This window comes from Panthera uncia (genome assembly GCF_023721935.1).
Source record: "Panthera uncia isolate 11264 chromosome A3 unlocalized genomic scaffold, Puncia_PCG_1.0 HiC_scaffold_12, whole genome shotgun sequence".
NCBI classification, from domain to species: Eukaryota; Metazoa; Chordata; class Mammalia; order Carnivora; family Felidae; genus Panthera; species Panthera uncia.
This window is the reverse complement of record NW_026057579.1, coordinates 8,412,135-8,484,223: the sequence shown is the minus strand read 5'-3', so window position 1 is coordinate 8,484,223 and position 72,089 is coordinate 8,412,135. Positions and strand designations below refer to the sequence as shown.

Below are 72,089 nucleotides of genomic sequence, written 5' to 3'. Positions count from 1 at the left end.
AATCCTGTCTCATCACACGGGTTGAAACTGTTGAGCCTAAGAGGACAAAAGGAACCCAGAAAGCTGCAGAGATTGTTGAGGCTTTCTCATTTCTCTTGAAGCCCTGGGCTTCCTTTCATTACTTCTGGATTCTACTGGGTGCTCAAAAAAACCCCACCTCTCTCGCTTTGAAGTCCCCGATTCTAAACGGATGGCGCTGGAGTTCCATTCCCGCCAATCCGGATGTCTCCTACGTTCATGTAAATGTTGGACGTAAACGAGAAGTGGAAAAGAAAGCTCTGATTTTCAAAATCCTCTCCAGACCCGTCTTTTGGCATTGAGGAGATGCTACATGTAGGACTGATTCAGCATTTCCTCAGTGCCAAACTCTATCTTGTTATTATCGCCTCTACATTATGGATGGCACAACCAAGGCTTCATAGAGGTTAAAGAACCTTCCCTAAGATCCTAAGTGGCAGAGCCAAGGTTTGGTGGTGAATTTTTCTGCTTTCCCACATAGCATCCTACCTGAGACCCAGCACAAGCAGCAACAGTGCATCTTTAACCATATCTGAGCTTATTTCCCCCGATTATACACATCTAGATAGATTCACATTCCCCCATGGTTTTCGTGGTTCCCCTTGGAAGTTACCGTTCTGCAGTTTTTTAAGTTTATTCATTTGTGTTTTAGTAATCTCTACACCCAACATGGGGCTTGGACCCTGACCCTGAGATCAAGAGTCGCATGCTTTGCTGACTGAGCCAGCCAGGCACCCCTGCTCTACAGTTTTTAATCAGGCAGCTGCATTTCTAAACCAGAGCACACACTACCCTTTGTAATCCTGTAAAGAATGCCAGACCTATTTTTATAAGCACAGAACCTCTCCTTACTGATTGACCTTCAGGAGCCCCTGTCCTCTGCAGTAGCCTAAAGGTATGACAGCAATTTTAATTACCTTCTTGGCACTGTTCCCACAGAACATTTTGAGAAATTCCCATGTCACCAGGACTGCTCAAAGATTAATATTTAAATGGGTAGATCCTCCTTACTTTGTCCTGTGAAAGCATCCCTGGTGGCTTTTTAAAAATTATTCAATGAAAGCAATTACTCAAAAAAGGAGGCTATATAGTCTTGTGGTTAGAGATAGGATAGGAACTCAGAGACACATGACTTTTAGTCTTTGTTTTGTGACCATGTTCCACAAAGTCAATCATCTCTCATGCACCTCTGGAGACATTCAGGAGCTCATGGGCTTTCCAGGGACTCTGGCAATACCACCCGTTTAAGAAGCCCATGAAATACTTTGAACACCTCTATAAACTTTTATATTCTTTTCCAAGTTGAATGTGAACTAATCTTTTGTAATGTGAACGAATTTTAAAAATACAGCATGTAGGGGCACCTGGGTGGCTCAGTTGGTTAAGCATCCAACTTTGGCTCAGGTCATGATCTCACAGTGTGTGAGTTTGACTCCCTCGTCAGGCTCTGCCCTGGCATTGTGGAGTCTGCTTGGGATTCTCTCTCTTCCTCTTTCTGTCTCTGCTCCTCCCCCACTCATGCTCTCTCTCTTAAAAATAAATAAACACTGGATTGTGATCAAGATGGCGGAGCAGCATGGAGACCCTCCGCTTTTCTCATCCCTGAAACGCACCTAGATAAGCTCCAAAACATTTCGCATACCCAGGAAATTGATCTGACTATTAACACAACAATCTGTATAACTTGAGACAGAGAACTTGGCAGGTACACGGTGCAGGTGTACTGGGGGAGAGGTGAACTGGGGGAGAGAAAAGCCATGGAGGGTAGGGAGCTGTTTTTGCAGAGGAAGGACAGAGAAAGGGGGAGAGTGCAGCACTTCGGGAGAGTGCAGGAAAAACACTCCCCTGAAAGTAGCTGGAGAGACAGAGTGAAAACACTCGCAGGCAACTGAACAAGAAATCTGTGCCCCAAAACCACTGATGGGAAGAAAGGAGAGGGTTTCAATACCACGAGGATTCTATAAACAGTGGAGTGAGAGTCTGAAGTTCCAGAGCTCAATGCCTGGTGGTGCTCTGGTGAGGAAGCAGAACGAATCCCCAGGAGCAGACAGCCGGGTCTGAGGGGTCTGTGTGCACACAAGGAGAAGCAGTTCTCCTGCTTGGAGAGCAATTGGTAGAGGCCATACAGCCTCCCCACAGGCAGAGGTGACCACTAAACCAGCCCCGCAAGAAATTTTAAGGGGAACTCTTTAAGTGGAGAAAAGAAAAAACAAAACAAAAAAGACCAAAAGCAACAAAGATGAGAAAGGACCAGAGAACGTCACCAGAAACACCAACTCTACAGGCAACACGATGACACTCAATTCATATCTTCCAGTACTCACTCTAAATGTCAATGGACTAAATGCTCCAATCAAAAGACATAGGGTATCAGAAATAGATAAGAAAACAAGACCCATCTATATGCTGCTTACACGAGTCTCATTTTAGACTTAAAGACACCTGTAGATTGAAAGTAAGGGGATGGAGAATGATCTATCATGCTAGTGGTCATCAAAAGTAAGCCAGAGTAGCCATACTTATGTCAGACAAACTAGATTTTAAAATAAAGACTGTAATAAGAGATGAAGAAGGGCATTACATCATAATTAAGGGGTCTATCCACCAAGAAGATCTAACCATTGTAAATATTTATGCTCCAAATGTGAAAATACCCAAATATATAAACCAATTAACCACAAACATAAAGAAACTCATTGATAATAACACCATAATAGCAAGGGACTTCAACGCCCTATTTATAGCAATGGACAGATCGCGTAAGCAGAAAATCAACAAGGAAACAGTGGCTTTGAATGACCCACTGGACTGGTTGGACTTAACAGAGATATTCAGAACATTTCATCCAAAAGCAGCAGAATACACATGGAGTGCACGTGGAACATTCTCCAGAATAGATCACATACTGGGTCACAAATCAGCCCTCAACAAGTACAAAAAGATCGAGATCATACCTTGCGTATTTTCAGACCACAAAACTACGAAACTTGAAATCAACTACAAGAAAAAATTTGGAAAGACCATGAATACTTGGGGATTAAAGAACATCCTACTACAGAATGAATGGCTTAACCAAGAAATTAAAGAGGAAATCAAAAAGCACATGGAAGCCAATGAAAATGAAAACATGACAGCCCCAAACCTCTGGGTGGTCATAAGAAGGAAGTATATAGCAATCCAGGCCTTCCTAAAGAAGGAGGAAAGGTCTCAAATACACAGCCTAACCTTACACCCAAAATAACTGGAAAAAGAACAGCAAATAAAGCCCAAAACCAGCATAAGAAGGGAAAAAATAAGGTTAGAGCAGAAATCAATTATACCAAAAAACAAAACAAAACAAAAAAACAGTAGAACAGATCAATGAAACCAGAAGCTGGTTCTTTGAAAGAATTAGCAAAATTGATAAACCCCTAGCCAATCTGATTAAAAAGAAAAAGGAAAGGACCCAAATAAGTAAAATCAAGAATGAAAGAGGAGAGATCACAGCCAACACAGCAGAGATACAAACAATAATAAGAGAATATTATGAGCGATTATACGTCAATAAAATGGGCAATCTGGAAGAAATGGACAAATTCCTAGAAACATACAAACTACCAAAACTGAAACAAGAAGAAACAGAAGATTTGAACCGACCCATAACTAGTAAAGAAATTGAACTAGTAATCAAAGTCTCCCAAGAAAACAAGAGTCCAGGGCCAGATGGCTTTCCAGGGGAATTCTACCAAACATTTCAAGAAGAGTTAACACCTATTCTTTTGAAGCTGTTCCAAAAAATAGAAATGGAAGGAAAATTTCCAAACTCACTCTATGTATCCAGCAGTACCTTGATTCCAAAACCAGACAAAGACTTCACTAAAAAGGAGAACTACAGACCAATTTCCCTGATGAGCATGGATGCAAAAATCTTCAACATGATGCTAGCCAACTGGATCCAACAATACGTTAAAAGAATTATTCACCATGACCACGTGGGATTTATATCCAGGATGCAGGCTGGTTCAATATCTGCAAAACAATCAATGTGATACATCACATCAATAAAAGAAAGGACAAGAACAACATGATCCTCTCAATAGATGCAGAGAAAAGCATTTGACAAAATACAACATCCTTTCTTGATAAAAACTCTCAAGAATGTATGGATAGAAGGATGGTACCTCAAGATCATAAAAGCCATATATGAAAGACCCACCGCTAATATCATCCTCAATGGGGAAAACCTGAGTTTCCCCCTAAGGTCAGGAACACAGCAAGGATGTCTACTCTCACAACTGTTATCCAACATAGTGTTGGAAGTCCTAGCCTCAGCCATCAGACAGCACAAAGAAGTAAAAGGCATCCAGATCAGCAAGAAGGAAGTCAACCTTTCATTCTTTGCAGATGACATAAAACTTAAGTGGAAAACCCAAAGACTCCACCAAAAAACTGCTAGGACTGATCCATGAATTCAGCAAGGTCGCAGGATATAAAATCAATATACAGAAAGCGGTTGCATTTCTATACATTAATAATGAAGCGGCAGAAATAGAAATCAAGGAATTGATCCCATTTACAGTTGCTCTGAAAACCATAAAATACCTAGGAATAAACGTAACCAAAGAGGTGAAAAATCTATACACTGAATACTATAGAAAGCTTATGAAGGAAATTGAAAAAAGACAAACCCACACACACAAATGGAAAAACATTCCACGCTCATGGATTGAAAGAACAAATATTGTTAAAATGTCAATACTACCCAAAACAATCTACATATTCAATATAATCCCTATCAGATTAACAACAGCATTCTTCACAGAGCTAGAACAAAAAAATCCTAAAATTTGTATGGAACCAGAAAAGACCCCGAATAGCCAAAGAAATCCTGAAAAAGAAAACCAAAGCTGGAGACATCACAATGCCGGACTTTAAGCTGTATTACAAAGCTGTAATCATCAAGTCAGTATGGTACTGGCACAAGAACAGACACACAGATCAACGGAACAGAATAGAGAACCCAGAAATGGACCCACAAACGTATGGCCACCTAATCTTTGACAAAGCAGGAAAGAATATCCAATGGAATAAAGATACTCTCTTCAGCAAATGATGTTGGGAAAACTGGACACAAAATGCAGAAGAATGAACCTGGATCATTTTCTTACACTATACACAAAAATAAACTCAAAATGGATGAAAGACTTAAACGTAAGACAGGAAGCCATCAAAATCCTCATGGAGAAAACAGGCAACGACCTCTTTGAACTGGCAGGCAGCAACTTCTCAATTGACACGTCCTGGAGGTAAGGGAAACAAAAACAAAAATGAACACTTGGGACCTCATCAAGATAAAAAGCTTCTGCACAGTGAAGGTAACAATCAGCAAAACTAAAAGGCAACCAATGGGATGGGAGAAGATATTTGCAAATGACATATCAGATAAAGGGTTAGTATCTAAAATCTATAAAGAACTTATTAAACTCAACGCCCAAAAACAAATAATCCCGTGAAGAAATGGGTAAAAGACATGAATACTTTTCCAAAATTAAAAAAAAAATTAAATAATTAAAAAAATAAAGTGAATGTTTTCACTGTGAAAAATTAAAAAAATTTAAATCGTAAAAAATAAATAAATAGGAGTGCCTGGGTGCTCAGTAAGTTAAGTGTCTGACTTCGGCTCAGATCATGATCTCATGGTTCATGAATTCGAGCCCTGCATTGGACTCTGTGCTGACGGAGGCTGGAGCCTCCTTCGAATTCTGTGCGTCCCTCTCTCTCTGCCCCTCCCCTGCTCGCACTCTGTCTTCCTCTCTCTCTCAGAAATAAATAAAACATAAATAAATAAATAAATAAATAAACAAACATTAAAAAATAAATGAAAACCTACAGTGTAAATTACAGAAACAATGGCATGAAGCTATCCGATGTAGAGTCAATACAAGGATATCTTCCACCTTTCTTATTACACATCAAGAAAGGTACTTCATTTTCTGTTTCTCTTTGAGAGGTTCGTCCCTGTGCATTGACTTCAAAACCAAACCTTAGGACAGCCTTGGGAGTATATGGAGGCTCTGACTGCCATTCCTGTCAAAAATAGAGGAAACTGAGACACTGAACAGTAACCTAAAGTCTTTTGGCCAGTCTCTGGCAAGGTGTCGAACTCCCTAGCAAGTGAGCTAAGTAGGTTTTGAAGTTCACATAGCTAAGTATCTGTATTCCTGCAAACACGTAGATAAACCACTAGCCTCTGCTTGAAATGCCTCTGCGGTGACTACAGTAAATCGCTCTCATGCCAACACGTTTCCCAAATAAAATGGACGTGGGAATTGAAACTAAACCAACTGTGAAAGGTAATCTGGGGGAGATACCATGAGTGATTAACGCAGTATTGATTCAAAGGATGAGCCAGTTCTTAAACAAAGAGTTTTCCAAATAAAGTAACAGTTTAAAGAGTGTTCACGGGAATGGGGAATGGTTTTCAAGAGAATTGGAGCAAAGTGAGGGAGGAAGGTCGGAGGCAGAGTGAGGAGAGGTGGGTTGAGGGACAGAGCCTCGAAAGCCACAGGCAGCCATGCCACGCAGGACATGTGGATGCACCCCTCTCTCCACCTTGTGAAAAATACCAGTTCCGGCAGGGAGCCAGAGGAGTGAAGAATGCAACGGGTTAAGATGGAATTTGGTGCAATTTCATTATTTTTAAAGCAATCAGCCTGTGGGTCTGTGATACGCCTACATAATCAAGAAGGGTGTCACAGAAAATGTCAAGCTTTTACCTAGGAATGATTGGTTCTGTGTTGCATGATTCCATACATCCCAATGTCACAAAGGGAAAAAAGGAAAAAAAAATCTTCCCTCAGGGAATAACAGTTGAAAAACGTTTTCCTTTTCCCTTTGTGACATTGGAATGTGAGGATTTGGTTCGGGCAAGGGGGGACTTGGTCTATCATCCTGGAACTTTCTGGTTTGTTCGCTTGGTTGGGCAGATGACCTTGAAAAGTAACCTGTGTGTGGTCATTTATTTATCGGATCTATACTGAGTGACTAGTATATGCCAGTGACTGACTTCAGTGTGGGGAATCATCAGTGAGCCTATCAACAAAGCCACTCCCCTCAGGAGCTGTCGCAGTAATAGCCAGAGAGACAGACAACAAACAAACATGTCCCTTGTGCTGGGGCTAGGGGCTAGGAAAAGAAATAGAGATGGTGAGGAGAATAGTGTGAAGGGTGAGGTGGTGGTTTGTTTAGATAGGGAGATCAGGGATGGCCTCGCTGATAAGGGGACATTTGAGCAGAGAGCCTGAGCAAGGCAGGTGTGGGAGGAAATGTCCCCGGAGAGGGATCAGGAAGGACAAAGGCCTGAAATGGGACGAAGCTTTGCATATTCCATGGCCAGCAAGAGGACAGAACGAACGAGTGTTAGAGATGAAATTAGAGGCCACATCAGGACGCCAAGTTTTATTCTGAGTAAAATGAAATGTCATTGGAGGGTTTTGAGCAGGAGAGTGATATGTCTGACTCACACAAAAATAAAAACAAAAAACTTCTGGCTCAGTGAATTAATTTTCCTTGGTTTCCATGTTAATATCCAGAGGCCAGTACTGGGTATTTGGAGCACACAGGCAGAACACATGGTTAATGTATACGCTCTTCCAAGATGAACTCAATCTCAAATAGTGTGGAGGTATCACGGGCAGAGTACAAAATGGCAGCTGGAAGAATGACCACGAAGTGGTAGAAATAATTAGTAAGACAGAGGAGGGTGGGCAGGGAGGGGACCTGGAGTAATTACTTTCCTTTGTTACACCCTCGAGAAGGCAGTTACTCGTTGAAGGAACTTGATGAAAACTGACAATATTAAATGATTGTCGCATTCAGATGGCAAAATTATACTTCAAATCTCTGGATTCTTTTGAACATAATAGATTCATGGAAATTAACTGAAAGACAAAGAAAGCTAAGCTCTTCTTATATCTAGGCATGTTTTCAGTTGTTTCTTTAAACTCCCAACAAATCCATTGCTTGTCATTCAAACATTTCCTGGACTTTGTTCCTCTTTCTTGGTCAAGCTTTTTCTGAGTGGTTTCATCCCTCCATTTCCAGAAGTTGGGGATAATCTTTTCTCTTATATACTCAGACTTCCAGCTGGCACCCCACCTCCCTCCCCACCTGCCTTTCTTTCTACAGAGCTGTCATGGCAGCATTTCAGGCAAGGCCAGTTTACCAAGGAGCATCCCTGGAGCTTGACACAAGTACTCAGTAAATGCTTGATAGCTCAGTGAAAAAAGGAGTAAATAAGTGAGAAAAGAATAGGAGAATAGAAGAAGCTACATACACTGTAGGAAATAGTGTTGGTATAACATGTATAAAAATACTCACTTGAGATTTCTTTCTTTTTAAAAAAAAATGTATTTATTTTGAGAGAGAGAAAAGGAGAGAGAGAGAGAGAGAGAGGGAACTGGGGAGGGGCAGAAAGAAGGAGAGGATCCCAAGCAGGCTCCACACCAGAAGCACAGAACCCAACTTGGGGTTCAAGCCCATGAACCGTGAGATCAGACCTGAGCCGAAATCAAGAGTCAGATGCTTAACTGACTGAGCCACCCAGGTGCCCCACACTTGAGATTTCATAATGACCAGGATTTCTCTGTGAAGAGTTTACATCTCACCTAATTTTAGTCCAAAGGCTTTCTTGCACAGTGGTTTGAACAATCATATTTACCTTATATCTAAGTGAGTGGTTCCTCTTGAAAATCAATATATCTTGAATCCCTGATGAGACTTAGCTTCCTAGATTCTATAGGAAGTAGGTATCCCCCTGACAGCTGTCTATCTCTTGCATGGCTTTCTGAATGTCCCTTCACTGTCCTCAGATCCACGAGTATTTATCTGTTCTCCTCTAACAGGAGCCAGTGCAATGTAGTTCAAGAAATATTAAGTGTTCTTATGTGCTATGCCCTGTGCCAAAGGGGAAAAAATACTACAGAATATTCCCAACTAGAAGATAATTTTCAAATTTTGGAAAATCCTCAAAAGGCTTTATTACCTTATGCATTTGATATTAAAGATGCTTTAGCAGAACCTGAAACCATGATTTAATTCTGTGAAATACACTAAGGTCATTAGAACCACTGCCTCCAATGATCTCCGCTGCTGTCATTCAAGTCAATGAAGAAACACATTTTTCTCTCTGTCATTTGCTGCCTCTTGGTTACACACACAAAGATGTCCACCCCCACATGTATTTTTTTTTTTCTCCTCAAGATGAAAATAAGGCTTAGACACAGAATAAAAAAGACCGTATTTTTCAAAATCTTTAGGAGGCCAAAACATTATGAAAGTAATTTGGGGAGGGGCCGCAAAACAGAAAATCGAGACCTGGAAAATATGGCCACAGGGCAAACGCAAACGATAAGGAAGCACTCCAGTGAGACTGGGACAGGCCGCGCCCGCACGACAGGAATGTGCTTAGTGACCGAGGTGTGTGGGACAGAGTTCCCCGCTGCCATCAACAGAGTCTACGTTAGGTGACTTGGAAGAAAAGGAGTTTATTTTAAAATATATTAAGGTGTTTAAGAGGGCCAGAAAACCTGTCCGGCTGGCTCTACAACTGGGAACACCATCCAAACTGTATGATGGGATTGTTATCGCTGACACCTCCGCTGAGCACCCACACCACGGCTTGCACCATCGATGTTGGGCCCTGAATGCTGCCCTCTGTCCCTGCTGACCCTTGGGACCAGATGCTTATTCTACCACCCTTCCAGAAAGTGGGCTCCATTTTGGTGCTTGCTTAGTAAGAGGTGATATGGTAACAGACACCCCTCCCACTTTCACCCATTGGTCTCTGTCTTCTGATTTTGGGGGAAAGAGCACCATCTATTGGTCACTGGATCAGAGCACACACAGCATCCTGCAGGGAGGCATTGCCCCCTCTCAAGGAATAATCTCTGCCAGTACAGTAATGGAACGTTTGGTAGGCTGTACCACCATGCATGAGACCTTCTGTTTTAGGTGGTGGGGGACACGGTGAGAAATCCTCTGAGCATAGGCTTATCGTCTCCCTCCCATCGCTGTAACTGAACTCTGGTGAGAAGCATTGCTGCCCGGAAATAAACGATGCTGAAGAAGATAGTTTGGCTAAGTCCCTGCGACGTGCTGCCGGCCTGGAGAATCCAAACCCCGAATGCATCGTTATTCCAGTGAGGACAAGTTATTGCCCTCTCCACAATGGAAGGGGTCTCCACTGTAATCTTCCTGCTGAGTGTGGTATTACAGCAAATCTCAGGGCTGGTCACTGCTCCTGAAAGTGAATCAGCAGTGGGCAGCAGACGCTTGGTGAGGAGAAGTCCTTGGTGGGCCACTGAACTCTCTCTATGCCTGAAACCACAGCTACTTTGTCCATGAAGCCGCTGAGCAAGGGTGGGTGGCCAGGGAAAAAGGGAAGGCACAGGACAGGCGATCTCCCACCTGCGTACTCAGAACCTCCTCCACGGTGGTAGCTTTTGTGGCCATTCCAGTGTGACACAAATATTCTCCCATAGACCGGGCCCAGCTCGGAGACGTCCATCCCGTTCTTTTTTCCCAGACCTTCTTTCGTGACGCTGACCGTCCTTTCAACCTGGGAGTCACTACCACGACATGGTTAGCATCTGCCTCTCAGGCTCTCTCTCCTTTTCAGGAAAAGTGTACCAGGTGGACTGCTCCAAGTTTGGCTCCCTGAGAACATTTCCTTTCCCCATTGTCTCTCAGCCCCAGTGGGGCTGGAGAGCCCCTGCAGTTAAATTCCAGTAGTTTCCAGCAAAATTTGCAGGACTGTCCGCAAACCAGATGTGACTTTTTTCCTCTTTGGCGAACGGCTCGGTGTGGATTCCCCCACGGGAACACGGCGGTGAGGGAGGGGAGCGGCGCAGAAGTCAGGAGGCACATGGCAGGATAAGGCGCCGACTGTTCCTGTGGCTCATAAGGCCCATCAGCCATGGTGCTCGTATACACCCCTTCCATCTGATGCAAACGTGCTGGTGGGCTGGGCTCACCGAACTCTGGTGTGGCGGGTCAAATCACTCCCAGTTAGAGGCGCCTGGGTGGCTCCGTCAGGTAAGCGTCCGACTTTGGCTCGGGTCATGACCTCACGGTTCGTGAGTTCGAGGCCCCACGTTGGGCTCTCTGCTGTTGGCCCAGAGCCCGCTTCGGGTCCTCTGTCTCCTCTCTCTCTGCCCCTCCCCCACCCGTGCTCTCTCACTCTCTCTCCCCCAAATCAAAATGCACATTAAAAAAAAAATTACTCTGAGTTCAACATGGGCAGTTTAGGTCCCAGGGTCACCTAGTGCCCCGTGGTCAAGCCCTCAGGGGCCAGCCAAGAGTTCTTTCTGAAAGGAGAATAATTACTTGCACGGGAGAGCTTGGCTTTGCTCCAAAAGCTAAGAGGCGACAGCTATGCTTCCCCTATTAGGACTTGCTGCAGGCTCTGCACAGCGGCCAGGTGGGTCACAGGCTTTCTGAGCACGGGGTCATAAGGACAAGTATGCAGAGCTGCTCGCAGGGGGCCTGAGCCAGCTGGAGAGCTCCCTCCCTTGCACGAGGCTCCATTAAAAGTAAATGAGTCAGAGCAGCAAACCCAAGGGTGACATCGATTGCCTTCTGTTGCCAAGGAATTCCGCGAGGCCTCCGTGCTTCTTTGTCCTTAATGGCACGAATCGTTGCAGTTCCTACAAAGGAAGAACTATTGCTTTTGTTTGGCCATTTTGGCAGGAAGGAGGAGCCCCGGGAGGATGGCATCTTGGCCCTCCATTAACAGACGCCATGCTTACCCCCATGCTGTGGAAGCCATTGTGGGGTTTCTGCATTTGCTGAGGGCACCGTTCCAGGTACAGAGGCAGGATCTGAGGAAATTACCACATAATTTCTCACTGGGAAAACTGAAGCAGGCAGAAGAGAACTTCCACAGCCCTACCACCGCCACATCCGCCCCCTTCCCAGCATCTGCTCCCACTTACAGTCTGTTCTACAATGCGTGCTTCTGTAATAGGCATTAAATATTATTGCTAGGTGGGGGATGATGTCACTATAATGGGGAAATTGGGTCGGTTCCTAAGTGATGTTTCCCCCATTAATATTTTGTGCCATCAGATAAGAGCAGCTGAATGTGGAGACACCAGTGGAATGAGCTGAATGAGCAAACTGCCGAAGAAATCAGGTACTTTACGTGAGCCCTTTTCACTGCATCTTCTTATTGGGGCCGTTGGGCTACAGGTTCCGTCTTGGAAGTGCTTACTGTGTACATATCTGCTTCTACCCTTCCTTCTGCCAAATTCTATCAAGCTGCCTTTGCCTTCTTCTTGGAAAGGCGAAATCCTTTATTTACTGATGTACAGTTGACGCTTGAACAACAGGGGTTCGAACAGCAGGGGTCCACTTTTACGCGACAGCAAAAGCCACAAGGCATTTATTTACAACTGCCCACCTTGGTCTCCTTGGGAGCAAATCAAAGGCGAAGGGTACAGAGGTCATGGCTGCTGCCCTCTGAGTATTTGGTGAGGCCATCAAGGCCATCGGCAGACCCCAGGGGCCCAGGACCAGGCAAGGCTGCCGTCCCCCGTGTGCTGACAGGGTGGCTGGGCAAAGGGCCCCGGCTGGTGGGCAGGAGGCTGGGCTGAAGCAGAAGACCATTTCCGGAAGGCGGGGAGAATGCTGCAGGAGCTTAGCCTGGGAAGTCTCGCCTTGGTCCTCCTGGCTCCTGGCTCCAGGACTGGGGCCTCTGCTGGGCCAGGTGCAGACCCCTCCCTGCGGGACGGTCACAGGGTGGAGGACACCTGCAGGGAGACGGGGCAGCTGTACCGTACTTGGCCAATGTCGCTACCCACAGGTCTGCCCTCTGGCTGCTGCTGCTGAGCCAAGGCCACCAGGCTTCGACCCTCTGCTGCCACTGCACTTGACCTGCTCACCCAACCAGCCTATACTTTTGTTTTCAATAAACACACCTACAGTGCTGCAAATGCGTTTTCTCTTATGACTTTCTGAATAACGTTTCTTCTCTCTAGCTTACATTCATATACGAATCCAGTGTATAATGCACACAAAAAAAATATATGGTAATCAGTTATTTATGTTTTCGGTAAGGCTTCAGTTCAACAGTAGACTATTAGTAGTTAAGTTGTGGAGGACTTGGAAGAAATTATATGTGGATTTTTGACTGGGTGTGGGTCAGGGCCCCCTAACCCCTGTGTTGTTCAAGGGTCAACTTTATTAGGAATGTAACATGTTCTTTTAAACTATGTTAATTGGTGTTTTTGTTGGTATGCAATTTCCAAAGTTGGACAGGTTTGAAATGGTCTGCCCCATATTTCTTCCGTGAATTCTGTTATTTTTAGTGCATGAATTTGAGAATAAGAAATTTTCAGGAGCACATTTATCACGTTATTGCAGAAATGCCTGTGTGCCGCCTTCCCACTCGTAACCATGGAGAAATTATTCATGCTCTTATCGAACGCTAATTCCCCCATGTGTGGCATGTATTCCAACCCCCTTTTCAAGGACACTGCTCCAGCATTTATCCTTTTCCTACCTCATGAATTTTTTGCCTTTCTCGGAGCAGTTTCTTCAATATGAAAAACATGTTGCTGCTTCTCCCATCTTAAAAAAAAAAAAAAAAAAAAGTCTTGATTCCACATCCCTAACCCACCTACTAACTCCATTCTTCGCTCCCTTTTCAGCAAACTAGTTGCAAGAGTTGTTTGTACTCATTACCTTCAGCTCTTCCCCTATTTTCTCTTAATTCCAACCCAGGGTGACTTTGCTCCTTCCACACTCCACCAAAACTCCCATTGCTAAATCCAAGGGTCGATTTCCAGTATCTTATCTAGCAGTACTTAATAGGTCACTTCCTCCTCCAGACCCTTTGCTCATTTGCCTTCCAGGCAACCACTCCTTTTCCTCCTGCCTCACTGGTTATTCCTTGTCAGTCTCCCTTGCAGACCCCTTCCCTTCTCCTGACCTCTTAGCGTTGGAGGAACCCCTGTTCTTCCTTCTCCTCCATTTAGTCCTTCAGCGATCCCATCCAGTTTCATGGCACCAATATGCTGAAAATCCCCAAATTTATATCTCCAGGGCAGAACTTTAAGAACTTTGGACTCTTGTATTCAATTGCCTACTCAACACCCCCACTAGGATATTTAATGCGCATCTCAAAAGTCAGCAAGTCTAAAAATGAGCTTCTGCCTTCTCACACCCAACCTGCCCCCTCTGCAGCCTTTCCCCATCAGTTGATGGAAACTGCACTGTTCAGGTTGCTTGGCCAAATATCTTAGAGCCACTCCTGTCTCCTCTCCACCTATCACACCACACATCAAACACATCCGCAGATCCTGCTGGTTTAAGAACCAAAATATATTCAGTATCTAGCTGCCTCTTACTGCGTCTACTGCCACTGCCCTGGGGCAAGTGACCATTTTCTCTTGTCTGGATTATTGCAAAAAACTCCCAATGGGTCTACTTTCACCTTTGCCTGTCCACAATACAGTTGTCACAGTGATTCTGTAAAATGTAGGTTAGATTTCTACTTGTTCAAACCCCTCCAATAGTTTTAAGTCAAAGCCAGTCCTCCTAGAAGCCTTTAAGACCCCCTTTGGTCTAACCAGCCACCACCACCTGCCACTCACGTTATCTCCAACCTCTCCTTCTCCCCCTCATTCACTCTGCTCGGGCTAAATTTCCTCTCTGCCGCTCCTCAAATACATCAGGCAGGCTCTTGTTTTACGGCCTTTGCAACTGGCTGTTCCATGTGCCTGGTACACTCTTCCATGTCCTTCAAGTATTTGCTCAACTCCCATATTCTCAACGAGGCTTGATCTATTTAAAAATGGAAGGCACTTCTATCCCCATCCTCCTGTGTTTCCCAAACCTTTGCTCTACTTTCATTCCCCCAAACCCACACATATCACCTTCTAAGCCATCAAATAAATTATTCATTATGTCTACTGTTTCTTACCTGTCTCCCCTACTAGACTGTTGTCCTCTGAGGGCAAGTATCTCTGGTTCACAGATGTGAACAATGCCTTGGCAGATAATAGCTGTGCAATAAATATTTGTTGTAGGAGTATGTGATAGGCTAGGTCCTGCTGGGGTTACTGTGAATTGCTTTCAGATCAGTAAGGTAGTAACTAAGTAAATTTCACTTATCACAGGTGCTCCACTAGCCCCAGACTGATTGGTGGGCCTAGCTTGATACTGGGCCAAGGTTACATGCCACACCCTAGCTGGAAAAGAGGTTTTCTGCTTCTGCTTTGGAGAGGTGGGATTCACAAGGTGAGAAATTGCCTAAACATGGAAAGGTTGTTCACACAGTACTAAAGCAGCCAAGAACCCAAGTCACTACTTTATTGAAAAAAAAAAAAAAAAAAAATGAAAACCATATTTGCATCAACTTTCTATTAAGAAGATTTTCTTCTCAAGTTGTAAACACAAGGAATGCATTTCATTTAAATAAGAGAGAGGTGACATTTAAAAACATTTATTAATGTTTTTAGAAAAAGAGCAAACTTTATTTTCTATCATGTTGGAGGATACTGGCTGGATTCTTATTGCTATTATTCCCATTAATGTTTTACATTATAAAATGGGACATAAAAAAGGGACATATGGGACATATAAAAGGTATTGCAAATAAAAATTATTTTCATTCCAATGGAGAAGAAAATTACCGGCTTAAAAATCAAGTTTAATATCAAAAGAAGTAACACATCGAAGTTTCCACATTTAAAAAACTTTGATAGTTGGGGGCGCCTGAGCGGCTCACTCAGTTAGGCATCCGACTTCAGCTCAGGTCATGATCTCACGGTTGGTGAGTGCCCCGCATCGGGCTCCATGCTGTCAGCTCAGAGCCTGGAGCCTGCTTTGGATTCTGTGTCTCCCTCGCTCTCTGTCTCTCAAAAATAAATAGAAATGTTAAAAAAATTTTTTTTTTTTAAAACTCTGATAGTTAAAATATCATCAACCTTGTGATGAGTGCAATATACTTTATGTGAACCTCTGAAAATTTGTGTTCCAAGTTGCAGCTCCTTCTCAGAAACTGCAGGCGGGGCACAACTCCTCACATTCCAACAGAATTCAAAGTTTGAGAGTTCTTTAGTAGGAATATTCATTCACTGGTCTTTGGCAACTTTCAGCTCTTTCCAGGATGAAGCTGGAACTCGTCCAGCAGCCATGCCTCCTGACCCCAGGGGAGTCTGCTTCCCTGGAACTCTGTGGCCCCATCAAGATCCTATGACAACTACCTTCGCAGCTGTACGGCTGGCTGACACGGCGAGGACTCGAACCGGCTTGCAGGCTTGCAGTAGCGAGGCTGCTAGAGTCCCAAAGAGTGCAACTTCCTATATTTGCATATGAATGCATCTGTTCTCCCAAGGCTAACTTTGTGGCATTCCACTGGCACTAAAGAGCCAAAGGGTGGTGTTTTGTCTAAGCACTCCTGGCTACTGGCTTCCAATGAAGATGACACTGTCTCTGATGTGCCAGTTTTTCCTCCAGGCTTCAAGCACTTTTTGATTGAAGGTTCACCTGTGTGGCTGTCCTTGGAATTCAAAGGGATGCTGCTCTGTTCGCCATCTTTAAGGCGCCTGTGGTGCTCTTCGCTAAGCAACAATACAATGGCTCCGCCAACGTGAAGCACCCTGTGACAAAAAAAAATGGTAATTGGTATGAGTACTTCTTTCTTTTTAGACAACAAACAATCCCACTTTATTTAAAATATTTGGGGTTTTTAATTTGAAATTTAATTTTATCTATTTAAACACAAGGATTTTGATAATTAGGTAGTATCTTCCATAATGCATATTCATTATAGTAATTATGGAATCATGAGCACAAATCTGCTTTAATTATCTATTTTTACTCTACTTAAAAGGCAAGCCTCAAAGTAATTCATAGTCACATTCTAATAAGTGATTGTACAAAGGAAAAGGCGGATGAAAGAATCCTATAGAATCAGCATACACTAGGCTGATGGCAGAAGAAAAGCACCAGAAAGAGTGAGGACGTGGACAAAGGAATGACAACGGGGAAGCTCAGAAAGGGAAAAGGGGAGGCCTCGGAATGTCAGCCTGTTGAGGAGAATTGCTCAATCACTTGACCAAATTCTGCAGAGCACTTCTGTGTGGAAACAGTGATGCCCAACCACAGTCCTCGGAGTTGCTAAAGAGATTACTGAAAGCGGGAGAGAGGCGAGTGGAGAGTTACAGAGGCTGGCGATGCCACCCTCCAGGCAAGTACGAGGTCCCCTGGGAACACATGAGCTGGGTCCCAAACGTGCACCATGAGTTAAGGACAAGCGGGACCAAGTCAGGCCAAGTGACAGAGAGGGGCTGGAGCGAGGCAGGGAGCTGGAGGCAGAAAAGCAGCAGAAAGGAAGAAGTGAGGAGGAGGAGGCACTGAAAGAAATTCAGCGTGAGGGTGAATCAGAGGGGTGGGAGGAGGAGGGAGGAAAAGAGGGCTGTCTGGAATATGCTGAGGGACCTCAGGGACAGGCCAACATGAGCTCCAATCCACAGTTGGATATACAGCCTGGAGGCGATGAGACCAGGGCTCCAGGTAGAGATTTCGGAGCTGTCAATAGCACACGGTAGATATAGCTGTGATGGTGAATGACATCACCTGGGGAGGCAGGTTAGCGTGAGAAGAGAAAAAGGGCCCAGGAACAGAGGTTTCACAGTTAAGGAAGGAGAGAGGAGGGACGGGCCATGGAACAAAATCCCGGGAGAAAGTCTGGACAACAGTGATGGCATGGAAGCGAAAGGTGCACACTTTCAGGGCGGGAATGGTCTCCACAGTGTCTAATGCTACAGGACGAACAGGTGACTAGGATTACAAGAGGTCCTCAGTGAACCTGGGGACAGCAATCCTAGTTGAGGACACGAGAAAATGCTGGTCTGCCAGAATCGAAGGGGGACTGGAAGGTGAGGAAGCAGAGATGTCAAGTGTAGACTCTTCTTTCAGTAAGTTTGGTTGTATAGGTACGGAGACAAGGTGACAGCTAGAGGGTCAAGAGTTAAAGGGAATCTCCCCCACACCCAACAAAGATATCAGGAGCTTAAGTAGCTTTCCCTCATCTAAAAAATCAGTGAATCAAGACAAGTTTGTCTCCGAACTCCACTATATCAGGCTCCACTGCCTATATAAAACCTCCAACTATAAAAAGTGAAAAATCAAACCATAAAGGCTGTGGGCAGGTGTCAAGGAAGCGCGGTCATAGGAGTTCCTTATGTTCAAATACATACACTTTTCAACTGATCCTACTGAGGCATTGAAATTATGGGGGGAATCTTGAATATCTTCTGGGAAGTTTCAGGTTAAATATAAGTCACTGCTCACACATATTAGTATTTCACTATGAGTTGGCTTAATAGTGTGGCTGGTGAATTACCTACTGGGCACAAAGGCTGCGGGTATTAACACAGGCTGCAGGACAGAATCACCTTGGGAGTTGTTAAGAAATACACCCATGTTCTACTCTAGACCCATTAAACTGGAGGGGTGGAGAATGAGCATCACTGTTTTTCAAAAGCCCCTGAAATGATTTTAATATGAAGTCAGGGTTGCAAAATCTTCTTGAGGGGAAGGTGTTATCAGGCAGAAGGGAGTGCAGGCCTGAATTATAGGTGGTGCCCAGAAAGAGATCTCAGGTTAGGTAACTGTGTGACAGGGGAAGTTGCTTAGAAATAAGATAATCCAAAAAAAGTGTGGAGCATCCAGTTCACAAGATGGAGGTGAGACGGTTCTTAGTTGGACTTAGACTTCATGTCAAGTCTTCATATAAAGTTAAGTCTTTAATTTTCCCTACAGAATGTCAGCCTTGACACTGAATTTTCTCCATCCAAAACCCATGGCTCATTTTTTCTATCGGTGACATTATTTATATACAGGTTCTTGACCATTTACGTTGTCTTGCTCTATCAAATGTCCAACTGAGACAATTTAATGAATTGACTTCTTGGTCATATCTATTTATTCCTCCATGTGTTCTAGGTTCTCTCCTTTACCAGCTTAAATGATCAGAAAAATATATATTCAGGCTTCACTGTTTGAACTTCTCAAAGAAATACTTTCCTTGAATTATATTCCCTGAGGCCAACCTTAGACACCCTGACATGAATGACGACACCTCTAAATTTTCATTTTACAATCAGCAGTGTTGTAGCCTCTCTAGGATACTGAATGCTCCTTATGTGAATTTTGTTGTGGGGCTTAGTAGCTGTGATCTTGAGAAAGTTCATCTTTCCGGGTCCCAGTTTCTCATCTGTAAAATGTGGCCGATTAACACATTAGGAGGCAGGGTTTTGGTGAGGTTTATAATATGTAAATTACCTACCTCAGTGATTAAAATATAGGTCACTAATCCAGATACTCAAATTTTAGCCAATAATGAAAACTCAGTACCTTTCTTGGAAAAAAAACGTAATATAGTGTAAGATGATACGGAATAACTATTTCAATGATAACCCTCTGATTTGAAACCTTAGAAAATTTAAGTATAAAAACTCTGGGAAGTTACTAAAATGCAATCAAATCTTAGCTGAAGAACTAGGATATACTTCAGTTAAATGACCAATAACTCAAAAATCATGAAAATAAACTCAAAACTTACCTCTCCATTTCTTGTAGAATGCTTTTGATGTCTTCCCCTAACTTAAACTTTTTCCCAAATGGAATGTCAGAAATAATAATATCGACACTCTCTGAAGGCAATGGCAAGTCTGAAACACAAAAACCAGAGAAACCCGTTACATTAAGTTCAAATATTTACAACCTAACTATGAGAAAACTGAAGTATGGAGAATTATTTTTGCATATTAAGTACAATTTAGGGTTGCTAACATTGTCTCCAAGAAATTATAAGTTCCTGAAAGGCTTTTCAACTAAAAAATAAATGATAAAGTTATTAGATTCTGTTCTTTGAAAATTGGTTTTTCTGTTATGATAAAATATGACATAAGTTAAGCAAAATCTTAAATTAATCAGAAAATTGAATTCTCTAAACATATTACATGAATACAAAGTTGCCAGACCCAAGAAGAAACACATTAAATTGTCTAGAAAAAACTTTTACAAATTATATGCTCTTTCATTTCCTTCTTCATACTTACATATAAAATTTTGCATGTGTATATCTATGTGTTTTTAAAAGGGAGATGATCTTAGCTTTCACTGAAATTTTAAAGGAGACCCAAAGGTTAAGAACACTGACATAAATCCTAAGGCTAGAGAAAAGGCTAAAAAACGAATCAACAAAATGAACATCATTACTAAACAAAATTAAATGTAGTATTTGATTACTGAATCTGAATTTTTTTCTCATCTTTACATTTCTCAGAAATTAGCTTCCCAGAAGGTCATACACATAATCTTAACTTCCACACTTTCTGAGTGTACTTTTCACTTTCTACTTATTTTACTTCCCACCCATCATGTAAATTAGTTGTATATTCATAAGGTAGATGTCCCAATTTTCGTTTTTTGAATAGCATTTAACTCTGTAAGAACAGAATACAATTTAAATAACCTCTGCTCTTCTAAATACCACATACATTTTTGTTGGCTGGAAATTTGAAAACAAAACAAAAAATCCCATTATCGGGGAAAGTCTAAGGAACACTTGAAGATCTTTCCTAGTTCTAACCCTTACTTGAGATTAGTAGAAAAAAATAATAGGTTGTCAGAAAAAAAGGCTCAGGATAATATTCTTTTAAAGCTAGACATGAATTCTTTTTTTTTTCCAGGTCATATTTTAGCTTCATGCACTTAGTTTTAGGATGTTGCTACAGGACACGTACATTTAAATACCGTTTCTATACTTTATGCAGGGCTACTCAAGGTAAATGTACAGTGAAGGCAATCATGGCTATCAGATGTTTTATACCGGAGAAACCATGCAGTAGTTGACTCTAGAGTTTGAGTCCACATCTTTCTTTTGCATTCATACACACACACACACACACACACACACACACACAAGCTGCCCAGTTTGGTCAGGTTTGGTAACATTTTTTTTTTCTTGTCAGTCTCTATTTTTATTTGCAACTTTCCTACTCTGTATTATATAATTTGCTAAACTGCTTTAAATAATTTTAGAAGTTGAAGGAATAAACTTAAATGGAATAATTTTTTTTTCAAAAAGTTCTAGAACTAAGCGATGCTATCTTACAACAGAGCATAAAACAAGTTTTTGCTGATGTGTCTGAGAGCGCAGGCAGGCCCTGCTGTTAGACGGCTTGCATCTGGCTCTGCCACTAACCAGCAGTGGGACTTCGGGAAATGACTGCTTTAGTTTCCTCGTCTATAAAGTGAGGTAAGGGTACCTATCTCAGGGTCCTAACAAGTGAGGTCACTTATGGAAAGCACTCAGGACAGTGCCTGGCACCCAGTGAGCACTCGATGACTGTGGTGATTATGTACAATGTCCTCTCTGGGTGTACAGGCAGATGACGGCCAGGTGGAGACCGGCGGGCCAGAATCCTTCAAAGCAGCTCTGCAGAATCCTTCTCACGGCTCCTCAAATGCCCAGCAGGGCCACCGCTTCCAGGTGGGCCTCTTTCCTGCTCTTCCTCCAGCAGCACTTCTCAAGGCTGCAGCCATCCCTCCTGTGCAGCATCCCCAGGAGACACCGGCAGCATCAGAATCTCCTGGGAACCATAAGTGCAAAGTCTCGCTCCCTTCATCCCAAACCTACTATGTAGTGCGTATCAGAACTGACCGGAGGGTTGGTAGAACACAGACCGTTGGCCCTACCTCCTGAGTTTCTGATGAGGAAACTCCTGAAATCATGAACACCTGATCCATAATTTTCAACACATTAAATCTTTTCAATTATTAAATGCCTTGAACGGCCTGTGAACAAAGAGTTTGCTTGTAGCTAAGGAGATAAGATTCTGAAATAGAAACATAGCTCAAAACAAATATATAAAACTCATCCCTTTTGTACGACTCTGCAGGATGACTCAAGAACATGAAAAAAATGTAAAATACTGGTGTATCTTGAACAAAAGAACTGCTCTATTTCTCCCTCTTGCCAGAAGAAAAATGGGTAAGAACTGCTTAAAACTCAGAATTATGGCTCTAATATATTTTCTTCCAATAGGTTTTAAGAGCCTTCAGGATATCTTTTTGTGCATTCATTTATTTTAAAGTTTATTTATTTATTTGTTTTGAGAAAGACAAAGACAGTGTGAATGGGAGAGGGGCTAAAAGAGAGGGAGAGAGAGAATCCCAAGCAGGCTATACACAGCCAGTGCAAAGCCTTATGTGGAGCCCGACATGAGGCCTGAACTCATGAGACCATGAGATTGTGACCTGAGCCGAAACCAAGAGCTGGATGCTTAACCGACTGAGCCACCCAGGTGCCCCTATTTATTTATTTTTAAATGTTTATTTTGAGAGACAGCAAACGTGCACAGAGAAGGGGCAGAGAGAGAGGCAGGGAGACAGAGGATCTGAAGCAGGCTCTGCGCTGACAGCAGAGAGCCCGATCCGAGCCAAAGTCGGATGCTTAACCAACTGAGCCACCCAGGTACCCCTATGGAAGCATCTTTTCGAAGCATCTGATAACCCTGAAACAAAACTGGCAACGTTTAACTGTCTGCAAAGGTCTTCTACAATGGAACCAACAAATTAATAGCTATAGCTTCATTTTGTTTATGTACATAAGAAAACTTGGTATTGAAGATGAGCAAAATTAATTTAGAATAGTCATTTGATCTAAATGAAAAGTCATGCTTTACAGAGTGATAGTTAAATGCGTTTTCTTTAGCTGCATTTGATAAATGGCTGTCTTTGGGCTCTGTCCCCTTAAAATACCTGCAGTGTTTTGAAATAAATGCTACACACTTCTATACACAGATCTATTTCATTTGGTCAGTGATACCACCATGGCCCTCCCAGTGGATGATAAATGTCAACAAACATTTTACTTAAGATATGTGTTCATCAGCTTTCTTACAAAATGGCAACTCTGTATTCACTTTTTCATTAGATGTATGCTTTTAAGAACTTATTAATGCTGAAAAAGTTTGTTTCAGGATACAAGTGTTGCCAAACAATAAGAAAGGATACCATACAATAAACTGTAAGGCCACTGTACCAAAGAAAACACTCAATATGGTAGGCTTCTTATCCCCTATTTCCACATACTTTACATACACCTAACCCATCACTTCCCACATTTCCTTCTGATTTCCCAAACACGGAGCCTGGCAGCCTCATGAATCTTGCAAAATTCGGCACAGGTCACAAGACATGTGGATGGAACACCAGGGCCCAGGCCAGCAAGGGCAGGATAGGAATTAGAGAAAAACACACTGATACGAAAGAAAATGCAGCCACTACATTACGGGCAGCTTGTGGGTGTACTGAAAAAGCACGCCTTATTCCTACAAGGGTGGAAATGAATAACACCTAAGAACAAAGCACAGTTGTTGGCAATAAGCTTGTTATAAATTCTCACTGAAGTAATGTGTGACAGGCTATAGAATGTCTAATTGAAAGGAGTGAAAACATTCCTTTTCTCACCTGTCAACAATTTTGTCATTTTAATTAATTTATATATGTGTTTCTTTTGCTCAAATTTGTATATATTACAGCTCTCCATCTTATCCTAGGAATGTATATGTATCTGTAGATTAACAGAAAACAAAGCCTAGCCAATGACTAATTAGTTCCTAAGATAGCCTGTAACATAATACTCATTTGGTTCCAAATTTTCTTAAGTAAAACTTAGGAATAAACACATGCAATTCCTGCATATTAAAGGATCATCTCTTTTTATACTAGTAGAAAGTTGTAAGGTGAAAGTTACTAAAAAGGTAGAAAAGATACAGTCATTAAAGCTCACAAAGAGAACAAAGATAGTGATTCTGCAGAAACAAATCACAACGGGAATATTACTAACTTCCCAGACATCTCCATGTTTACAGAGGTCCTTAATCATGCTGCGTGTTAGGCAATGTGCTCTGTGTGCTTATGTGATAAATCCTCAGCACAGGCTCTATGAAGCAGGGATTACCTTCAGACTCTAGATGATAAAATACAGAGGTCCAGGATATTGCTGAAGGCCACAGAGTAAAGAAACGATGGTGGAGCCAGGATTTATACTTGGTCTGTTTGATTCTGAAGTCTTTACATGCTCTTACTTACTATAGTAAAAAGATGTGAAATCCTCACACCTGTGAACGTCGAGCAATTCATGGGTCTCCCCACTCTAAGTTGTGTTTATGATTAAAGCTTTGAAACGTAAAACCAAATTAGCGAAGAAAAATAAACACTTGGATCCAGCTACAATTCCACCTCTCAAGCAGAGAGATGTGTCATGAAGGGCGAATTATTAGTTCATATCGGCCCCTTTGCACACAAGATACATATGGTTCCCTCTAGACTGAAATTTAACATTAAAAGGTTAGGATGATGAAACAATTTAAAATAGATGGTTTATTCTTTCCTCCAGAGTGTTACCCTGAAAACAATTAATTTGCAAAAGAAAAATCTACAAATGACGTAATGTGAAAAATGTTTTATCTCACTAGGAATTAAGGAAAAGTAAGTCTGAAAAATGTATCAAATTTGCAGTTTAAAAAAACTGCAATAAAATGATAATATCTCGTCTTGACAATGGTTTAGGGAAACGTGCACTTACAGCAGCAGCTGGCGTGGAGAAACCACGCCCAACTTCTATTCCCAAGTGCTTTCCCTTCTCTATTTATCCTCATTCCCGAGGTGATCTCCTGGATTTAAACGTTATCTATGCTGCTGATGCCTCACCTCTCCCCTAAACTCCAGATCTGGGGGTGGGGCTACTAACCTGACATCTTTTCCACTAGGTGCCTACTGATCACGTGGAATTTAACAGGTTCCAAAACTCCAACTGGTTCCCCAGCAGTTTGCCCCAACTCCGAGGGTGGCCACCCCACCCTCCAGCTGCTTAGGTCGTCACTCTTGTTCTTTCACATGCCACATTCAATCCAACAACACATCCTGCTCACTCCACCTTCAAATATTATGTACCTGACCTCTTCTCAACACCCCCACGAATAGCACTTTGGGCCAAACCACCATCATTTCTTACCAGATTATCACACTAGCCTGTACTTAGTTTCTTTGTTTCCTGTTTCCATCCTGTACTTAGTTTCTTTGTTTCCCGTTTTCCATCCTCCCTGCTGTAGTCTATTCTTGACATGGCAGTTAGACTGATCCTTCCAAAAACTACAATTTATTTGACTCCTTGGTGCCATAGAGAACGTTGTTTTTAACACTTTTATTATTATTATTTTTAAGACAACTGTGCCTTTTGCTTGTTTTTAAAGTGAAATCTTGTGGGAAAAGCCCCCCCCACATGAAAACAGATAAAAATGGAGTTGTGGCGGAGGTCAGACGGACAGCTCAGTACTTCCTTCCCAACGCGCCCGAGGCTCAGGAGATAGTAAAGGCTTTGAAAAACCACTGTGCTGCAACAGCTGATGAAGCCAGTCCAGTCCTCTTGCAAGTACCCCCCTCCCCCAAATAGCTTTCTGAAAGAAATTAGAGTTCATGAAAGCTGATTTCGGCCTCATCACCCCTTAGTTTCCTCTGGAAACCTGCGTCTTATCCCATTAAAAACCTCGACAGAAAGGTTGAAAAAACAGTCGTTGGCAGCAAACGACTCTGAGATCTCAATCAACAATATACCATCTTGTTGAGATGAGCATTGGGTGTTGTATGTAAGCAATGAATCACCGGAATCCACCCCCAAAACCAAGAGCACACTGTACACATTGTATGTCAGCCAATTTGACAATAAATTATATTTTAAAAAATTAAAAAAATAAAAATAAAAAAAACCCCAAACCCCAATACACCTTCTCCTCTGGGGCTGCTTTACTATGTTTTTACCCATAGTTACCCTAATATCTTCTTCTTGATACTCTATTATTCCTCCACTACATTAAAAAATTTCTTTAAAAAATTTTTTTTAATGTTTATTTATTTCTGAGACAGAGAGAGACAGAGCATGAGTGGGGGAGGGGCAGAGAGAGAGGGAGACACAGAATCAGAAGCAGGCTCCAGGCTCTGAGCCGTTAGCACAGAGCCTGACGTGCAGCTTGAACTCACAGAACACAAGATCGTGACCTGAGCCGAAGTCGGACGCTCAAGCGACTGAGCCACCCAGGCACCCCCACATTAAAAAATTTCTAAACAATTATTTTGTTCCTCCAGATTATAGGTTTAACACTGGGACCATCTACTAAGAGAATGCCATTTTCTTAGTTGGGAATTAAATGTGCTCGTTTCTAAGGGAGAAAGATGTACTAGGGGAAGGGGAGAAAATAAGGAATGTAAGGCTTGTCTAAAATGGTCTAAACACCATTTTAGATGGATGGGTCTTAGGGAAATATTATTTTGATTGGACTTAGTAGAGTTGATTCCTAGTCTGTTTGTCACTGCTGATTCCCCAACAGGTTTCTCTCTACCTCACAGGGTGACCAACTATCCTGGTTTGCCCCAGACTTGCCTAGTTTTAGCCCTGGAAGTATTGGTTTAGCAGACAGGGATGGCTGGTTACCTCATTCCTATATACCACAGGACTACTGTCCAATGTGAGGCAAGAGAAAGATAAGATAATTCAGAACATTTCAGTTTATCTGAAAGAAATCCAAAGAAGGTGATGACGATGATGATGATTCTGTCCTCTTTATTTTATCCCTATATTAAGTGGTCTGTGGTTATGATATGAGAACAGTTTACATACAACAAACACATCTTAAAAAGACACTTGTGGGCCACCTGGTTAAGTGTCCAACTCTGGCTCAGGTCATGATCTTGTGGTTTGTGGTTTGGATCCCTGCATTGGGCTCTGTGCTGATGGCTCAGAGCCTGGAGCCTGCTTTGGATTCTGTGTCTCCCTCTCTCTCTGCCCTTCCTCTGATCACACTCTGTCTCTCTTTCTCTCAAAATCAACTAAACATTAAAAAAAAAAAGGGCCTTTCACTTAAATGCTTAGGGATACTATATAAATGTTGATACTAATAACCTTTTGAAAAATAAGTTATAATTATAGTATTGGAAATCAACCAAGTATTAGCCCCAAAGAATTCAACATATGGGAACATTTACATATGGAAAGTGAATTTTGTTTAATATTATGATTCTAAGTATATTTACATATGTTCATTTTCCCAAATGTTTGCATTTTTTATATCTTACCTATAACAGAAACTTGAAGTAACTCAATTTTATTCTTAAGGCCTGCAGCTTTCAGATTGTCATATGCACCTAGTAACTGTGAGTCACTGACATCAGCACCCACATAATATACATCCTATGAGGAAAGAAATTCATATTTTAAGTATAAATAAGACTATCAGACATTTTACATAGTTAAGAAAACCTACTTGCTTTTTCTCAAATAAATGAAAATGAATTTAATAGATTTCTTAATTCAGGTTAAAACAAATTTGTAGTATTTCTTTAAAATGATATTCAATAGTAAAAAATTAGAAGTTTTTGTTAATTTTTAGAAACTATTAGTATATTTTCCAGTAACAAATGCCTAAAGAATTTGGGGATTATCATAATCTGTCATGACTAGTTATTGAAATTGCTCACATTTTCCTAAATTCCCTAAAATACAATTTCCTAAATAGTTGTTTAAGAAATGAAACAGTGATTTAATTAACCCTTCATAATCCATTTTGACAATAGTACATAGCAACTCATGTAGTCAAAACTAATACTCCTGAATAGACAATCTACTTCTAAATAACTGGTCAGTGAAAATACATATAATGATTAAAGTAAACATACTGCTTGATTTACCAAACGTGAGTACTTACGGGCCATTCTTTAGCAGCTTCCAAAAGTATTGTTCCGAGTCCACACATTGGATCTAAAACAAATGCACCAGCCTGCAGACAGAAACACTGATTTGTTATTATTCAGTCTATCATAATGTATATTATAAAAGAAACCTAAAACTTGAGGAATCAACATTTCAAGAGCAGAGATTCCTTTTTACACTTTATTAGGAATTTCAGGTGGTCAAAGCCACAAGATAGGTGTATGCTCCACATGTATGAAGATTAGGAAGGTCACTGGTGTGGCCAAAGCACAGTGAGTGAGATGGAAAATGTGGTGTTCACATTAGAGATAGGCTATTCCGTCAAGATGCACTGGGTTATGGGGCGCCCGGGTGGCTCAGTCGTTTAAGCGTTCCGACTTCAGCTCAGATCATGATCTTGCGGTCTGTAGGTTTCAGCCCTGTGTCAGGCTCTGTGCAGAAGGCTCAGAGACTGGAGCCTGATTCGGATTCTGTGTCTCTCTCTCTCTCTGCCCCTGCCCCACTCACATTCTGTCTCTCTCTCTCAAAAATAAATAAATAAATATATATATAAAAAAAAAGATGGACTGGGTTATGCTGCATGTAGTAACAATCCCCAAATCTCAGAGGTTGAAAACAACACATAGCTAATGCTACATCTCCACAGAAGGACATCTGGGGCTTCTGGAAGCCAAACTCATGAAGTGGTCACCATCCAGAGCACTGCCATCAGAGGGGAAAAAGAAGCATGACAAATCGTGTACTTTCCTAAAGGTGCCATCTAGAAATGAGACACATTACTTCCACCAACATTTAACTGGCTAAAGCATGTCAGTCACATGACACACGCAGTTTGAAGGGGCGAAGAAAGTGTAATCCTACTTGTGCCTGGGAAAACAGGAAATTTGGAGAAAAAACTAATTTTTCCCGTTCTGGGGGAGGGATGTCTCATTACATCACATCTTGTAGGTACCGTAAGGATTCTGGTTGCCTTCTGAAGAATGGGAAACGACTGGAAGGATCTGAGCAGAGGAGTAACAGGACATTACACTTCAAAGGGCTCACTCTGGCTGCTCTGCTGAGAATGGACCAGAGAAGGGTAAGAGTGTTAAAAGGGAGGCTAGTTAGGGGACACCGGCAAGAGATGATGGTGACTTGAATTAAGATTGGTATTGGTACAAGTGATGAGAAGTGGTTACATTCTAGATATATTTTAAAGGTGGAGCCAATGGGATGGACTGGATGTGGAATGTTAAAGAATGACAATAGTTGGAAATGACTAAAGGTTTTGACCTGAGCAACGGGAAGAATGGACTTCCCTGTTACTGAGATGGGAAGAGATGGGGAGGAGAAGCTTTGAAGGAGACGGGAGTACGGTTCTGGACAGGTTAAATTTTGAGACGCCTCTTAGAGCAAGTATGGATGTCAAGTGATTTGTTGAACATATGGGTCTGGAGTTCAGGGGAGAGGTTCAGGCTACAGACATGAAGTTGGGAACACTCAGTGTTAGTCATAAACGATATTTAAAGCATCAGAACTGCATGAGTCATCGAGAATGTGAGAGAAGTTAAAAAAGAAAAGTCTATGGGTTGGACCCTGGTGATCTCCTAAGTATAGATGTTGGTAGATGAAGATTCAGCCTTGCATACTGACAGCAGCACATACTGATGTAGGAGGAGAACCAGAGCGGTGTTCCAAAAAAAGTGGAGAAACATGTTTCAACAAGGAGAGTGATGACAGTATCAAAGTGCTAACAGGTAAGTGCGATGAGCAGTGTCAGTGGCGTGTTGGTGATGACAGCCTGACGGAAGCGGGCACAGGAGACAGGGGACGGGAGGAAGTGGCGACACCAAATATGGACAACTATTTTTAAGAGTTTTTCTGTAAGGGGAAGCAGAGAAGGAGCATGTGGGTTCAGGAAAGGGCTATTTTCTTAAATTACAAGATACTAAATCAAGTATATGTGCTGATGGGCATGCGCAGCAGAGAGAAAGTCCTCGAGTGGGCACGAGGCGATGGAGTCCGGTCCCCAAGCACTGGAGTGAAACAAGGACAGCTCCCTTGTTGTGATGGCGGTGAGGCAAAGCATGTGGGTGCAGGTTCCAGCATGCTGGTAGATTCGGTGAGGAGAACCCGCTGACGTTCTCTGCTGATTCCAGTATTTAAGTCAAATAAGGAGCAGGAGAGTGAAAAGCGTGGGCAAGGAAATGACTGTCATGGTAGAACGGAGAATCCAAGCCATGAAGCAGCGATGAGGACGGGTGAGGAGCGATGGAGGGTGGTGAGGGCAAATGACTAACCCCCTGCGGGGGCTAAGGAACTGTGTGGCAGGGCGCCAGAGGAGCTGAACGGGAAGGAGGAAGGGGCTAAGAGCAGGGTTCTTGAAATTGAGATTCAGCCTCTGGGCACGATGAGGTACAGGATCTGAGCAGGGCAGATCGTCAGAGGTAGGGAAGCCAAGACACTAAAGGGTCAGGTTACAGAGCGGATTCTGACATCATAAAGAACTATGACAGGCATAGTGGCCTATACTCTGTTAGAAATGATAGAAGAGAGGTTTGCCTACGACTGGGATAACTTCCCGGCACGTGCTTCAAAGGCACAGAGAGGTTCTGGGCAGAAGAGCAGAGAGGCTCAAGCTGACACCTACCACCTCCAGGCCCTTGGTCCCTTGATAGGTCTATAGAGGAAGCAGAGCCCTCAATGGACAGCCAGGTTTCGGTCAGAGCCAGAGGACACCTAATGGAAAGAAACACAATGTCCTTCAGGAGAGGGAAAGCTCCAGCAGGAAATTCTAAGGAGAGTATCCTACGGATGCCCCCACGAAGGGGCGGCAAGTAGAAAGAATTTAGTTAAAATTTAGTCAAAAATAACAATGGTATGAGAACTAATTTTTATGAAGATCTTGATATGTGTCAAACACTGTGCTCTTCCTCTCTCCAACATGGTCCTCGCTGAATGAGGTAACCTGACCTTAGTATCTATAAATGTCTTTACGTTATCATAGGACCTTGTCTTGCTGTGACATTTGGGTACACAGGCAGAAACAGACAAGTATTTCTGTATGCTTATATTAATAACTAAAACTTACAGAACTTGGTTTCCCTTATTAGGATTTTTTTTTTGTTTTATTTATTTATTTAGAGAGAGAAAGCACAAGTGGGGAAGGGGCAGCGAGAGAGAGGGAATCCCAAGCAGGCTCTACACTGCCAGCTCAGAGCCTGATGTGGGGCTTAAACCCACAAACCACGAGATCATGACCTGAGCTGAAATCAAGAGTTGGACGCTTAATTGACTGAGCCACCCAGGGGCCCCTTCCTTTTGAGGATATGTAGGAAGGAGAACAGTGTGTGGTAAACATGAAAAATATCTAACATGCTCATGTTTAGATGTCAGTGCTAATAGCATTGGCTTACCCAAGGTTGAACTGTCTACGCACTGCTCTGGGTACCATGCTCCCTAGAGGGGACTGGATCAAGGCTGAGTACTGGGATCGTTTACACTGTGGGTCTTTACTAAACTCCTCCAAAACAACTGTGCTGTGCTACTTCTTACATGCTTTAACATTCCGATGCTGGTGGTCACATTTAGAGAAACATTCCTTACTCTCGGTTCTGGCAAGGCAAACTGACAGTAAGGGAAAATTTTAACAAGCATCATCTTTGGATATATTTAATTTACTTTTCTACTTTTCGGACAAATGGATGTTTATATCAAGATAAAGGTAACATTTCAAATTTGTACGTGGTTATATAAATTTATATTTATATAATACACACACACACGCGCACACACACACACACACACACATATATATACATGTTGTTATATAAACTGTGGTGAGATCACTGGCGTTTTGGTAACTCTCTCCTTAGACTAAAAGAGATTTGGACTAAAGATTAAAATCAAATAACAAAGAAAATCATGGATTCTGGGAACATGATAATCTTAAAGCAGCTTTTTTCTTTTCTCTCACCTCCAAGCTCTTTACTTCCCCTGAGCCCAAGTGATACTCAGACCTGGAGGCAACTAATGCCAAGAGAAGCCCTGGGCTTGGTTTGGGTCCTGGAAGAAGGAACTCCATGGGGCCTCTTTGCCAAGGCTGGATGGGGGATTAGAGACGAGCACTGGAGCCCAGACGGGGAAGTCACTGCAACCGGGGAGAATCCGGTCTTCAGAGATCTACAGATGTGCCGGGAGACCAGTGAACAGAAAAGTGTTCACCTAGAAAAAGTTTTCAGCACGGCTGACAGATTCTCCTTCCACTGCCAAGCCTGGTAGTGCCACAGATCCACTTGCCTTGTAGCACTTTTAGGATTTTAGCCATTTCAAATATTTTAGTAACCACAATTGACCCCCAGTGAGCCAAAAAAAAAAAAAAAAAAAAAAAAAAAAAAAGGTAAATCTAAAGGGTAGGGGTCCACCAGTAGTGAGAGAGTAAACGGGCAGAACAATCTGAACATACATCTAATGAAACAGAACTCCTGGAGGAGACAGGAAGTATCTGAAGAAAAGAGGTAAGGGCTTCTGGAGATATTCAGATGTAGTATACACACAACTTTTCAAAGCTAAAAAACAATGATTTCTAAGCTAAAACATTCCAATGAATAAAGGAGAACATGATTCTATGACTCCTGTTATAGCCTGGAAGATAACATTCAAGAATAAGTCAAAACGTAGACTCAAACTACGGAAAGACGGAAACCATGTTCTGGAGAGAGGATAGGCAACTTGGGAGACTAGCTCCAGGAGGCTTAACGTGTTTATAATTTCGGAAGCAGGAAAAGAAAGTAGTTTAAGGTAAAAGCCACTAAAGCAAAACAGCCGGGACAATAATAATTAAATAATGAAAGAAAGAGTGCCTGAGCCAGAGAAATAGTAACAATAACTTTTGCAATTATTACAGTTACTACTGGCAGAGCAGCAGCGAATACTTAAACACCTCCTATATGTCACACACTATTCTAACCATTTAATCCATGCTAATTCACTTAATCCTCACATGATCCTAGGAGGTTGTTATTTTCATCTCGCAAATGAGAAACTGAGGCACGCAGATGTTAAATATAAATATCTTGCCCAAAGTTTTCTAGGAAGTGGTGTAACCAGAATTAGAACTCAGCTTGGGCTGAATAGAAAACACACATATGTAAGTATATCCTGCTAATATTCCCAAACTTTGGAGGATTAAAGAGAAAAGTCTTACAAGCCCCTAAGCAGCTCTAAAGGAAAAGGAAATCCTACTGGCACATAGCGCTCACCTGGAACACAGGAAACTAAATGACAAGGGGACAGCGTCTACAGACCTCTGAGGGCAGGGGACTGACACAACTCTTAAAGCCAGCCGAGATGGGTCTGTACCCCAGGACGAAAAACAAATTTGAGGCTGTATAGGAATTTCTGACTATGTATTACTTGGACACCACACTTGAAGAAATTGCCTAAGAAAAGACTTTGACCAAGTGACAAATAAACCAGAGCAGAGACCTCAAACAGGGAAGAACAGTGGGGAGGAATGTTACACCTTGGAACACGTCTTTGCTTATACGAAAAAGTGTGTGTATGTGTGCACAGTGATACCTTAATGACTAAGGACAGGCTGTGTAATGTAAGTGCTAAATAAGAACTTTTGAAACACAAGGGGTGTATTGCAAGGGAAATTCTTACACGTGATAAATAATTTACTACAATCTAGTAGTTGGGGGCTGATAGTGGAAGGGTGCAAAAACGTTTCAAAGGTCTCATTGTAGGGAGGAGTAAAGGGGGGTCAGGAGAAGAGAAGAAAAGCACTCAAGAGGCCTCATACTGTGCTAGGGAAGAGGGTAAGCTTAGAGTATTTGGGTGGTAAAAACAGTGTCCTGACACAGGAAAGAGTTGATATCTTGTTTTAAAGCAACAGCAGAGTCCCACGTGTCTAATTAAGAGAGCTGGCAACCTGAACCATTAGTGGAACAGAACAATAAAGTATAATTTCCAACCTCAAGGAGAGCAATGAAGTGATTATCAAGTAACTTGATCAAACCAGTAAAAACAAACAGTGTCAGAAGTTGTAAACAGAGTAAAATAGGAGGAACACAATCAAGTGTGTGTCATAAACACTGAATTCCCTCCCTGGAGGACAGGGACCATCGAATGGGATAAAAACAGAGCTGGGTATTCATATAAAAAACAAAACAAAAAACAAACAAACAAATAAAAAAACATACTGAAAGCAAAGCTGAAAATCAAGCAACGGCAAAGAAATGCAGCAAATGCAAAGAAAAATAAAGGACTAAAAAACCATTAATAAGACACAATGAAATTTAAGTTTAAACTCACTAATCAAGATAAAGAGAACTTTATGTGACAATGAAAAGGCACCATTCCTGATGAAACAGTAAGTCATAAATGTGCATATACCAAACTAGACCACACCTGACGACTAGCAAAAATGCAAATACGGTAACATGATGAGATTTTGAAATACCACTTTCAGAATTGTGCAGATAGTAAAACATTAATATAGCAGACATTTGTTGACTAAAAAATAAAATTACTTTCTTATGTCCACAGAACATTCACAAAAATTATCAAGATCTTGGTCACAGAGAAAAACTTAAATTTTAAGAAGTGGAGGATTTACAGACCACATGATTGTGCCATGAAAGATTAGAAATCATAAAAACGCAGCTATCTTTGGACTCAGCATTTTCATAGCCAGAACACTCTCAGAAGTTCAACGATATATAAAAATATCGCTGTAGCAGTTCAGAAGTGTAATGGCAAGAGAAAGAGAAGGGTAGAAGAAAAAGAGAAATGAAAAGAAGGGAAAAACAAACAAGCAACCAAGATGCCCATCAATCAGTTGATTACGGAAAGGACCTTGCTATCGTAAGATGAAAACACTTCCTCACCTGAATTTCAGCCAGAGAGGCCAGTGCCCATGCTATGGTAGACCTCAGGCCTGCTGTCTTGATGTAAGCTCGGCTGGCCAAAGGAATCCTACAAAGAAAAGAACCTGATGACGTACCCAACATTACTGTATGTTAAAGAAAAGTGTGATATAAACAAACTGATTAACCTGTCGTATCTGTGACCTCCTCTTTATATATTCATCTAACATACACTAAGTTCCCCTAAGTTACAGAATATTTTAACCTTATGACAAAAATCCCTTTTTTCATTGGCACCTCGTCTGACCAGCCGGTGTGGTATTTCAGAAAGGTACATTTGTAAGACACCTGAAATTTAAACTCTTAGGTATTTAACTTAGAAAAATCTAATCACATATGAGGGAAGTATTTCTCAAGTGTTAATATACTTCCCTGTCTTCCCATGTGGAATAGACCTTTTCTTGCTGGAGTCATCAAGAGGAACACACTGTGATAGAGGTGCGGTATGGGAAGTAGGGCTGAATGGATGCTAACCCTTGAAATCTGTTTTCTAGAAAAAAATCCCTTTTGTAAGTTTGCTTTTTGCTCATTTGCATCTTTTCTCAAAAGATGAAATGAAGCATGACATTGCTTTGTCTAAAATAATTTATGGAATGAAGGGCTGACGCAGACATCTCCCAGATGAGTTCGCTGGCCTCCATTATGTACCACTGCATACTTTATCCTTTGCTTCATTACTGCTACTATCAATGTTTCCAGATTTGATGGAGGTTTTCAAAATATTATTTCTATCTTTCCAATGTAATGAAACAGCAAGCTTGATAAAAGCTATTACAATAACCTTAAGCATTCTTTTTTTACATCCTGCTTTGGGCTTACAGATGTATAATGTGAGCTTAGGGAAAATGGGGTATTCCTATAGAATTTTTATAATCTTTGAAAATATTCCATGCCTAGAATCTAGAAAAAGGGTATCTAAATCACATTATACTACGTAAACAGGGATGTGCATACAAAATGTTTTTCATTAAGATGCCAACAATACCTACATGCTTCCAAGGAACTGGAAATCACTGTTTTCATCCAACTAGCTCTCTCTTCCTAAAGCATCTAGAAAAATACCTGTTATGTAAGTGTTCAACAGATATTTTGAAATAAGGAAATGAATCATTTGCATTTATTATTATATAGTACCCTGCAAGATTAGAGAGATACCTGAAGTAGATTTAAAAAACTGGAAATAGGGGTGCCTGGGTGGCTCAGCTGGTTAAGCATCTGACTTTGCTCAGGTCACGATCTGACAGTTCATGAGTTCGAGCCCCACATCGGGCTCTGTGCTGACAGCTCGGAGCCTGGAGCCTGCTTCAGATTCTGTGTCTCCCTCTCTCTCTGCCCCTCCCCCGCTCACACTGTCTCTCTGTCTCTCTCTCTCTCTCAAAAATAAACATTAAAAAAATAATTAAAAAATAAAAATAAAAGTTGGAAATACTCTCCCACGATAAAAGAATAATGGCAATAAAATTTGTAGAATGTGTAAACGTGAATTTTAAGAAATGTGCTGTATTTCCTATTTTAATAAAAATTCCAGATGCCAACAGACTAAGGGCCTGTGAAAATCATTTAATAATAGAAATAATTGGATATAATTTTTCAGTACGAATCATGTAATCAGTGCATGATTATAATCAAATCTTTTAGAGCTCTAACTGGCCAGATTAAATCATATGCGTTATGTACTAAAAAAACACTTTACTGGCTCAAGTAGAGAACTCCGATGCTTTGTCCTTAGCCTCGCTCTGTTACATCGATGTCTTATACTATAAATAAGAGCATAAAATTCTTACTTTCACAAACTCTAAGGGACAAACCAGAAGCTTACAGAACAGTATCTACCTGAACACAGGGATTCCCACCACAGAGTAAATGTCATTTAGATGTATGAAGATCTGAAAGAACAAATAGAGAAGTTAGAACAGAACAGGAAATGCATTACCAAATGCACTGACAATTTGAAAACTTCTATTCTGAAGCTGTATATAATCTAAATTTTATCTTTTATTTTACTTTTAATTTTTTAAATAATCTATATTAAAAAAATTCTAAGGCCTTGTTTAAATATATGGAAAAATGTCCATATGTAAATAAATAAAATGTAATAAATAAATAAATGTAAAAAATAAATAAATAAAAAATAAAATAAATAAAAAATGTCCAAATATATATATATATTTATTTTATTTTATTTTATTTTATTTTATTTTATTTTTAAATTTTTTTATTTTTTCATTCATTCTAAGAAAGAGAGCACAAGTCGGGGACGGGCAGAGAGAAAGAGGGAGAGAGAATCCCAAGCAGGCTCTGCATTGCCAATGCAGAGCCTGATGTGGGGCTCAAACTCACAAACTGTGAGATCGTGACCTGAGCCGAAGTCAGATCCTTAACCAACTGAGCCACCCAGGTGCCCCACTATAATATTTTTTCTTGGGCAGAGGCAAAGTAAATTTTCAGTACATTCCATAGGAAGATTCTGAGGATAGTTCATTATACGAGGTATTATATATGGAGAATCATGTTCTGAAGACATCTTGGGTTCTTTCCTCCCTGGGGTTCTCTGAATTATGACTGGGTCAGACTTTTCAGCATTTGGGGTTAGAGAAGACTTTCTAACCTTAATTCTTCCCACCTTAATTTTAACTTCAAATTGAGAGTTGAGGTCACACAGGATCATCATAGGCTACACATATTTCCAGGGTAACAAAATTTTCTTCAGGCCAAAGATATTATAGCAAGGGTAATGTTTTCTCTCTCCGTTATCCATGGGTGAGTTTCTTTCTCTCCATTACCCTTCTTCTGTTAGGCCACAAAGAGGATTTAAATGTCTCAAGTTATAATTAGTAGCCCAATTAAATTTTAAAAGTTAGAATCTTACTTTTGTATAGTTTGATGAAGTTTATGGAATATTCTAACTTCGTTGTTTGATCGCAAGAGCATTTGATCCCTGATACTTTCACCCTAAAGTTATTTTTACTCTATAGTTTAATCAGAATTACTCCAATATTGACAAATTTTTATTACATACCGAATGATCTGGAATGGACTCCAGTTAGTCCATTAAATCCTTGATCAGCAAAGTAAACTTTCCAATGTTTTGCATTATTCATTTTAGCAAAAGTATTTATTAGGATTCTTTTCTATTTAAAATTGATTCTAAAGATAAGATATATAAAAATATTAGTGTTTTCTCAATATTCTCAAAATATTGAGAATAGCTTCTCCCACTATAATTTTTCTATTAATTTTATCAAATAAAATCTGTTAAGATTTGATTCTTCTGTTAATTTTGTTCACAAATTTTACTGGGTGATTTTACTGTTGTCAATTTTGCTCTGTGTTATTTCTACCAATAATAGCTATTATTAATTACATTAAATACTGATAGGAATTAAATTAGCTATATTTATTTAGGAGCTAAAACTATGAGGAAACTAATCCTCAGACAGTGAGATGGGGCCAAGGGGAAATGGGGAGACTGAAACTGGCAAAGCACAAGATAAGGGAACTGGAGAGGGGAACTGGGAGGAGGACCCCCTCATGTTACAACATTCTTGGGGTCAAAATATTTTTCATGACAGTAATGAAGGACATACACCAGGCATTACTTTGTAAAAGTGAAAATACCAAATAGAAACATTAAAAAATGAAATAACACAAAATGTTCTAATATGGCCAGCTATTATTCTATTTAAAGCTATATAAGAATATTTATGAATCAATGAATTATGAAAAGGACTAAACCACCTGTCAAATTTATCAGATGGCTTTCAAAAAAGTGAAGAATATTTTCTATGGCTAGCATTGGTTTGCCCATATAAGTGTTTTACTTTGTTCCAATGAAAAACAGTGAAACCTAATTAAATTAATTTTGAAAATAGAGAAAAAAAAGAAAAACATAATCCCAGAATCCTAACAAAGCCATATTAACATACTATTGAATTTTGAGTGGGCATTTTTGTTTTCTATTCATTTTCCTTTTTTTTTAACATTAGCTAGATAGATTTATTTATTTATTTATTTATTTATAGAATTTTCTATTTTAGAGATTTGTTACATATTCTAGTGATTGTAGAGGTCATCTCTAAAATTCAACTGTGGCAAAATAATTCCACCCCCAAACATCTTATTTGGATAAGACATTTTTACAGTGAAAAATACTAGGAAAATTATCTGCACTACTCCACTATTAAAGAGAAAAGAGACTGCTGGATCCATGCAGACATGCTTTTTAAAAACTCTGAAGCAAAACTGAAAAGTACAATAAGGATAGCTGACGTGGTCTTTAAACAATTAGGTTATAGGCACAGAGGATAAAATGAACATTCAGTACCTCTAAATTTGGATTCCTCAAATCTGCTTTCCATCCAAACTGTTTCATAAGAGCAATTCCAGTTATTCTTCCTACCTCCTGGAAAAGCAGAAAGTTACAGAAAGGAGCACTAAAACTGAAAATTTTATGTTTAAATGTAAGCAAAAACTAAGAGAGCATGCAGAAAAATCAGGTCAGACTATTTGATGGTAACTTAGGGCTGCAATATAAGAATATGACACTAAAGCATTTTCTGTTCAAGGCAAACAGGCTGCATTTGACCTCTTCAACCCCCCAAAATATCTTATGGCACTGATGCTTCCTCATGTGTAATCTGTCTTCTTGTAACTTGAGAGAGCTGAAATAACCAGATCGTGAGTCGATAAAAATGGTCATTGTGGGTTTTAGCAAACAAATGCAAAGTGAAAGATGAACTATTTTAGCAACTACAATCCTATATGTTTACAAATTACCAGAACAGTAGCATTAGACTCAAACTTTAGGGTTTATCTGATTTTAAGGCTGGTGAAAGGACTCAGACCTTTGCCCCCTGACATCACCGAACTTTGTAAGGGCCGAGTAATAAAGCGTTTTGAAGGAAACCGTGGTATTCGCTCCCACGGAGACCTCGAGTGTCTTGTGCATTTGTGTATTTGCAGTCTGGGTCCTGGTGACAATCACGCACACAAGGCAGAGCGCAGAGCAGCCATTTAATAAACACAGGACTGAACTGAAGAGAAAACCCAAAAGGTTAGGACAATAACACAGGATTTCCAAACGTCAAGAATACCTATGAGTTTAAGGGAAACTTTGAGTGAGAAAGGAAAAAACGGAGGTGATTACATGGAATGGCATACTATTACTCTTAAAGCATCTGAGGTGAAGTTAAAAAGGCAAATGCATTTTTAGAGGCGCCTGGGTGGCTCAGTCGGTTAAGTGTCTGACTCGTGATCTCGGCTCAGGTCACGACTTCACCTTCTGGGAGCTTGAACGCTGCACTGGGTTCTGTGTTGGCAGCGTAGAGCCTGCTTAGCATTCTCCCTGTCTCTCTCTCTCTGCCCCTTTCCCGTGCTCTCAAAATAAATAAATAAACATTACAAATTAAAAAAAAAAAAGAATGCATTTTTTAAAGAGATTTAATTACATGACATTAGGCCTAGTGATGTGCCTCGGCCTACTTAACTGTTCCGTGAAAGGCTGTCATCTCATTTTAAAGCTAAGGAGTAGTTAATTCTTTGAGAAAATGGAACCCCACCTTGGGAGGTAAGTGTACCTGTGCAGTAAAGGTCTTTGCAATAGCTCCACTGCAGCGACAGGAAACTCTGAACGTCAAGTCCTTCTGGTTTTTGGCATCAGCTGCTTTTACTACATCGTTCTGAAATTCTTCTTGAGATTTTTCTCTTTCAGTGAAAAAATCTCCTTGCTCCTGTGTTTCTTCTTCCGTTTGCTTTTCCAGCAGGCATTCCCCACTCTCTTGTAACTCTTGCGATTGTTCTGTTTTTAATTTCTTAGCATTGATGATGTCATTTTCCTCCACTTTTCTTTTTGGCGGGTTAGCAGCTCTTTGAAAAAGTTTGTCCTTTTTTGCATCAAGTTCAAGAAGATTTTTCCAAGTTGAGATGGCATTCAACCAACTTTCTGGATCATCATTTATAAGTCTCTGTATCTCACTTAATATTTTTCCTAAATAAGTAAGATGTCAGTTAATCCTCTATCGAAGCTTTAAAGACAGTCTATTACATCCATCACCCCCAAATTCCATTACCTTTATTTCTTTAAAATCAGTTTTATTAAACTGCTACATGAATAGTGAATTCACCTTCACCTGGAGTTTATATAATTTAACATAAAAATATTGTGCAGGATAAAGTTCATTCTTTATTTTTAAACAAAGTTTATTATTTTGAGAGAGAACAAGTCAGCGCGTGAGGGGGGAGGGGCAGAGAGAGAGGCGGGGAGAGAGAGAATCACAAGCAGACTCCACACCAGCAGCACAGAGCCCAGCACTGGCAGCACAGAGCCCGACGTGGGGCTCCAAATCACAAACTGTGAGATCATGACCTGAGCCGAAACCAAGAGTCGGATGCTTAACCGACCAAGCCACCCAGGCGGCACTAAAGTTCATTCTTATATTTCATAATTAATATCAAATTATTTTAAAATCCTATAGAATTATCATGTATTTTAGCAAGATCATTTGTCTTATGATAATATATATCTATATCTTCAATATAAGCATAGGCCTAGAGTATGTATTGATCTTTGAAATAATGCAGATCTTGCCTATAAAAACTAAGTTAAAAAACAGAATAAATTGCACAACAAAGCTTTGAAACAAGAGCAAATGAATCTTGAGACTATCTTAAACCATACACTACTAGCATACATCATAAAATGAGTTTTCATAAAGCAACACTTCAGATACACAACCCATTCATAAGTTAGGGACTGTCAGCATGCGCAACACAATGTAATCTTTTTTCGATGAAGAAGGGTCATCGAGATGACCCAACAATAATTACAGTGTTCTCTAAAGATGAGAATGTAGAATGTTGGGATGAAATTATATCGACCCCATGGTATAACACCTTAGGATTTGCTTTAAAACCACATTTCTGCCCTGTCTTGATTTCTTGCCATTTATATCTTTACTGACACAGTTTAGTGCAGACTGTAATATTACATGATCTCTTGTGCACGATCAGCAATTAAAATGAAGTTTAAGGCAATGTTTAGTCTAGCAGTATCTGACTATTTTTGGTGCTTCTATTAAGATCCTTAAATTATTTTAGCAGCATGTGTGTAAAATTAGAGAGCGAAGAGGGAATCTCTTAACTCCCTTTAGCTGTAATGCTTTATTAATGGGCGTAAGTTTATTCAAAACTTTAAATTTAAGGTCACCCAAATAGGAAATTTTATAACATAGTATTTTTTCCAATTATATAATTCATCAGTTAAAAAGTACAAAGTGATAGTTTTGATCAACTTATTAAAACCATGCATTCCGGGTTATTATACACTTCTAAATCTAAACAGAAGCAACTGATCACATGTATCTTTAGAGAAGGTGTCTGATCATAATTAAAACAGAAGAAATGTGACTCAGAAAATAGGTAGCAGGTTGCAAAGAGACACAATTAGGTGATAATATGATTAATATGGTGATAGTATTCAGGAAATACAGAAAAATACATAATTGGTGATTCCACAGCTATGAATGAATCTTAAAAATATGAAATGGATACAAATTAATTATCAAGCAGAAAACTTTGGAGTACAATATATCATGTGGGTAAAAGCAACAGGCATATACTGTACCTTTACTTACAGAAGAAACATTAAGTGGAAACTGCTTTTTAATCAGCAAAAATAATCTTTCTGCAGATTTTAATTTTTTCAGCATATTTAAGTCAGAACAGGTGGTGAAGAAAACTTTTCCTGAAATATATTCAACCTAGAGACAGAAAAGATTAATGTAGTCCTGTGTCAGAGTAAGAATCATTTCCCTTTTCCCCTCTAAATGAATTAAAACATAGCATCTAGATTAACAATAAACAACCATTTCTGAAAGATGTACTACTTGTCAGACATGCTACTAGGCACTCAGAATACATTTTCCCCCTCATCCTTATAACAAACTTCTATGGTAGATTTTATCACCCCCATTTCTCGGATTATGAAACTGAGGCTTGGATAGGTTAAATAACCGGTATGAAGTCACACAGTGACCAAGATCATAATCTGTGCCATGTTACCATTTGTAAAGTACACTTCTAGGACAAATCAGGCGTCTAGTCCAAGGTTAACATCATCAGTAGGGATTTATTACACACCTACCTTGTGGTCTACCAGGAAACATGCAAAATAAATCCTAAAGATGAATAATAATGTAACACGTACGTATTGACATACAAATTAAAATATAATATTTACCAGAAAATAACTTGAATTAAACCCCAAATAAAAAAGTTAATATGTAAATGCATTGATAAGCTGTATGTACAATAAGTAGCACTGATTATGGAACCATCATTAGTAAAAGTCTTGGGAAAGAACTCTGCAAGATTTGAGAAGAGAGATTCTAACAGAAGAACAAAGGGCAAGACGCAGAGGTGGGAGTGACAGCCTGGCTGAAGTAAAGTGTAAGTCAGCATGGCAAAATTTGCTGTTTGCACTGATTGATAGTGTCAGGTGGATGGATGGTGTAGCTCAGACCAGCTTGATAAATGGTCGTGAAAATTTGAGTACCCCAGATGGTAATGGTCAACCATTACAGACTTTTGATGAAAGCTATGACAGCACTGAATTAGCTAGCAGAAAAAATTACTTTGGAAGAGGCATAAAGTACTGAGTGTAGAATGTGATGTCAGAGGAAGAAGGAGACTACCAAGGTAGAAATAATGAAACTTGGCTGTGGAACTGGAAAAGGGATAACAGCAAGAAATATGCATCACCAGAAAGAGGTTTTGGAGGCAAGATGGATATGTGGTAAAAGCCAGAGAAGAAAGAAAATGAAAAATGCACTAACTATAGAGTCTAGTGAGGTATGGGAAATGGATCTCAATACCAATAAGGTCCTAAAACTTTTGGAGTCAACCCAACCCTCTCAAGCTCAGGATGGATGTGGAATGCCTTAAAGTTTTCCTTTTAGCAGTGGCCATCAGCTGATTAATATGGTTCTAAGTTATCTCCTAGAACTGAGGTAATGGGGAATTTGGGGTTTCCCATGTGTTTAGGCAGCTCCCGTCCAATGGGAACTTGAACTCCAAGTGTTTTTGTACTTTTGATCTGACATGGTCTAATTAAGCTCTGGGGATGGTAATTTCTGGGGTTACCATTCTAGCTTGATGAAGAAGAATCTGCAGAGGAAGCCCTAGGTTGACACCAATTAAAGCCCAAATACTTCATTATAAGATTAACAAGTTTTGGGGATCTAATGTACAGCATGGTGATTATAGCTCATACTATATTATATAATTGAAAGCTACTAATAGATCTTAAATGTTTTTACCACAAAAAAGTAAATGGTAATTATGTGACTGGATAGGGGTGTTAGTTAATGCTCTGGTGGTAATCATTTGCAATTTATAAATGTATCAAATCAACATGTTGTACACCTTAAACTTACATAATGGTATATGTCAATTATATCTCAGTAACGCCAGAGAAACAAATAAAAATAAAAGCCCCAGCAATGCATCTGACCAAGATAGATGGAGAAAGCAGGGAATGAGAAGAATGTTTAGGAATCAATATTTAAGGTCATAAGGAAGTAACTAAAATAAGAACTTTTGGCTTCTAGAATTTACTTCTTTCTCATTACAAAGGTGATGTTTCCCATGAAGTCAAAATGAAATATATACCTCAAAATGCTTAGAACTTGAAAACAAAATTTTCAAAAGTAACTTTTATTAAAAAATTTTTTTTCAATGTTTATTCTGAGAGAGAGAGACAGACAGACAGACAGACAGAATGAGAGCAGGCAGAGAGAGAGGGAGACAGATTCTGAAGCAGGCTCCAGGCTCTGAGCTGACAGCACAGAGCCTGACATGGGGCTTGAACTCGTGAACCTCAAGACCATGACCTGGGCCGAAGTTGGCCACTTACCCAACTGAGCCAGCCAGGCTCCCCTTAAAAAGTAACTTTTAAAAAATTTAGATTTTATGTTACCTGACATAAAAATATAGCTGATATTAAAGCCATCACAAAACAAGTTAACAGACATGAAACACGTTGCCAAGATTATGGGGTAATTGAAATAAGTATTTTACTGAAGATGTATGGTTTTAAGATTCAAGTCCTATAAACAAACTAGTGCAAACATCTGGACCAGTGATTTTAATCTAAGTAGTCAGTGATCTAGATATTAATTTATAGTTATTTAACTGTACAAAGATCTTTTCTTACTTATTTGAAATATGAAGGGAAACAATTTACACAGCAAACTTCCTTTAAAAATATCATCGTTTTGGGGTGGTGGGAAGAACAAATAAAGAACATGATTGAAAATCAAGTTAATTGAGAGGGCCTAAAAGGTTTAATTTATTGGGGGAATCAAATCATAAGAATAATGTCTTCAAGCATTAAAATGCTAAATATATTCTCAAAACCAAAAGCAACATTATTTTCTTTCTTTAAAAATTAATGTAAGGCCTACATTCCTTTTACAAGTAATAAGCATGTAATCAAAAGTAGTTTACTAAATTGCTAAACAGTCACTATGAGAATCAAATAATCATATACACGAAAGCACTATAATGTTGTACCCTTTGTGAAGATGAAGTATGATATCTTAAAGCAGTGGGGAGAATGAATTTTGGTGCTTATGACTTCAAAAACTGCTGAAGCTGGTGTTAACCTTTTTCTTTGTTGCTTGTAACTGATCATATTCAATTATAATACTTAGGGGAGAAATGTGGCATTTTAGAATACTTCACCCTAATATTTGTTACTTGAAAATTTATTTATATATACAATCTGTTTTTTCCATTTGGAATGAAATCATAACGAAGTGTCTAAAACCAGCTGGTTTTATGTCTAACACTTTCGAAGATGAAATAACAGCCTTTATTAAAGTAAAAACACTTCTGTTATCAGCTAGAATATCTAAGCAGTTAGCATTTTTGCCTTTCTTTTAAAATTCAGGCATTCAAGTCTAACCCAAAAATTAAAAGTTTAAGTCTTGGCAAAATGCATAGGAAGATACGGAGATACCAAAGTTCTCCTAATTCTACAAATGCCATTTAGTTTTAGAATTAATTATACATTGCTAAGTGAAGAGCTGAGGTGGTACATGAGGTTTTTTGGTTCATTTTAGAAGAAAGGATTCAAAATATATTTTAATTAATTTTTAAAAAAGCATTCAATCTGCAAGAAATGCATAGGATATTAAAAAATATCAACCTACACAATTACTCCTTTAAATAAAATAATTATGAAATAATCCAATTATCTGGTTAGCTCTACCCCACTACCTTCTATCACCATGACCCTACTAAAAAATTAAAAATTGGTTGGCTTATTCAAGTTCAGGTCCTGGGTTAAAAGTCTTTGCTATGTGGGTTTATAAAGACCAATTAATCCATTGACAGGGCCTTTCTGGCTAGCTGGTATTAGGCACACCTCTATTATACTGAATTTTATCTTAAAAATAACTGTTCTTGCTATTATTGTTTATAATAGCAGTATTTAATACATTATACATTGTTATAGCTTAATTTTTCTTAATTTTAAAGTAATCTAGGTAAAATAAACATATGTATGTATATAAAATATTTTATACATATAAAAATACGTAATTATACAATATAAATTGAATATTTAAAAATACCCAGGAACCTATAAATAAGTTTGCCCTACCACCAAGTGGAAAAAAAATCTAATCTGACTCTGACCAAACTCTAGATACAACTTACAAGATTCCAACTGATAGGAGATAGAGAGGACAGAGAAACATGTTAAACTACACCATGGAGATGCAATTAGCAATATTTAGATCAGGGGAACTTCTAGCAGTGCTGTCCAACAACTTTCAGTGATGATGAGAATATTCCATAACCTGTGCTGTCCAATGCAGTCACCACTAGCACATACGGCTTCTGAGCACTTGAAATGTGACTAATGTGCCTAAGAAAGTGAATTTTTTTGTCATATATTTTAATTAAAATAGCCACCATACCCTATTGGACACCACAGCTCTAGACTAGGGCTCAGAAAATGAGGCCTGGTGAGCTAAGAATGGTTTTTACATTTTTAAAGGGATGTAAAAACAAACAATAACAATAAAGAACAACAAGTGATCCACATATGTGAACTACAAAGCATAAAATATTTATTTTCTGGCCTTTATTTTACACGAAGACTCCATGCACAGTGCAGAGCCCAACATGGGACTCAAACTCACACCTTGAGATCAAGAGTGGAGCCGAGATTAAGAGTCGGAAGCTTAACCGACTGAGCCACCTAGGCACCCCAATCTGGATCTTTAGAGAAAAAATTGGCCAACCCCTGCTCTAGACTATGGGATAAACAAACAACCCTGCTTCTTTAACAAATAATAAATTGCTGGTGGTGGTGGTGGGGCGGCGGGGGAGAGATGGAGGGGAAATCTACAGATTAAAAGAGACTTAAAATTTTTTTTATAACAAACGAGATTTAAAAGAATATCAATCACAATACATGGTCCTTATTTGAATCCTCATTCAAATACACAAACTTAAAAAGAAAAGTGACATTTATGAGAAAGTTGAGATTTAAACACTTACTAGATATTTGATAAGGAATTATTTTTAGATGTGATGATATTGTGGTTTATATTTTTTTTAATTTAAATTTTTTTGAGAGAGGGAGAGAGCGCGCAAGCGCGCGTACACGCATACACACACGCGCGCGCGCAAGCGCGGGAGAGAGGCACAGAGAGGGAGACATAGGATCTGAAGCAGGCTCCGCCGCGCTGTGAGCCTGAGCCACCCAGGCGCCCCTGTGGTCTATATTTTTAAAAAGAGCCATTGTATGATGTCTTCTATATTATACTATATATATTATGCTGTGCGTCCTCTCATTATAGATATACAATAGTCCCCTTATCCACAGTATAGCCTCCTGCCGTCACTGCGTTTAACCAGTCACTGCATTTAACTGCGTGGTTCCCAAGCAGATGACCCCCAACCCCACTCTGACGTAAGATCAACAGCCTAAGGCTACGTCAAGCACAATCCTCCTTCCGAAGTATCAAGTATCGTCAGAAAGTCAATAGTAGCCTAACGTCATGCGCCACGCTTCGTCTCATCATTTTGTCATCTCACATCATCACAAGAAGGGTGAGTACAGTACAAATAAGATATTTTGAGAGGGAGGGAGGGGCAGAGGGAGAGTGAGCAAGAAAACATGTTTGTTCACGTAAGTTTTATGACAGTATATTTTTATAATGTCCTATTCAGTTATTGTTAACCTCTTACTGTGCTTAATTTAAAAATTAAACTTTATTATGGGTATGTATATATAGCAAAACACAGTATATATAGGGTTGGTACTATCCATAATCTCAGGCATCCACTGGGGGTCCTGGAATATGTATCTCCCATGGATAAGGACGACTACTATATAGGCAAACATTTACAGATGAAGCGATATCTTGGCCTTGCCTCAAAATAACATGGGTGGAGCGGGAGGGGCATTAATGGAGCAGAATTCACCGTGGGATCGGTGTTGCAGCGGGTCGGTGAGCACGTGAGATTCACCACACTATTCTACTTCGTGTATGTTTGAAATTCTCCGTGATAAAAAGCTGAACAGAATACACAGGACACTTTCTCTTGCAAGCTGCATGTTGGAGGAAGCACCTGCATCAGTCCTCCAAGGAGGGAGAGTTTGCAAGTTAAAATGCAAACGACTGAGCTATGTACATTCCTACCAAAAGAAAAGTTTTGGGGGGTGGCAACTAGGGACACACATTTTCAACAAGCTCCCTGCGTGATTCTTACGTCCACTAAAACACCGATTAGAAAGGCGTGACTAATTTGTAAAAGGAAACAATCACTTCTAAATTCATTTTATAAACGCGGACTTCACAATATTACTTTTCTTGAAGCAAATCAAAGTTTCTAACACTCTTATTACTGCACGAATGGTTTTAAGTATTCCTGTGCAACTCATTCTTTGGGAACATTCATTGATCACCTACTAATTGCAAGACATTGTGCTACACGTGCTATCAATTTTTATCTCAAGGTTTGCTCTAATCCTTTAAAGTAGGTATAATCTTCTCCATTTTCTATCCAAGGAAAGTGAGGCTCAGAAATTTGAGTATTTACCCCAAATTCAAAAATCTATGAAAGGAAGATTAAAATTTGAACACGTTTTTTTGCCTCTGAGATCTACATATACTTTTTTTTTTTTAATTTTTTTTAACGTTTTTATTTATTTTTGAGACAGAGAGAGAGCATGAACAGGGGAGGGGCAGAGAGAGAGGGAGACACAGAATCTGAAACAGGCTCCAGGCTCTGAGCAGTGAGCACAGAACCCGACACGGGGCTCGAACTCACGGACCGTGAGATCATGACCTGAGCCGAAGTCGGACGCTTAGCCGACCGAGCCACCCAGGCGCCCCTACATATACTCTTTTCCACGCTGTCACAGAAATAACTTACAAGCTTCGGGGAAGTTTCCCACTATAATTTAGTGTACTAGTAAAGCACCTGGGCTTCAAAGCAATAAAGATCCAGATACAAGTCCCAGCTCCACCACAGAACATCAGTTTTCTCTTTATTTCTTCGTAAAACAGAGGGGGGAAATGACGTCTCCCATAGGATTCTTCTGTGGATTAAATCATATCATGTACATAAAAGTGTCGGACACGTTTTAAGTGCTTTATAAATGTTAGATGCTATCATTGTTCTTTCGGGATTGCTTTAACTTTGAGAGCGAACTAGAGATGACATTTCAGAAGTTATTTGTTCAGATCCCATTTCCAAGCATATCTGTCCTTAAAACAGGCACAATCAAAATATGGGAATCCCCAAATCTTGTGGTTGATTCCTCTCATTGCCAAGAAGTTTGTCCCTATAATTAATTGAACTTTTTTGCTGTGAGGAGACCCCCTCCCCTCACATCTCATTTTGTCTTTAGAGAAGATGGAGGACAAGCAGAGAAGATAATTTTGGTAATTCGACGTATTGCAGTTGGGTGAAGGCTTCTATTTTTCATACTAAGAGCTCTAAGTTAATATTAAAAAACAAAAACAAAACCAAAAAACCAGTGCAGCATGATGTAATGGAAGGAACTGGACCTGGGTACTGGCCTGCCTGGGTTAAACATGATTATATACTCATGCCTGATTTCACAGCTTGGGTTTGAATCCCAGGTCTGCCGTTTTACATGACTTGAATAATTTCTTGGACTTAACCTGTGCTTCATTTTCCTTTTCTGTTACATGTAGAGCCTACCTCACAGTGTTGTGAAAATTAAGCAGGTGAGTACAGATTGAGGACCTAAGAACATGCTTAATCAATGTGGGCAATTCTTACATTGTTGCTTTTTTAGATTAGCCGTATTCAGCGCTCTATTAAATTCTGCGACCAAAACCACAAGTGGCTGGTAATCTAATAAAGCTGATGTCCTTTTTCGTGACCCCCTCTATCCCCCATGCCCCCAACTCCCTCATTGCAGAAAATCCTTTTGTGGCTTCTAACACTATAGGGGCTGCAAGACTGACTGGTCAATTTCATTTAGTAAGCTTTCCTTTTCCAAAAACACATGATTCACACTGTCATATACAGCCCATCAAGTCAGTGGAGTCTGTTTCTATTACATCTTTTCCCTCTGCTTTCAAGAAGCCAGCTCAGCATGTTCTAGAACCTAAACTCAAGTTTAAAACCTTGTTCATGTCATTGAAATTAACACCAGCAATTGTTACTTCCCTCCAGAAGCTGGACTGCGAAGCCTCCAAGACTATTATTTTTTTAGCTACTATTTACTCGGTGTTTAAGGTGTACTTTACGCACCTTGTATCAATCCCATGGGGTAAATACCATCATTGTCAGGAAACAGACAAGTCCAGTAACAACCTGAAGGCTGTACTTGTATTTAAAGGCTGGAGAAAGGCTTCTGTGACGGGTCTAACTATTGGCACTATCAAGTACCTTCTTGTAAAGAATCTAGGAAATACCTTGCCTCAAACTCCTTCCCGCCTTAAAAAAAAATACAGGCATGAGAGATACGCGGTAATGTGGAAGGGAGAACGACTGGCGATTCTTTCCTGCAGTAATTAAAGGACGTGTCAGAACTCCGAGGCCTGGGGCTTGAGAGCTGGGGGGCTCGAGGCTCTTGCTTTCCAGAGTCTACACGGACCCTGGCGGGGAGGGAGACCCGGCGCGGACGGGGGCAGGGCCGCCCTCCTTCCCGCCCGGGCGCGCAGCGAGGCCGACTCACCTGCGTGGCCGCCAGCCGCGCCCGCACCTCCCGCATCAGGAAGGGCTCCAGGCCGCGGCCCGCGGTGCAGAAAAACCGGGCGCCCGCTGCAGGCCGCGAACCGGAATCTGTAGGAACCGCCGCCATGGCGGCTCGGGCGCGGCCCCGCCGCTCGGGGTCACGTGGCCTGGGGCGCGCGCGGCGAGTCCCGGCTCTCCCGGAGGCGGGCACTGGGGCCGCGGGGCAGGGTGGAGTCAGAGGCTAGGGTTGTCAGGGAGACCCGGGGTGACGGTGGGGGCCGGTGGGAGCCGGTGGGGCCGGTGGGGGGGCGGGGGAGCGGGTCAGCTCGGAGGGGTGGCTGTGGGGCTCCTTGGTTAACTGCTCGGAATTTCCCTGATTAGGTATTTGGAACTATTTGGAGTCACATATGGAAGGCATACAGTTGGGATCTGTAATTGGAATCTATATAAACGGTATATATCATCTAATCCATTTGCCTTATTTTTGAGATTGAGGAAGCTGATCCCTAAACAGGCCAAGGGACAGGTGGCATAGAGCTGAGGTTGGTCTTGATAGCCAGTATAACAAGCTTCTATTTCTCCCAAATTTCTCCTCCCCTCTTCTTTATCACTCGCCATTACTCTCCTGACATAAGGAGCCCTATTCTGTCTTCACCAAGAATTGGGCCAAAGTTGGGAATCCTCAGGACCAAGAGCAGAAATTCTCACTCTCCAGTGGAATGCTTTTATGTTCGCATTTCTTGCACTTCTAAGTTCATTCACCATGAAGGTAATGATGAATGCACTGTCTAGTTTGGGCCACCTGGTTTAATTGGCTGTCTTAACAGTATTTGAAGGGACTACTCTAATTTTGAATGTTCTTTCTTTCTTTTTAATGTTTATTTATTTATTTTGATAGAAAGAGCAGGGGAGGGGCAGAGAGAGAGAGGGAGAAAGAATCCAAAGTAGATTCTGCCCTGGCAGCAAAGAGCCCTATTTGGGGCTCAATCTCACAAACCGCAAGATCATGACCTGAGCCCAAGTCAAGATTGGGATGCTTAACCAACTAAGCCACCCAGGTGCCCAATTTTGAATTTTGAATTGGCAATGAAAATATTACTTGGGAGGAATAGAATCCATATGACAAAGTGGACAGCATTACATAAGCTCTGTTGTATAGAAGTCGACATGTAGTTATATGAAGAGACAGTATATAGAAACTATTAAATGAACGGCTGGCTATCTTTCTGGCAAGTGCCTCTCATGTGGTTCAATGGGATACCTAGGTGAATGGCAGATACTACCTCTCTTCCTCCCCACCTCACCCCAGCTCATGGTCTACTTGGACAGTATTATGAAAATTCTTATGGAATCATGTAACATGACTGTATCAAAGTTTCAGTCCTCAAACTTCTTTTCAGAACCTTTCATGTTGGCAAATTCTTTAGTTTCCTTCATTCTTTTTTTTTGCCTCCATATTTATGTTTTCATTCTTTTGGCAGTTGACTTAGCTTTATGCTTTGTGATTCCTGGTACTCTAGTATGTCTGGGGACACCCAGGAAATCTCCTTAGTACTTCCTACATTCTGTACCCAAGATAGTAAGCACCCAGAAATATAGTTCAACAAATTATGGATACCCACTCTCTGCCAGACTCAGATGCAAATGTGAGTGAGTATTTGAGTGTGTGTGTGGGGGGCGGGGTGGGGCAGACAGGAAGGCCTCATCAGCAGTTAGGTGCTATTAGAGCATAATTACATGAGTTGGGAAGTTGATGGAGATCAAGGTAGACAGGTGGTAGGGCTAATGTTATGGTAACACTGCCCATGGTGGATGAAGAAATGACTTCTCCAGTGTAGGGCTGGCTAGCAACATGCTCTCCTGCCAAACCACTGCTGAGCTGAGGCTCAGTCCTGCAGAGCCAATCTTCCCCTTATATCCTCTTTTCTCTTCTTCTGTGGTCTTTCCGCCACCCAGAACCTTTGGTCGGCACTATCAGTCTGGAGCTACTCTTGTTTCAGTTGGGGTCGGGGAGTCAAGTACATTTGCTCATCTTTGGGCGTTGCTGTAGCACAGCGCTTCCGGGAATGCCTTTCATCATACAGTATTGGAGATGAGAGGAAATAGGTGGAGTTTTGCCTCTTTAGGGAGAAAATAATTGGTTCCCTGAGAGGAGAGTTGCCTGGAATTCTCTCTGTGTGACTCAAATACTCTTTCCTCCATCATTTCTGCTTCTCATTAAAAAAATGTCTCTACTGGAAAAGAACCACTGATCCCTATAGACGCTTTGCATATCCAGCTGAGCTTTGCAGTTTCAATATCACATATTCAACGGGTAGGAAGCTGGTGGTTGGCAGAAACAATTTTACAACAGATATACTTTTAAGTGGGAGTGTTTAAGGAATTTAGGGCTTGATTATTTGCTTCAAGATCTCCATGTTTTGGTGCAATTGGCATTTCCTTTCATTCTTAAAAGCGTTTGATGCATGTACTTAGGTATTAAAATGCAAATGCTTTAGGTTGTGAGATCCTTGAGGATGGGATGATCTCATTGATCTAGGCATCCATAAAGAGCACACTGGCTTGCCTATGGTAGGCTCTCCATCAATGTGTGCTGAATTGGATGGAATGTAACTAGTTGGAAACCCACTCACTAAAGACGTCCTCTTCAGCCGGCAGGGATTGCAATAACCACCACACCAGCAGGGGCCTTTGTGAGTGCAATATGGGGATAAGGGTGGAGGACTAAGGCCAATGGAGGGCACTGAGGGAATAGAGGGACCCCGTTCTCTCTATCCCTCCCCACACAATTTATAAATAATATCACTTAACAAGGAATACTTGTCAGAATGACCTTAGGGGTCTTTTCGATGTCATATTTGCCCCCCACCCTGTATTCTGGTACGGTTGAGTGGGGTTGGTGTTGAGCCAGGCCCCTCTCCTAAGGAGAACAGGAACCATTGCTGTATCCCAAACGGATTCGATTGCCAACTTCTTTGAAACACCCACTCTTTCCCTCCTCCCAGGCTTTTGCTTCCACTGCTCCCTTTGTCTAGAATTCTCTTTTCCATTTATTTTCTTTAAGGCTGAGGCAGAATGCCACTTCTTCCAGAATGCTCTCTCCTGCCTTTCTAGCATGCTTCCATTTACATAATATTTTATACCTTTATTATTTATTCATTCATAAATATTTATTGATTCCATGTTAGTATGTCTGTTAATACGACAAGGTTCCAGCCTGTGAGAAACGTTCGGTTTAATGGGTGGTAATGGTGATGGTGCTGGATTGCTGAGAGAGACATACAAAGAATGACAATAAAATGTGATATATGGTGAGGAAAAGAAAGCAGCTGAGCCTGGCACATGGTAGGTACTTAGTAAGTAAATGAAGTTGAATAAGTGAACTTATCCTGAAGACCAGTGAACATTTGTTATGTTTGTGGTTTCTCATCTCCCTCTGAGCATCTTTGCCAAATCAGGACATTCTCTGTCTTCTGAAGCGCCCGAGGCCCAAGGTTTGTGCATACGGTGGAGACACAGTGGATTTTGCTCACACAACCCAGCGTAGTAACTTTAGGATCTTACAGTTTTTTTAGAAGTCAATGGAGTTGTGGCATTGTGGCAAAACCTCAGATACAGGCACAGAAGTCTGTTGGACACACACATTCCAACCAAGTCAGTGCGGATTGTGAAAGAAGGAAACAACATATTTTTACGGCTGCAACTGCAAACGCAGTTTGAGAACAAGCTATGGGCCGTAGAGTAGTCACTTACGTGCACACGGTAACCACCTGGAGTGGTGCTTCCTTGAGATACATAGTCAGAAAAGAGAAAATTTAGCAGAACATGAATGCCTTGTGTATATCAATACTGCCTGTGGAGCATTATTTATTCATTAGCTTTATGTCACTGTAGTTTTAATGTAACATCAAAATTCAAAAAGTGTAATCTCCGTGTTGTGATCTAGAGGGAAAATTCCTTTATATGTATTATCTTGCTTTAGTTATGCAGTGCATGAACTTACTATTTCATTATTATTTTGATGTACAAATAGAGTCTAGGTATCCAGTGCTTTTTTGGAAAAATGCGACATGCATTTAACGCATATTTCAAAACACTAGGGGTTTTGATGTGATTTTATTTGTTTAAATATATTTTGAGCTCATAAAACTGTATTCACATCTGATAGACCTTTATAACATCCCATCTGGAAGGGGGTATGGAAGTTATTTCTTTGATACATTTTCTGACTGAACAAATGACTGAATATACAATTTTCTTTAATTTACTTGGATGAACTATACTGCCTAAATAAAATAAAGCCATTTTCTTGCAGTTCTGTTCACCTCACTCAGACTGTTGTTTTAATATTCCTTTTCTTGTACTGCATTTATGTGTATATTTACTATGGATTCTTTTCCATTAGAGGCTTGTTATTAACAATCATCCTATTTCTTAGTATGAGGAAAGCCCCTCAAATATCCCAAACCAGCTAGGATTCCCATATTTTGAAATTTGTCTCATTTTCTGGTAAGACTCCCTCCTTTCTAGTAGATGGTCATTTATTTTGCCTGTTTTATCAGTGCAATTTAAACAGAATCACCTTAAAACTCAAGCAAATGTGATTTACAAATAAACAAAAACAACCAAGGTACAGATTCTATTTCTTCAGAAATACAGACAGAGTACCTTGTTTTAATGTGAATGGTATTTGGCAGAATAGAATCTGAAGATTTTATTAGAATGTTGGCCTAATTCAGTCAACTTTCCTTCTATTGTTGGCATGATCGTTGAGAATGGACTGTGGAGCAAGCAAGCTTATTATGTTTTCAACTCTGTATTTTTGTTGTTGTTGTTGTTGAGGGGCAATAATTTTTCACTGCCCGTGAACATTTTGTGCTATTTTGAAAAATAGAATTTAGCACCCTTGAAAATTTTTTTCTGATACATATCAGAAAAATATAATCAGGCTTGCCTTTCAACAATTTTCTTTCAAAACGTTTGATTATGGGGTGCCTGGGTGGCTTAGTCCGTTGAACATCTATCTGACTTTTGATACAGGTTCAGGTCACGATCCCAGGATTGTGGTATCGGGCCCCACGTTGGGCTCCATGCTGAGTGTGGAGCCTGCTTACGATTACTTCTCTCTCCCTCTGCCCTTCTCCCCCTCTTGTGCACTCTCTTTCTCTAAAATAAAAAAAAAGTTTGAAATTTAATAATTAAGAATATACTAATATTTAATGTTATAATTTTTTATAATATGAATTACTTGGCTAACCAGAAAAACAGTATAGATACAAGATAAAAGCATGCAACCTGCAATATAGGGCTAGGCTATCATTTGGTTCCTCCATGAAATACCTTCAGAGTAGGACATGATGCCGGAAATTATTTGGTACTAGCTGAGCGCCTAGACTATAGGCAGGTAATACTCACATCTTTAATCAAGACATGTTGTTTTATTGCCCTGTCACTTTGGTCAACTTAAACTATACAGATTATCTGCCTCACACAGTTCAAAAGATCTAAATGTAGCCAAGTTGGGAAAAATATTAAAAGCTGGCCTCAGAATTCATCTTAGGTACCAAATCATCTTTAAGAAATATCCTTGATGGAATTTAGCAAGGCTTCAAGTCACCAAGCGGAGACATATAGAAATTATCAAACTGTTCTGCATTAAAGTCAACAGAAGATAGGGAATGTCCTGAGGGGGAAAGACCTGATAAGGAAAGGGGACATATGGGGCAACAGTGTGGGAAACTGAGGCCGGTGGGGTTAAACAACCAATGAGAGATGGCCTATAGTATGGTACCTGAAGGACTTCTAAGGATGTTCAATACTCAATTGAAATTTGTTTCTGGTGCTGCCATGAACTGTCTTCAGTGACCCCAAATTTCAGTAAAACAAATAGACAAAACATAGCTTTTTGCCTGAGGTATTTTAGGATTCATAGTGTCAGGATGTTGTGATATGGAAAAGAGGCAGCACCCTTTACATGGACCCTGGTTGACTTTGGTCAGAAAATTCAGCAGAATCAGAAACTCCGAGCAGAGCTGCCAAGAGAAACCCAAGTGTGTGGGTCTATTAACAAGGAATGTGCAGAGAGGGGTGCTGCAGGCCAATGGCAAATAATGAAAATGCGTTGACAGCTGGTGCAGCTGAATTTATCCCTCACCTGGAACAATAAATTTGATATAAACCAAGTGTCTAATACTTAAGCATGGGTAGACATTGCAATCTTGGGGCAACCCAGGGCAGGTTAACTAAGGGGGATTATGATCAGGGGTTGAGCCTAACATTCTCAATTTTATATTTTTGGATTTTCACTTTCTGCTAGTTTTTCTATAAAATTTCAAATAGTACTAGCTTTGCACTAGCACATAGATTAATCACATTAATCAGACTTGTGTAAAGCCGTTATCCGGACCTTGTACATAGTTTGTACTGGATGTTATATTGGTTGTCTGCATTGGATGTTAGATGCTAGTGTGGATTTCCCAGACTTTAGGCTGAACACACATGCTCTCTAAGTTGGCAGCATTCTCCTCACTGTGGTAGTGAGTTTGGCTTCTTTTAAATGATGAGTTTCTAAAGTTGTGAAAGAGTGTGTGTGTTGGAGGAGGGGGGGAAACGCTGTTACAAACTTAGAGGCTCTTTGTGGACTAAGAATAGCAGTGACATTTCTAAAGGGTTTGATTTCCTCAGAAGGTAGAGCACTTATAACAAATAATTCAAAACCATCATTAATCCAAATAATTCCGGAGCAATGTGATACACATTTGCTCTTTCAGACTGGCCATACACAGAATTAAAAATATTCCTACACATAACTTTTGTTGAAAACTGCATTAGGTGATAACTTGATTTAGAAATTTCTTGCTCTTCTCTCTTCTTTAAATTATGGTTAGCCTTCCTCCCCCACCCTCTGTCAGCACAGAGCCGGATGTGGGGCTTGAACCCATGAACTGTGAGATCATGACCTGAGGCGAAGTAGATGCTTAACTGACTGAGCCACCCAGGTGCCCCAAGAAATCTCTTTTTAAAAAAGTTTATTTGTTTATTTTGAGAGCGAGAGGGAAAGAGAGAGAATGGGGGGTGGGGCGAGGAAGAGAGGGAAGACCAAGCAGGCTCCATGCTCAGCACAACGCCCAATGCAGGGCTCGATCTCACGACCATGAGATCATGACCCCAACTGAAATCAAGAGTTGGATGCTTAACTGACTGAGCCACCCAGGTGTCCCAAAAATTATGGTTCGCCTTGTACCCAGGTACTCTCAGTGATATTCAAATATTTGAGAAAAGAATGTCTTTATAATAAGATAAATCTGATGGGAGCAAATTCAAGGAAAAAATATGGAGAAAGAGTAGGCACAAGTTTAATCCAAATCTAGCTGTTATAAGCCTAACTGCTAAAGTAGACTATAAGCTAACCACAAATTTTATATTTGTTAACTATGATTTAGCATGGTAGTTTTCAGACTATTATAATCATTTCGTTTTGACATGGATATGAAAGTGGAGAAGTTCAGGGAGAAAAATTAAAGAAGGAGCTAAGGAAAATAAATCTTACATGAAAGGTTAAAAGGAATTGAAATTGTTTAGCTTGCTGAAATGAAGGAAGGTTAAGAAAAGCCTTCAGTATCTTCAAATATATGAATGGAATCATCAGTGAGATACTGGCCTATTTATAAAGAGGACTGAAAAATGGTGCAGGCTCAATCCTTTAAAGATTTTTGGAACTCGTACATGCCATGGTCTGATGTTCTGGCTGTCTGGCCTGCCGATTCCTTTCCCATTATGGTGTTTCTGGGTGTCCCAGAGGGCAGCGACTGACGTTTATCTCTGTTGATCCCTTTCTAAGCAAGGTAGGTGTCAGATCAGATCACAAAGCCTGAAATCACAGGGCAGAGACAGTTGCTGAAAAAGGTAGCTGGATCATTACCCACTTGCAAAGATGTTGATGAATGAAAAAAAGTCATTCTTCTCCCATTAGCTCTTTAGCTTTATCCCTCTATTTGGATTTATTTACCAGAATGGTTTTTTTTGCTACGTTTCTGTTTTTTTAATTGTGGTAAAAACCACCTCGCATAAAATTTACCATTTTTAACTGTGTGGTTCAGCCGTGTTGACTGTAGTCACATTGTTGTGCAACAGATCTCTAGAACTTTTTCATCTTGCAAAACTGAACAACTTCCCATTTCCTTCTTCCCCCAGCCCCTGGCATGTTGGGTTTTGATAGATTATTTTTTTCCTTACATGGTTGCCCCCTTCACTAGTCTCTGAATTATGGAACTTATTCATATTTTGTTTCCAGGGGCCATCACTTAGGAGGAGCTTAATAAATGTCTGCTAATGAAGGTCAGAAAGAACATCAGAATGAGTCTTTTCAAGTAGAGTTATGGGACTAATAGTAAAAGGTTGTGGCTGGCACTGTTATTTCCTTTCCTAACCTATCCTCTTTATTTCTTCTCTTTTTGACAAAACCCAAATTTCCCTTGTGATGACTAGCTGCCTCATCCTAGACTCTTGAATGATCCAGTATGTGGCTCTCATCCCTACCTGCGTATACAGGTTCCTGCTCCCCCCGCTCGGTGATCCTGATTTAATTGGTTTGAAGTGGGGCCGAGGCACTAGGAGTTTAAAAGTCTCCTAGGACAGAGAACCATTATAAGGCTATCCTGTTCTTCTTTACTAGCTATTTGCTTTTCCCAGCTTTTTATTCCCTGAGGATGGCCATGTGACCTAGTTCTGGCCAGTAGAATTCTGCTGGGTCTTCTGGAAAACTTGTTGCCTTCCTGATAAAAGAAACAGATACCAGAGAACTCAATGGTGTAGCCTCTTCCCCTTTTCTGTCTTGAATGCAGATATGATGCCTCATGCTTTGGTAGCCATCTTGCAACCACGAGGCAAGTATTAAGAACAAAAACCCAACAAGTTAATCATGGGGAAGCAGAACGTTGGAAAGAATCTGGATCCGGAATAACATTGTTGAACTCTTGGACTACCTACTTTTCTTGTTAAGTAAACAATAAATGCCTTTATGGTTCAATCTCCCTAACAGTGGCTCTCTCCTTAATTATCTGCTTACAAAAGCATCCTGAACTGAAACAAAGGGTATCCTAGACCAAACTCAAACTACATGCAAATAAATCCCCAGGATGAAATGATTTTCAGAAAACCTGGCTAGAACTCTAAAACAATTTGTCTAAATGTGTAACAGCTATCACAAAAGCTCATGATATTTCCCATAAAATATATTGGGATAAAATGATCAAAAACAGACCATGGCTGGTATAATTCTTACTCAGTTTAACATTTATGTTTTTATATTTCTAGTCATTAACATAAGCGTGGTAGAATGGCATATCTACTTTTAAAAAATAATATCCATTCATTGAACAAAAAAATCTTCCTGAGTATCAGTCAGCCCTGTGCCAGGCATGATTTTAGCTAAGCACATGGGAAGGAAACACCAATGAACAAAACAAGTGTCTTTGTCTTTAAAAATACCTCTGTGGCACTTACATTGTAGTTAGGGGGTGAGGGAGGCAAGCAAAGAAACCATTATCATAATAAAGAAGCTATGTAGTGTATCAGAAGGTGGGAAGTTCTAGAAGAGGCTGGGGTGCCTGGGTGACTCCGTTAAGCATCTGACTCTTGCTTTAGGCTCAGGTCGTGATGCCAGGGTCATGGGATTGAGCCCTGCGTCAAACTTCATGCATCTCTCTTTCTCTCTCTCTCTGCGCCTCCCTCCTTCTCCATCTCTAAAAATAAATAAATAAATAAATAAATAAATAAATAAACAAACATAGAGGTTCTTGTAGGGATCACAGTGGGGAAAATTCTTCACTAGCTACACCTTGGCTTATTTTTTAAAAGAAAAGTAATGTTTAATGTTTATTTATTTTGACAGAGAGAGAGAGAAAGGCAGAGAGAGAAGAGAGAGAGAATCCCAAGCAACCTCTGTGCTATCAGCACAGAGCCTGATCTAAGGCCCCATCTCACGAACCATGAGTATATGACCTGAGCTGAAATCAAGAGTGAGATGCTTGGGGCGCATGGGCGACTCAGTCGTTTAAGCATCCAACTTCGGCTCAGGTCATGATTTCACAGTCTGTGAGTTCGACCCCCGCATCAGGCTCTGTGCTGACAGCTGGGATCCTGGAGCCTGCTTCAGATTCTGTCTCCCTCTCTCTGTGCCCTTCCCCTGCTCACGCTCTCTCTTTCTCATTCTCTCTCAAAAATAAATAAACATTAAAGAAATTAAAAAAAAGAGTGAGACGCTTAACCAACTGAGCTATTCAGGCGCCCCAGAAGAGTACTCATTTAAATGTACTTGGGGGATAAGGAATAGAGCAAACACTAAAAACCAGGAAGAGCGCCTTTTTTTTTTTTTGTAAAAATATCCATGAAAAGGGAGATAGCTTCACCATTAGCCAAACTGTAGCACTATATGGGAGTCCTCATGTTCTCTTTAGGGCAACCGATAATCATAAAATTTTGCTCATAAAATAGTTTTGCAGGAGAAACAGAAGTCTCTAGAGGTCAGGGCCTTCAAGAGATGTGGTCTAGGCTGCCCGATGCCTTGTGACTGCATGGTTTTAGCCCAGTTCGGTTTTATGAAGTGAGAGGAGAAAAACAACGTTCTGTTTGGACTGCGCTGTTCTGTTTGCCTCCCTGAGTTATTGCGATGGCCTTGTTTCTGGTCTCAAGTTTTATGGCACCAAATGAAAACTGTTTATTTTATCCAAGCTTCAATATCTGGCAGAGGTAAATCATCCTATGTGCATCCTGGATTAAGTGTAAACAGAAGTGTGATAAGATATGACCTGAGGAACAAATTTAAAAAGTAGTAATCATCACGGGAAACAATTTTTTATAAGTGTTTTCCTGTTTGTGCTATTTGATTGCATTAACACTAGCACTGCCTATAGAAATGAGATTTTATGAAGTGTGACATTATTCTCCCTCTCTCTCTTTTTTTTTTTTTTTTTACTGTTCAACAAGTTCGGTAGATAAATGTCAGAATGAAAAATGAATCAAATTCCAAGTTGCTTAGTGTTGCTGCTTTGACTTTGAAAATCAGCAAGGCTATATGTTTTGTGTATGGTTAGGCATCATTCAATAAAAATATTTAGAAACCAAAAAAAAAATCTTTTTTCAATATACTCTAGGAAGAGGCACATCAGTAGATGGAGTGTCTATAAACTTGTTCTAGTTATTTTTCCTTTGGAGTTGATACTATAATTTATTTAAATAAAAAATTTTAATTCTACCAGTGAAACCTTATGACAATGATACAACTCAAACTATTGATTTTTCAGAGTTTATTTTGGGTATTTCTAAAAAACAGTCTCAATGAAAATGACCAATTGTGGTCCTTATGGCTGAGCCTTGATGAGATAATCAGCATACTGCCCTACAAGGACTTACAGGCATAGGAGAAAAAAAATGGCTTTGGAAAAAAAGAAGGCCTTAAGGGTTTCCAGTGATCATTTATGAGGTTCCCACATTTTATATAAAGGGTCTCAGATCACATGAAACCCATGATACACAATGTCAGCCATGAATCAATTGGTTCTATTTATATAAAGGATAATATTCGCAGTTAGAAATTTCCTACAAAAGAGATTCATAATCTTGGAAGAAGTTTTATCTGAAATGATAGACATACTCTAATCTTCCTCCCTAGGCTTCCTTCATTACAAAGGTTATGGTTATTTTTTGAGTATACAAATTAAAGTGTTTTTCAAGAGGTATGTAAAGTTGAACTTTCCCCCAAGCGTCTTTAATGACCTATTCTGGGTCCAAGTTCTGCTCTTAAACCCGATCTTTGAGTTGTGAGCTTTGCCAGTTTTTCTTGCTTTGCCTTTATTTTTGATGCCTGTGTAATAAGAATTGGATTCTCTAAATTGTGGTAAAGTCTGATAACCCTGTTTCTATATCTCTTCACCCCTGATCAGAATGAGTTAGAGCTTTTTGAACAACAGCATCATGGTTAGAGCTAAGAGAATATATTCTTTGTACTTCTGTTCTTAAAATTGATTCCCTATCAGAGAGAACCTTGCCACAAACATCTTGCTTTCTATGGTATTGATCATAAAAACATCTCTGCCTTGACCATCATTTATGACAGTCATTATTAGGAGATATTCACAGAACTAAATAAAAGATAGCCTCTTAAACTTGGATTTCCTTACATTTTGAATCTATTCTCCCTTTACTATACACGTCAGGCTCTTTCCCTGCCTCCTCTCCCACAACCTCTTTGCTTCTATGCTTGGATATTCTTACTAAATGAGAAAATAGTGGATAGCAGCAAACTGGTCTCTCAAAATATGGCTGCTTCAGTGACTAAAACAGGAAAAAGATGAAAAAAAAACGTAGAAGGAAGTAATCTCACAGCACATTGTTTCTGGAGTCATGGTGGTTTCCCAATTATCAATTGAGTGGTATCCCATTTATCAGTAGATATTATTCAATAGTATCATAGAAAACTTCCTGTGTGTTGGGAACTATGCTAGTCCCCTTTCGTTTACATTATCTTGTTATTACTCCCAATAACTCTGTAATCAGGTGGGTGTTATTATTAGCTTCATCTTACAGATTAGGAAATTGAGGCACAGAGTGGTTAAGTGACTTCTCCATAGATACACTGACTGCTAAGGGGCAGAACTGAGAAGAGAATTCTTGCTGCTTGACCTCAATGCCCAGGCTCTTACTGGCTTTCTCTTTCAAGAGATGTGCAGTAGATACTTCAAGTAACTGTATAGTAAATGCTTATTAAAAATTCATTGACTAATAGTCACAGTTGCATTGAGATGTTTTACTAGTCCATACCTCTACGCTCATTTAAATTAGCCCCAAAGATCTGTGCATTTCACTGTCACATTCAAATGCCTTTTCTTAAGGCAGTGGTTTTCATCTTATTTATTTGGCCTTCATGTTTGTTTATTCTATAATATTGTGATTACGGTTATATTTTGGAGACCTGTGTTATTGTGCAAGGAGGGTAGAATTAGAGCTTTATGGTAATCAATGCACTGTTTGGAAGATGTGCAGAGTCTCTTCTCTGGGTATAATGCTCTTTCTATCAATGGTTGAGCCGGTTAATTTTGTTTAAATCTTCTATAGCAAGTGCTGGCAAACTTTCCTAAAGGACAGAAAGTAAGTATTTAAGGCTTTGCACGCTATACAATTTCTGTCATAACTACTCAACTCTGCTTTTGTAATGCAAAAACAGTCATATATGATATGCAAATAGATAGCATAGCTGTGTTCCCATAAAATTTTATTTGCAAAAATAGGTGGTCAGCCGGTAAGCCATGATTTGCTGACCCATGTTCTATTACTTTGTTATCTATCTGACCTATCAATTTCCATAGGGTATGTTAAAATTTCCAAATTTATCATTTATTCTTGATATATCTCCTTTAAAACCTGTCAGTTGTTACTTTACAATCTAGAATATTAGCAGAAAATAGAGGTTGAGAATGTGAACTCTGAATCAGACAGTCTTAGCATGTTCTGTGTCTTAACCCTCTGTGCCTCAGCTCCCTTCTTTGCAAAATGGGGGATGATAATAATATTTATCCTGTGGGGTTGTTGAGGATTAGTTGAATTAATACATCTAAAGGTCTTAGAATAGTGCTTGGAATATGATAAGCACCAAATGAAGGGATATAATCATTTTACATTTTTGGCTTGTATGTATGTATGTATGTATGTATGTATGTATGTATGTATCTGTCTATCTATCTATCTATCAAGAAAGAGAGAGAGCATGAGTGGCGGGGAGGCAGAGAAGGAGAGAGAGAATCCCAAGCAGGCTTCACACTATCAGCGCTAGTGTGGAGCTCTATCCCACGAACCACGAGATCATGACATGACCAGAAATTAACTGACTGAGTCACCCAGGAGCCCCTGGCTTATATCTCTTAATCCATGTATCATATTCATGTTTTTCCCTGCCATTTTTGGCCTTGAATTTACTTTTATCTGACATGAAAATTTCTTCTCTGGCTTTCTTTTTGTCGTACTTGCCTATTATATCTGTTTCCTCCTTTTCATTTTCAACTTGTCTGTATTAAATTTATCTCTGTAGACGACTTGTTTTTGCATATTACTTTTTGTTTATTTTTATGCCAATCTGACACTCTATTTCTCTTGGTTAGTTTTAACCATTTACATTTATTTTAGTTATGGTCATATTTAGAGGTACTGAGGCCATCTAATTAAAATTATTTCTTTATCATACTTTTATATGGTTAATTTATTTCTCTTCTCCTTCCTTCCAATAAATAAATCAAATATTCTTACCCTGGACATAAGACAGTTACATTTTATATTTTTAATTATCTGATGGTTACTTAAACCTTACTAAGACCTCTCTTATGTTTATCTTTTCTTTCATAGTTCTTGATTTTGTCAATACTTATGTCTTCCCCCTTGAAGACTGTACCCTGAATCAGATGGTCTGACTTCTTAAAAAAAATGCTTTTGTAGCGTTTATTTATTTTTGAGAGCAAGAGAGACAGAGCATGAGCAGGGGAGAGGCAGAGAGGGAGGGAGACAGAATCTGAAGCAGGATCCAGGCTCTGAGCTGTCAGCACAGAGCCTGACATGGAGCTCAAACTCACGAGTCGTGAGATCATGACCTGAGTTGAAGTCGGACACTCAACTGACTGAGCCACCCAGGCACCCCAGGTGGCCTGACTTTGAATGATTGGCACTGCCTCTTACTGGCTGTGTGTCCTTGTATAGGTTTCTTAACCTCTCTGTGACTCATTTCCTCATCTGTAAAATGGAATCTTTCTTCTCTCTGACTACAACCTCTACTTCCCTCTTCTCTGAAGCAAGGTACTTAGTATCATCCTGTTTTAGTTATGGATTTTTATGTATTAATATACATAATATACATACCCCCTTCCTTTTTTAGACAAAATAAACCTTATTAAGTTATTTGCTCACCCTGATTTCCTTTATATCTGGCTTTATTTATTTTTTCTTTCTGTTAAAATATTCTTTCTAAGAATGTTTTCACAGCAGGTCTTTGTGTGGTAAACCTTCTGAGGCTTTGCCTCCCTCTCTTTCTGTCCCTCTCCCACTCATGCTCTGTCTATCTCTCTCTGTCTCAGAAATAAACATTAATAAAAATTTAAAAAAGGGGGGGCACCTGGGTGGCTCAGTCGGTTGAGCGACTAACTTCGGCTCAGGTCATGATCTCACGGTTTGTGAGTTCGAGCCCTGTGTCGGGCTCTGTGCTGACAGCTCAGAGCCTGCAGCCTGCTTCTGATTCTGTGTGTGTGTCTCTCTCTCTGTCCCTCTCCCACTCATACTCTGTCTGTCTCTCTCTGTCTCAGAAATAAATAAACATTAAAAAAAATAAAAAAAAAACCATCTGAGGCTTTGTATGTAAAGGATATTCTTACTGCCTTCTATTTAAATGTGACTTACTGGACTTAAAATATTAAGTTTAATGTTCTTTTCTTGAAATACTTTAAAAGTATTTTTCCATTTTCTCTAGTGTAGCTGTTGAGAGAATGAATAATCTGAATTTTATTCTTTGTAGTTGAATTACTCTTTCTTTCTAGAAGCTTTTAGAATTTTCCCATAGACTTTGAAGTCCTTTGGTTTTCCTCCACTGATATCTGGATTTTGGATTTTCTTCTCCTTTTGTCTCTCCTGTTTGGCCCTTGGCACTCTGTATGCCTTCTTAACCTGAAGTCTTTTCATCTTTGATTCTGGGAAACTATCAGTCATTAATTCTTCAGATATTTGCTTCCTTCTGTTTATTTTCCCATCATATTATTAAGCAGAGAGTGATGCTTTATTTTCATATCTCTAACATACACTCATAATATCCCACATATATTCTGTTAATCCATCCCTGAATCCTTCTAGACTGGTTCTTAGTCTTGGTCTTCTAGCTCACTAAATTAGTTTTCCACTCCATCTATATACTGCATTTCATGATTCTTCATTGGTTCTTTAAGATTCTTATTTCTGCATCATGTCACCAATACCTGATCTTCTGCCTACTTTAAACTCTTAATCTGCTCCTTCCGTTAATTCGCTCTGTTTGCTGTTTGCTATTGTTCATTGTCTTTTGTTTTATAGCATTTATGTTCTTCGTATGCCATTTTTCCTTCCGAGCTTATATTGCCTGGGGTCTTTGCTACATGGGCTTTTCATGAGTATCCAGGGAGAGGAGTCTGAAGCTCAGGCCCTGGTTTATAAACCTTCTGGTGAGACTACCGTTTCCAGTCCACTCACAGTCATAATCATTTTCAGTGTCTCCAGGGGTATCTTAGGAGTTTTATGTTAGTTTTTGAAAGTACATCTGATTCCTTCTTGGTTGTTTTTTGCTTTGTTTTACTTTTGCTTCTTTAGGGTAGGGTTCAGGAGAGGGAGCCAGCAGCCTGGGCTAGTTCAATGTCAGGTTACAAGTGTAAGTTCTTTATAGCATTGCCGGTTTTCAAGCTGTATCACGGTGTTTGAAAAGGACGGTGTATACCATGGTTCCTTCCCGAATTTCAGCGATTTTAGGAATTGCAGTAATTTTAATAATTAATCTTCTGGTGATTACTGTATAATGGACTTGGCAATATCAATCACTATCTCTAGAGACTACTGACATGGAAAGAATGGTGTGCCTGGAGTATATGGACTTGACCCAACTTCTTTTTTTTGTGACAGGCCCGAAAGGGCCAACACTCTGCTCCTCAGGGTATAATTCATGTGCTCGAACAATGGTTCTCTGGTTCTACCTCTAGCAATCCTTACTACGTCTTGATGATTTACTTTGACAGGAAAGTCACATCTTAAAATTTATGTTATTTTAATAAAAAGTTTAAATTGAATTTTACTTTCATTGATTTCCACAAAGTCAAGCAATTCACTTCAGCATTATAAATCCTGCGACTACACCGGATCTGTCAGGCAATAAGGATGAAGAGCGATTCTTTCCGTTTTTGTGCCGCTTTCTACTTTTATGTCTTCTTGTGGGGAGGTTTGCCTTAGAGTTCCACAGGGCATCTTACCACCAGCCTTATAGAACTCATACAATATTTATCTTCCTGGAGGAAAAGTAATTAGATTTAAGATGTAGGTTAAATTAATTGGGTTTGTTTTCTTTTTCAAAGAAATTCCTGTTCAAGTTGTGAATGATAATTTAGTTGAAAAAAAGAATTTGTGTTAAGTGCTAAAATTAATCACCGAGATGGCGTGTAAAATCTTTCTCTGGAGGTCTTTACATATAGGGTACATTTTTAGCTTTTTGAGGTGTCTAGTTTAGGGTTATTTTTAAAGATGGAGGGATTGAGGTGATATCTCTTCTAACTCTGTTTGAGTCCTTTGATTGAAACTGCTGTCCAATTTTAGCTGAAAAATGCACCTTCTTTAAAAGCGCTTCTGTGCTAATGATATTTTTCAAGGGATGTAGGTTAAGACAGACATACAGCCTTGGAGGAATTATATTTCATCTGAAATTTTATATTAACCAATTCTTCTTCTCAATCTCTCCTAATCATTCCTATCTGCTCCTGTTGCTCTCTGTTTTTGTCCTAATAAGTGCTGGAAAAATCTGAGACGTTCTCCTTACTCCTCCCTAACCCTGGTAGAGGTTTTATAATTTTCTTAAGATTTACCTTATATGTACCCTCCCTTCCTCTGTCCCTAACCTCTCCTCAACCAAATATGTTACAGTGGCCTAGACTAGAGCAATAAATATTTCTATGGTGGTGGGTGGACTTTTCCCTAGCTTTATCAATCATTGTAATATTCTTGACAGTTCTCTGTCCCCTCATACATTTCTTCTGTGAAAAGTTAATTATTTGCCTAGTAAACGTGGGAACAGGAAGTGGGCATCCAGACACCCTTCCCCTCTGCTTTGCTTTGAGATCAAATTGCCCCAAGGAAGAATGCATTTTGTTCTGTTTCTCCCTGCTGCAACATTTACAAGGCGGCTTGCCTCCATCGGTGTCCATGAGAGGCCTGTGACTGTTCCAGCCATTACTGTGACTAGATGAGGAGGGCTTTCTAGTTCTGAGTCTGTCCACTTACTGAAATTACTGAATGTTTGGATTTAAATCTACCATTTTATTATGTGTCTTTTACTTGTCATACTCATTCTTTGTTTCTCTCTCCCTCTCTCTCTTTTTGTCTTCTTTTGAATTTAGTTATATAATTCCATCTTTTAAAAATCTATTATTCAAAAAATTATACATTTTATTTTATTCTATTAAGGGTTACCTTCAAAATTAGAAGTTACCTTATAGTTACCAAAAAATAATCATTAATGATGTGTGAAAGTCAAGGGGTGCTTGGGTGTCTTAGTAGGTTAAGCGTCTAACTCTAGATTTCGGCTCAGGTCATGATCTCATGGGTCATGAGATTGAGCCCCGTGTTGGCCTCTGCTCTGGGCTGACAATGCAGAACTTGCCTGGGATTCTCTCTTTCTCAAAATAGATAAATAAAATTAACAAAAATAATTTGTGAAAGCCTAAATTAATCAAGGTTTTTACCCTTCTCCAAGGTAATCCAAGAATCTTATTAATTCCATTAATTACCTTCCCAATATGCTATTGTTTCCAGGTAATCTTGTTATTAAAAATTTATTTAAAAATCATAAGACATTATTTTTAGTTTATACAGCTAATATTCTTTCATATTTAACTCCTATTTTTACCACCTTATTCATCCTTTATCCTGTACTGCATTTCAGATTCCATCTCAGATCTTTATTTATTTATTTTTTTGCATGAAGTATATTTTTTAGAATTTCCTTTAACATGGGTCTTCTGGTGATGACTTAGTATTTTTTCCTAATTTGAAAATGTTAATATTTTGTCTTCATTTTTGAAAGATATTTTTGCATTTATTTACTTTTGAGAAAGAGATAGAGCATGAGCAGGGGAGGGGCAGAGAGAGAGGGAGACACAGAATCTGAAGCAGGCTCCGGGCCCTGAGCCTGAGCACAGAGCCTGATGTGGCGCTCGAACCCATGAACTGTGAGATCATGACCTGAGCTGAAGTCAGATGCTTAACTGACTGAGCCACCCAGGCACCCCAGATTTTTGAAAGATATTTTTGCTGGATATGGAATTCCACACCCATACTTTGAAGATATTCCATTGTTTCCTGGATTCAATTATTGCTATTGTGAAGCCAGCTATAATTCTAACTTTTGATGCTTTGAAACTCTTTTTACTCTGACTGCTTTTAAGATTTCCCTTTAGTCTTTGTTTCTGCCTTTGTGATATGATGCGTCTAATTGTGGATTTCCTTGTATATATCCTACTTGGAATATTTTTGTCTTCTTCAGTCTTTGGATGCATGTCTTTCATCAGTCTTCAGCTATTGCCTCTAACACATCCTCTTTCTCTTTTTCTTTGGGAACAGCAACAAAACGTTTGTTGCTCAACATATCCTCCAGATATCCTCCTCCTTCTCAACATATCCTCCAGATATCTTTTTTCTTTTCTGAATTTTTTTGTGCTATATTCTAGTTTCTTTTCACCTTTCAGTTGACTTTCAGTGTTTCAGTTGACTGCATTTCTCTGTATACAATATATTATTCAAACCATCTGCTGAGTTCTTGATTTTAAAAATTGTATTTTTCAGTTCTAGACTTTTAGTTGTTTTTCTTCTCGCCTTTGTTATTTTTTATGGTTTTTAGTTTCAGCAAAGTTTTCAATCTTGACCTTTATTTATTTCAACATAATAAACATGGTTTTGGTTTTTGTTGTTCTGCTTTTTTAGTAGTGTGTATTTGGCAATTTCAATACATCATATACAGTTGACCCTTGAACAATGTGGGTTTGAATTTTTTGGGTCCCACTTACGTGGAGATTTTTTTCAATATAGTACAGTACTGTAAATGTGTTCTTTCCTTCCTTATGATTTTTTAAATAACATTTTTTTAGCTTATTTTAGTGTTGACTGTTTATGTTATTGGTAAGGATTTCGATCAACAGTAGGCTATTGGTAAAGTTATTAAGGAGCAGAAGTTATACATGGATTTTTGACTGCACAGGGGTTGGTGCCCCTAACCACAGTGTTGTTCAAGAGTAAACTGTATTTGTGGATCATTTCTGTTACTTGTTGTTTATATTGTTTTTTTCTTAAGGTGTTTATTTCCTTGTATGCTTGGTTACCTTTAAGTCTGTGCTACACATTGTATTTAAAAGATATTTAGGGAAATGTTTTGATGCCTAGGATGATGGTGTCTTCTCCCAAAGAGGACTTTGATCTGGTTCAGCTAGGTGTTTGGGAGTGGTACCATTCTGGGACCTCTTTAACCTTGATTCAAAGCTTGAGATTCCTGGACATCTTGCTGATTAGAGACTAGATTACAAATTCCTGCTGAGGTTTACTGATTTTTAGTTCACATCTATTCTGAGGGCATGTTTTTCATAATTTGAATTGAAATAAATAAATTGAAATTTCAATTTTGTAATGAAAGTGGGAATTAATTGATCAGAGTCCCATCCCTTGGCAGTGTCCAGGCTTTGATTCCTATCTCTTTGGCCTCAAGAGGACACCAAAATGCAAATGAACTTCATAGTTTCTTTTCCATCATAGGCAAGTGCCTTTGGAAAAAATGTAGCTTTGAGCAGCTGGGCTTACTTTTTCTAACTCTCGTCTAGTCTTGGCCTAGCGGTACTGCATAATTTTGTAAGTTAATTTATTTTATTGGTCCAGTTTTCTTAGTTGTCCTCAGTGAGAAGGTTAGTTCAAATTACCTAGTCTGCTCTTTCTTTCTTCCTTGAGAGCTCCCTGTCTACAGAGATCAGGAATGTTGGTCTGCTCTTGTCCATGACCCTAGCTTGGTAGTAAAGGCTCTGGTGAGGCCATTAATTCTGTCACGTGCTTCTTAAATTATATTTGTAAATTGATTATCTGATTAAATATGCTTTCCCTGTGATATATCCTCGTCTACTTCCTTCTAGGCATTTGTTTCTGAAATAAAAACTGGTTTCTCAAACTGGATAAGTCCTCACACAAAATCCTGTTAGCATGAACTTTTATAATATAGTGGACAGTCACTGAAAGACTTGAGAAGCCACAGAAGGAGAAAAAATGGTCAAGGAAGACAAGGTAAAATATTAAATGAATTTGGCAGG

At 39.9% G+C, this 72,089-nt stretch overlaps 1 protein-coding gene and 1 long non-coding RNA gene across 2 annotated transcripts; one reads left to right on the top strand and one right to left on the bottom strand.

Annotated features, from left to right (window-relative positions):
• Window positions 1-11,488: 11,488 nt before the first annotated feature.
• Window positions 11,489-12,975, top strand: LOC125937279 (uncharacterized). Its single transcript, XR_007462339.1, has 3 exons — window positions 11,489-11,861; window positions 12,124-12,190; window positions 12,860-12,975. It is a non-coding gene; the product is annotated as an uncharacterized LOC125937279 (long non-coding RNA).
• Window positions 12,976-15,617: 2,642 nt separating this feature from the next.
• Window positions 15,618-51,144, bottom strand: THUMPD2 (THUMP domain containing 2). Its single transcript, XM_049651878.1, has 10 exons — window positions 50,987-51,144; window positions 42,377-42,512; window positions 40,332-40,741; window positions 39,080-39,157; window positions 36,589-36,641; window positions 34,717-34,804; window positions 27,840-27,911; window positions 27,211-27,325; window positions 19,631-19,739; window positions 15,618-16,661 (listed from the first exon to the last, which is right to left on the bottom strand). The coding sequence occupies exons 1-10, from the start codon at window positions 51,110-51,112 to the stop codon at window positions 16,337-16,339; spliced, it is 1,512 nt and encodes a 503-aa protein (XP_049507835.1). The 5' UTR covers window positions 51,113-51,144; the 3' UTR covers window positions 15,618-16,336.
• Window positions 51,145-72,089: the final 20,945 nt, after the last annotated feature.

Excerpts from the sequence above, each read along its gene's own strand:
- THUMPD2 (XM_049651878.1), bottom strand. The coding sequence starts at position 51,112 with ATGGCGGCGGTTCCTACAGATTCCGGTTCGCGGCCTGCAGCGGGCGCC. Across the intron at positions 42,513-50,986 it reads CGCGGCTGGCGGCCACGCAG|GTTGAATATATTTCAGGAAA; the intron begins GTGAGTCGGCCT and ends TTCTGTCTCTAG. Across the intron at positions 34,805-36,588 it reads GTGGGAATCCCTGTGTTCAG|GATTCCTTTGGCCAGCCGAG; the intron begins GTAGATACTGTT and ends TTTTCTTTGTAG.